At 41.4% G+C, this 60,948-nt stretch overlaps 1 protein-coding gene and 2 long non-coding RNA genes across 3 annotated transcripts in view; all 3 read right to left on the bottom strand.

Annotated features, from left to right (window-relative positions):
* Window positions 1-23,557: 23,557 nt before the first annotated feature.
* Window positions 23,558-25,441, bottom strand: LOC308095996. Its single transcript, XR_013934097.1, has 3 exons — window positions 25,359-25,441; window positions 23,977-24,116; window positions 23,558-23,617 (listed from the first exon to the last, which is right to left on the bottom strand). It is a non-coding gene; the product is annotated as an uncharacterized lncRNA (long non-coding RNA).
* A 963-nt stretch (window positions 25,442-26,404) lies between these two features.
* On the bottom strand, window positions 26,405-28,718 carry LOC308094988. Its single transcript, XR_013934004.1, has 3 exons — window positions 28,655-28,718; window positions 26,603-26,640; window positions 26,405-26,473 (listed from the first exon to the last, which is right to left on the bottom strand). It is a non-coding gene; the product is annotated as an uncharacterized lncRNA (long non-coding RNA).
* A 28,655-nt stretch (window positions 28,719-57,373) lies between these two features.
* LOC308096033 (uncharacterized protein) overlaps window positions 57,374-60,948 on the bottom strand; it is an 11,673-nt gene continuing 8,098 nt past the window's right edge. The window contains exons 15-17 of the mRNA XM_080443294.1: window positions 60,820-60,891; window positions 60,093-60,143; window positions 57,374-59,822 (exon numbers count right to left, since the gene is read on the bottom strand). Coding sequence (XP_080299420.1) covers window positions 59,524-59,822; window positions 60,093-60,143; window positions 60,820-60,891 — 422 coding nt within the window. The 3' untranslated portion in view covers window positions 57,374-59,523. The remainder of the gene's footprint in view (window positions 59,823-60,092; window positions 60,144-60,819; window positions 60,892-60,948) is intronic.

Below are 60,948 nucleotides of genomic sequence, written 5' to 3'. Positions count from 1 at the left end.
GAAACAGGTGCAGTTACTATGCCATGTGTCCTCAAGAAGTACCCCAAATGTTTCTATTGAGACCAATCGCTCCAGTTTCAGAGAGTCCTGAAGTTTGTTCCATTTGTGTGGCGCATAATACATGAAAGCAGTCTTTCCTTGTTCACTGCTCTTCCGTGGACTGGTATATCTAATGTGTGTTTGTGAACGTGTTGAATGTCCAGTAACCTTTTGATTCTAAAAGCGAAGATACAGTAGGTACAGAGGAAGTTTACCACACAAGGCCTTATAAATAAATAACATACAATGCTGCTCTCTACGTACTGCGAGAGAAGGCCAACCCACTTTATCATATAAAATACAGCGATGGGTGAGATAATCATCACCAGTGATAAAACGTAGGGCACTGTGGTAGACTGCATCCAGAGGCTTAAGTGTGGAGATTGAAGCATGCATGTACAGCACATCACCATAGTCAAACACAGACATTATGACAGATTGAATAACAGTTTTTCTGCTGGTAAAAGGAAAAGCAGGACCTGTTTCTGTAGAGATTTTAACTGCAAGTATTTTGCCACCTTGGGAAATCACTATAATAGTAAAGTTGGTCAAAAACAGCAGCGTTTTCAGGAAAACAAAACAAGTTGTGTTCCTCCAGTAAGCGTCAGTATTTACCAGTATGTCCAGAGAAACAGCTGTGGGTGTGTTCTTCCTGTTTCACCTCCTGTTTAATGGCGACTGGAAACAGCAGAGAGACGAAGAAGAAGAGACGTGGTTTTATATTCAACATTCTATGTGTTAAGACAGTGGTTGTCAACCAGTGGTCCGGGGACCACCAGTGGTCCTTGGGGGGGATACCAGGGGGTCCCCAGCAAAACTAGTTAACATAGCGTCACAATCATTTTAACCAATTAGCTTTGGCTATTAAAAAAATAGCAGATATACAAGCTCATAGCGCGGCACCGAGTGCCGCGCTATGAGCTTGTAGATCTGCTATTTTTGAAAAATCTTGAAAATGTGTGCAAATCTTTGAATATATATTTTTAAAGCAAACATTTTTAACTCAAATCTTTGCTTCTGGGGGTCCCTGACACAACATTTTCAGATGGGGGTCCGCGGCCAAATGTATATCAATTTAGGGGTCCTTGGCATGAAAAAGGTTGAAAACCACTGTGTTAGTTTAAGACAATTCCAGCGATAATAGTTCAGCAATAATAAATGGTGATTTACAAGTGAATATTCAAGCCTAAATTGAATCCATTTTCCCGGATGGAGATGAGGCTTGAAGCCAAAGTGGTAGAGCCATTAAAAAGCTACAGGGCCGTACGTGAAAAGCAAAAGGGTAAGTTGTACTACAACAACACATACACTCAAAGGCACAGACTTTACATTTCTATTTCCCAATCAAAGGCAGGCTTACTTGCCCAATAAAAAAAATATTTAGCATTGTGTTGTTTGCCAAACGAATAGACGTCACAGTGCTCAGTGTCCACTAGAGGGCAGCATTGGCTTGTCTATCCCAAAGCCTGCGTGGTCTCCTTGTTGTCAAAATATATATTTTAAACCTCTTAATGGACAAACAGCAAGATGTTTTAAAGGGATAGTTCACCCCCAAAATGACTTTTATATCTATCAATTACTCACCCCATGGCATGGAGACTAGAATTCATGGATATTGTTTTGTTTTTGTCGCATTCCTAAGCCAATAATTTGATGACGAGCAGGGGTAGGAGACACAAAGAGTCTCCTTTAACCACTTCAGCCCTATATACATTCCGGCCATTTGAAAATAGCAGATCTACAAGCTCACAATGCGTCGCGATGCGACACATTGTAAGTTTGTAGATCTGCTATTTTCAAAAGATTTTTATACATTTTATACATTTTATACATTTACGAACTTGTGAAATGGGACATTCTGCGTAAGGAGTACTTTAACTTTTGGTACTTTAGTACATTTTGATGCTAATACTTCTGTACTTTTACTCAAGTAAATTTTGAATACCGGACTTCTTACCGGTCTTCTTTCTTTCAAATCAAAAGGCTTTTCCGTTGATTTGAAATGTGTTTGATACTTCAGCGTTTGATACTACATGTAATGCTTACATTTCTTACAATATTTTTATTCTAACTAACTTGTATTAACATCCTCATTATGTCTGATGACAGATAGCCATTTAATAACCACTTAAAACCTATATGCTTAGTTGATGGGAGTACCCCAGGGGTCTATACAAAGCCCCCTCCTGTTCTCTGGAGTACTGTTGACCATAGATATAGAAACCTAGATACCTCATTGGCCTCTGCAGTTCATTGTAACGACTGGTCTCTCAATAGAAGGCTCTTCCGGGGGGCTGTTTGACTACTGACCAATCACATCGCGTTAACTACTGGCTAATCACAGCGCGTCTAACTGACTAGTTGCTGCGCGGCTGCCTCTTAAGAAAAGACCCACCCCACCTGCCTCTGATTGGCCTACCGAACGCCCCCTTCTGTGACGCACACGGAAGTTTCCAGCTTGCCCCCAGAAGCATAGAGGAAGCGGAAGTGCGTCGGAGATGCCGACGCTTCAGAGCCAGAGGAGGCGTCTACCTTTATATGTCTATGCTGTTGACCTCACACACCTGTTATGTTAGAGTCGTGAGCGTTCAGGGCTGTGAGAGGCTCTGGGACCGGCTCAGTCTTCACGATGGACAAATCGATGGGAGTCGTCTCAGTCAGACTCTTTTTTGTCGCTTCTACATTTGGAAAAAAACAATAATATTATTAACTTCAACATTGGTCACTAACTGGGACATACAGTATCTGTATCTGTATTTTGTGTGTGATGTTTGGTCCTATTGTATACCTTCATCTCTGCTCTTGTCTGCCTCTGGTGGCCTGGATGACTTCTCTGTGTGAGGAGGGTCTCGTGAACTCTGCTGGTCTGTTCAACAGAAGGCAGTTCTGTCAGGAACAACTCGTGAATGGATAAGATATTTTTGATTGAATATAAAATGAGCAATATATTTATTATGGTTTGGCGATGCATTGGATCTGTTTTTAGGGTGCTCTGATAAAGCGCATCTACCAACCATAGGGACTCCGAATCCCCCCGTACATAAACAGCAGATCCAAATCCCATGAGCTTGTAGATCTGCTATTTTTTAATAGCTAAAGTATAAAATGACACAGATGCGTTCCCGGTCTTACTGGATTAAAAGATGCCGACTCAATCCACACATAGTACCTGCTGAGTTGCTTCGGGGCAGCGGTTGGTCAACAGGCAGTTGGTGTCCACTGTCTGGGTCCAAGAACGTCCGTCTGTCTGGACGTTCCAGTGGATTCTGTGTTTCCTCTAGTTTGATGCTTCTTCTCTCCCTCTGTTCTTCTGGGTCCTGTGCAGTGATGGAAGAAGTACTCACTTTTTTTTTTAAACTTAAAGTAAAAGTATTAATACCCTATTGTAGAAATACAAGTTACAAGTTACAAGTGCAAGTTTGATATTCAAAATTTAGAAGAAGGTCCCATTTCACAAGTTTTCAAATGTATAAAAATCCTTTGAAAATAGCAGATCTACAAGCTCGGCTATTTTCAATTCGCCAAAGTATAGGTCTGAAGTGGTTTGGCAGTAATGATCAAAATCTACAAAGTAACTTAAGTTTTCAAATAATTATGGTGGAGTAAAAGTACTAATAATACGCCTTTGAGAAGTAGTGGAGTAGAAAGTAAAGGTAATAAAAATGAGAAATACTCCAGTAGTAAGTAAAAAAAAATTGTTCTTAAGTACTTGAGTACTTGAGTACCAGTTCCACCACTGGTCAGGATCCTGAGGAGTCTGCTGCCATTCCCTGGAACCCAGAAGACCCAGAAGACCCCCTTGCTGTGTCCCAGGGTCCTTAGAGCTCTCTTCTAGCCGAACATCACAGCTCTGTGGACCTTCTGGCCGGGTGACAGGAGGTAAGGTGTGCACCGGTGAGGATTGTGAGCCAGCGGCCAAAGGATCTGGGATATGATGTGTTTCATTACCTTATGGACAGTGGTGGAAAAAGTACTCAAATATTTTACTTAAGTAAAAGTACCAATACTGCAATGTAGAAAGAAATACTCGTTACATCTGATACATGCTATATCATGGAATAATACAAAGGATAACATCATTCATAATGCATGATAATAATCTAAATCTGCAAAGTAACTAGTAACTAAAGTCTTCAAATAACATTTGCCTCTGAAATGTAGTGGAGTAGGAAAAGGAAAAGTATTGAAAAATTGGAAATACTCAATTAAAAATATGTCAAAAAATTGTACTGAAGTACAGTACTTGAGTTTCCATGGGGTGACCAATTGATAGGAAAAAAAAGATTTTGGGTGAACTATCCCTTTAAGGCACTGTGCGGACCTTCTACTTCTCTACAACGTTATCTGTTCTGATCTACAGTAGCACCCGTCCAAAATAGCCGACTTGTGGGTGTGAGCGCACCACTGGACCACGGTTGGTGCGTTTTACCATCAGGGTGATGTGAAGGTTCATATAAACCGGTCGACTGCTGCTTGACAGAGTGTCTCTGCTGTCTCAGGATGGCTTGTATTTTAGCCAGGGCTAAAGGAGAAAGACATGATCATGTGATTAGTATAGTTATGCTACAACTAAGACAAAAACTAAAAGGAAACAAATAATAGTTTTGTTGACTGAAACATTTTTTTTTGGTTTGGCTTGTCATTAGAGCCCTGCACGGGCCGAGAATGTGGGCCCAAGCCCGGCCCTGGCCCATGGTATTCAGCCCGGCCCGGCCCCTGGCCCGATAGGTGGCGCAATTTTACAGTCCGAGCCCGGCCCTGGCCCGTGGTATTCAGCCCGAGCCCGGCCCTGGGCCCGTGTGTCAAATACAGAATCAGCCCAAGCCCGGCCCGTTTTGGCGGGCCGGGCCGGGCCGGGCTTCAATTATCAATTATCTGCGCAAAATGTTCTGTGAGCCCGAGCCCGGCCCTGGGCCCGTTTGTCAAATACAGAATCAGTCCGAGCCCGGGCCTGGCCCGTGGCATTCAGCCCGAGCCCGGCCCTGGGCCCGTGTGTCAAATACAGAATCAGCCCAAGCCCGGCCCGTTTTGGCGGGCCGGGCCGGGCCGTGGGCGGGCTCTGGCGGGCCTGCAGGACTCTACTTGTCATTCGGCTTGTCGAAATTGATAGAAAAATGTCAGATCAATCAGATCAACATCAATATCTGATGATCACCATGCAGGATTTACCTTCTGGTACTTCTGCTTTAGTCAGCTCTTTATACTCTCTTTCACTATTCATTGTCACCGTCTATGCAAAGAAAAGAGAAGATCACATTAAAAGCAAAACAAAAATAAGAAAAACTGTGTGCGTGCGTGCGTGCGTTCGTCTGTCCGTCCATGTACAGCTAATCACTGGTGGAGACAATAATCACGATGCATGTATGAGTGACTATTCTAGCAATATTTTTCAATACCACCACCATTAATACAGTATATTCCTCATGTAAACAAAACAGACATTTAGATATTTTTTGTTTAGTTTATTTAAACTAAATCATCTTTTCATATCAGGATATCTAGGACATCATTTTAATGGGGGTCCGTGGAGTGGACTAATGATTGTAGGGTTATGGGGTTTTGTGTGTGACTGTAGAAGGGACCTGATCTACCTGTATTGTGTCAGTTGAATAAAGCCATTGCGTGGAATAGCAAGTGTAGTCCATTCTAGTCTCATTAACACTACTACAAAGTATTAAGCCAGCAAACATAACAAGGATAATCCATTTGAGGGACATGGAAAAAGTTCGGAAAACATCTGGTGTGAGTCACCTGTGGCATGTGGACCGTGTCTTGCTTAGCCAAGTCGGTGACAATCTCCAGGAGCTCCGAGTCCGTTAGAGGAGCGGTCAACTCTGGGCACTTGAACCTCTAAATGCATCATTCAGAACATACAGTTAACATGTAGAAAACCAGCCCGTTTCCTAAAGCTTTGCACAGCATGTAGACGTTTTAATCACTCACCATGTAGTTTGATCGGTGTTGGGTGGTGAACCTGTGGTTCCTGGTTCCCGCCTTAATCTTGCACAGTTGACAGTAGACTGCGAGCTTTTTTCCATACTCAACGCGAACCACAAAGTTCAAGCCTGCAAAGGTCCACAAGCAAGCAGTTGTTCTGATTAGATAACGGCAAGACAAGTAACAACATAATTAACAGGTTGTGATGTGACACGTTGTTCGCTTGTAGATCTATTTTTTTTATTTAAAAAAACATTAAAAGGGAAACACTATTTACAACATTTTAACATTTGTGAAAAATCTAGCCAATAATGACATGCACAAAAGATGGATGCCAGTGTTAAAGTGGTTAAAATAGTAATACAGACCCACTGCAGGTCCATATGTTTTGGATTCGGATCTCCTGGTGGATTCTGACGTTTCTACAGGGCTGCACCCACAGGAAGATGGAGGAGACACGGCTGTGGCCAGAGAGAGAAGCATCTTCTGGGTCGTATCATCACTACTTGACCTCACACAGGTCTGTACGTGGCCAATGTTGGAGCGATCTTCATTGGTTTGACAGGTAGTTGAGGTTGTATGGGTTTTGGTGGCAGTCACAGTTGATTTTGTAACTCGTTGGTTGTTTGCCATTTTCTGAGTGTTTTCAGAAGTTTTGGAGGCGACTTTGTTTTTAGGGGTAGCAGCAGTATCACAGGTGCGTGCAACAGTCGGACTCAGGGTCTGGTGTGACTTGACTCCAGTAGATTTGGAGATGGAGGTGGTGGCTCCTTTACCTGAAGCCGTCGTAGATTTAGAAGCAGCTCCAGTTACAGTTATGTAAGGGAGCGTCCAGAATTTCCCAGAGAGCTTCATGAGCTGGAGCTGCACCGGGTTTAGAGTTGCTGTTGCAGTTCTCGAAGCGGATTCGGACGTTTTGGAGGCGACTTCGTTTTTGGGGGTAGCTGCAGTACCACGGGCCCCTGCGACGGTGGTGGTGGTGGAGGCAGGTTCATCTGAAGCTTTAGACGCAACTCCTACAGATGTAGTATGTGTGGAGATGGTTGCGGTGGATTTTGATGATTCGGATATGTCTGGAGTTGTATTTGAGAAGGTTGCGGTAGGCTTGGACATGACTGTAGCGGAATGGCAGACCGTTGTACTTGCTTTAGAGGTGGTCAGGGATGTAGTACATTTGGAGGTAGTTGCGGTGGATTGTGACATGGCGCCAGTAGATTTGGACAGTTCGGTTAATTCAGCCACAGACTTGGATATTATATTCATTTTCTGTCCTTCTTTCGTTTTAAGACAAACATCCGTAGTTTTGCTTGTGCCGTCTTCGACGGCAGCCTCAAAATCTTGCCAGAGAGTTTCCCAGATAGCTTCAGAGAAGGCTGGATTTGTACTTGGTTTAGAGGTGGTTGTGGATGAAGAGGGTTTGGAGATGTCTGGAGTTGTATTTGAGGAGGTTGCGGTAGGCTTGGACATGACTGTAGCGGAATGGCAGACTGTTGTACTTGCTTTAGAGGTTGTTGTGGATGTAGATTTGGAGATGGTTGCGGTGGATTCAGACACGGCTGGTGTTGTAGTAGAGACGTGTGCAGTGGGTTTTGAGTTGGCTGTAGTGCTTGAGATGGAAGGAGTTGCACTGGAATTAGTCTGGGTCAGGTGTGACTTGGCTCCAGTAGATGTGGAGAAGGCAAATGTTGCACTCGAGATGGTTGTTTTGGAGCTGAGTTCAAGTTTTAAGTTGGTTGCAAGCACAACCAACCAACTCGGTAACCAACCAACTTGGTAACCCCCAAAAACTTCGGTTTTGGGGGTAGCTGCAGTATCACAAGCCTGTGCGACAGTCGGGCTGGAGGTGGTGGTGGCAGGGATTGGCTTGTGGACGGCTTGTGGACGACCCCACCACGGTCCCACCACGGTCACCTTTAAAATAGCACACAATATTATGTTAAGTGACTATTTATTTGACATGTTTCAAATGGCTAAGCACAAGTTAGAACATGATAACTATTCCCCTCCATTTCCAAAACTGTCACAGCACTTTCAGAATACTACATTACATTTCTTATTAATCTCCATATACGTACAGTATGTACATAAAAGAGCCACAAACAGACAGATACAGAGATCTCTATATAAGACAGATACAGATATCTCTATATATGAGCATAAAAGGGACGCAGACAGAGAGATTTATAAATATTTCAGAATCAGAATCAACTTAATTGTAACATCTCAGGTTTACAGGTGTACAGTTTTTTTGTTATTTCCATAAAAAAGAAAGGGAAGAAGAAGAATGGAGCAAGGTGGGAGAGAGATCAATCAATGGCAAACAAACAAATTATCTACATATTTGTAGTATGTATGGATACCCCCCCCCCCCCCCCCCTGCGTCCCTGTGTGTGTGCATGATATGCTATGGAGAGATCCTGTGATATGCAGAGATCCCGTGCAAATGTTTAATCCAAGAAGATAAAAGATGAAGGCAAGACATTACCTTCAATCTTCCCCATCCCTCATCTCTCTCCACCTGTTGGGCCAGGTCTCTCAGCTCTCTAGGACGCTGATTAGGTTCCACACTGCTTGGCCAATCATGGACCACATGAGGACGCACATTTTTCTGCAAAAAAAACACAAACAAACATGTATTGTAAGTCACTGTTCTGTTTGAATTCATCAGAACCATGACGAGTGTGTCTCTCCTGTTATTCTTTCAAACACACTTGCAAGCACAAACCAACTCCGACAGAGTCTCTCTGGCTATATGAGCACATTTTCTGCAAAGTTAAATATGTGGTAACATGGTAATTCTTGTTGTTATTGGACAGGTCTATGTTGGGTCAAGTCCAGCCAAATTGTTTTCTAATCGCTGCCACAAGTAGAATACAATGAACAATGGTGTCGCTTGCTGCTTATAAGTAGAATACAATGAAAAAAGGCCCCTCTGTCTCTATACGAGATCATGCATAACTGAATTACATGTGTAAAAGAGAGTACATAGTACATGAGCGTAAGTACACATTGACCTCACAAGGATTATACTTTTAATATTTTTTTTTATAAAACATGATCATATGAATAGAATATGATTAACAAACCTACAGTACATGATAAGCCTCAACCTTCCACAGGCTGTTTAGGGGGTTCACTGCTCAATTGCTTTGTGTTCTTATTGCAATTTTTACTGTTTTTTTTGTCCCATTTCTCTAATCAGTTAACTGCACCTCATCTATACTTACATAAATGACCGTAGTGTTGTTGTTAACTTATACAATGCAATGCTATTGTTGACTCTTCCACTGAGCCCATTAAGACCTGAGGCCGATTCTACAAATGTCTTCTAAATCCCAACAGTTTTCTGAAAAAACGTATGTTTCTATATCAGTGGTGCTCTAACCTTTTCATGTCAAGGACCCCCAAAATTATATATATTTGGCCACCGACCCCCATCTCAAAATGTTTTGTTCCAGGGACCCCCAGAAGCAAAGAATAGAGTTAAAAATGTTCACTTCAAACAATATATATGCAAAAATGTGCACACATTTTCACGATTTTTCAAAAATAGCAGATCTACACGCTCGTAGCGGGGTACTCGGTGCCGCGCTATGAGCTTGTATATCTGCTATTTTTGAATAGCCAACGTGTAAAATAATGATTTTTTAGCTCAAATGAAAAAGTGACACAGATGTGTTCCAGGTCTTAATGGGTTAAATAAGGTTTCCTTTGCCACCGCATGCTCACATACTCACTATGTAGCTGTAGCGGTGTTTGGCAGATATGATGTGACACATGTATTGGGAACGGAAGAGGTCTTTGGAACAGCAGTGACAACGGAAATAGTTGCGGCTGCTGTGCTTCTTCGGCCACTGGAACTCTGTCATCATGCTCAGACCTGGACCACAGTGTCACAGAGAACAGTCACATAGTGAACACATAGGCCTGTCACAATTATTACATAATCGTCTAATCGCAATTATTTTATAGAATCGCAATTATTTTAGCATAATCGTCATAATCAATTCCATGTTAAAAAATCACACCCAGTGTGAAGTGGGCGGTGTGGTCATCACAGTGGTCATCACAGTGATGGAAGATCACTTTAAAAAAAAAAAGATTTTTTGAAGTGCATAGTCCTATTTATAGGTTATTAATGTCATCATGTGTCTCGCTAGGCAATCACAGTGCTGAATAGAGTCAGCCAATCACAGTACAGCTAGGGGTGTACTAATGAGCCAATCACAGTACAGAGAATGAGGTGTCCCAACCCCACTTATTTTTAAAAAAATGTCAAAAATAGTGGAAATAGCAGATCTGTAAGCTCAAAACACGTCGGGATGCGACGCGTTTTGAGCTTATAGATCGGCTATTTCCATATCTGCCCTTTGCAACTTTTGTTTACGAAAGCTAAAAGCCAAACAGAAATGTCATTTTTATTCATAATGTTCCATTCATTCATTTTCAACGACAGAAACACAATTAAATCGTTAATCGCAATTAGTTGAGTGATAATTAATCGTCAACTTAAATTTGTAATCGTGACAGGCCTATCAGCACACTGAAACTCTGTCATCATGCTCAGACACATAGTGAACGCAACGGAAAAGTAGAAGATGACAGTGAATGCTCATCACACGTTATCGAACCAAAACCATAAAGGGGTCTTATAACGTTGTGGCATCTCTGTGTGTAGCTATGTTAGCAATGTTAGCAAGTTGGTAACAAAGTTAGTAGGAACATTTAAGAAAATACAAAAATCTGAGTATATGCTGACCAATGACTGGCTCTGTTCTCTCAGTGTTGTTGAGGTAGTGCCACAGGGCTTTGTTTGTAACTGTGGGGTCCATGATGTCCTCTGGAGTGACCTGGGGGTGACAGGGGGGACACCCCCAGGTCAGGAACCAGCTGGTTGGTTCCTGAACTTGAGGCTGCTGGAGATCAGCACTGAATGGCTCGTCCTGTACGTCAGAGATGAGTGTACATGCCCGGGGTTGACAGTCAGATGTGGACGGAGGGGTTCGAAGGCCCTGGGGAGGCGCAGGGCTGACCTGGACGTTGTGGGTCACCTGAGAAGCAGCCGGGGCGTCTGCAGGTTGATGAGGAGCTCTTGGTTGGAGTCCATGCAAAGTTTCTTGTTCAGCAACGAGCTCCGTCTCTTTCCTTAAGTCTGTCAATGCACACAGAACATAATGGACAAGTTCAAACACCTGAACTGACTGGTTACAACCGTTAGTGGAAAATAGACTGTCTTAGCAGATGTTCTGAACAGTGGAGAGGTTGTAACTTGCTTTGAAACAACAGTAAATGTCTGGTTAATATGACACACCCCAGTGAGCCATAGTCGTCTATTAGACCTCTGTCTAAAACTGGGTTATAATTGGTCTAAAAGTGAAAGTTTTTTCAACGTCTATTCTTAGCCTAGACGTTGATTAGCTGTTTTTTAAGCGTCTATATTTAGACTGTCTATAATATAGACGTCATTTCAACGGCTAGGCTATGATATAGACAGTCTATATATAGACGCTTAAAAAACAGCTAATCGACCTAGGCTAAGAATAGACGTTGAAAAAACATTCACTTTTAGACCAATTATAACCCGGTTTTAGCCTAGCCCTTAGACGTATTTTAGACGTCTAATAGCCCGAAAAATGCTCAGTGGGACAGTACTGTACATGGCGCCTTCACAAACTACACAAAGTCATACCATTAACCACATGAACTCTAGCATCCCTATTCTGGGGGCAAACATTGGGCCATTTTTGGCAAAGAGATTTACTGGCATCCAGACTGAATCACATTTCAAAACACTTAGGGATGCGATTCAAATCTGGAAATCTTAGAAAAAAATCTGTTTCCATGTGTTGTTGTTTTTTTGCCGTTCAGAGAGGGACAGCGAGTGCATTTTCCGGCAGCGGAAGCTGCCGCGGAGCTGCCGGCGGCGCCAGCGTTGGGGCAAACGCAGTCAGTGGGGCAAACGCAGTCCCCACCAATATTATTTACGATTCTGTGCCTATCGGTACATAACTCGGACGGCGCTTAGTCGACTAGCAGACCATCGGCCGGTCGTCGCGGGCACTCGCGCCTGGAGGCGCTCGGGCGCGACTCCTTGGCCTCAAGGTCTGCTGAGTCGGCGCGCCTCCGTCATGGTCCAAAACTATACTTTATCGGCGAAAAAAAGAAGAAAGAAGTCCCCGCCCGTGCCCGCTCCGCCGGCAGCTGCCGCTGCTCCGCCGGCAGCTGCCGCTCCACCGCCGGCAGCCCGCCGGCAGTCACTGCCGGCAGCTGCCGCTCCTCCACCGGCAGTTCCGCGGCAGCTTCCGCTGCCGTAAAATGCACTCGCTCCTTCTGCAGACTTGATAAAAGCCAATCTGATTCCAATCAGGATAGGCCAAAAAAACTGTCTTTGGTCTGCCAGTGTGAATATAGCCTAAACCAGTTAGTTCTCAAAGTGTATTCCAGGGACTCTCTGGGTTCCTTTAGGGGAGTCTAAATGGACCCTTGCAAGTCTGTAACTCTGACAGTGTACAAATGGAACCAAATGGACCCTAACGGGTCCATTTGGTTCCATTTGTACACTGTCAGAGTTAAGGGGAGGCCTTGAAATGTAAAAGTTTGAGAACCATTGGCCTAAAAGAATATAACAGGAGCCTACAGTACCTGTCCCAGGCAGCACAGAGGGGTCCAGCAGCTCCATCATGTACTCGATGTCACTGTCCAGCTGGGGGGTGTCAGGAGGAAGGAGGAAGTCATGGGTCCCGTTCCTCTTCCCTGTGGTGACAGGAAACACACAACAACCAGGAGACGCAAGGTGAGGAGGATGATACGTTCATTAACCCATTAAGACCGGGAAAGAATCCGGGTCATTTTTTAGATTTCTTTGGCTATTAAAAAATAGCAGATATACAAGCTCGTAGAGCGGCACCGAGTGCCGCGCTACTTTTTTTCATGTCAAGGAGCCCCAAAATTATATGTATTTGGCCGCGGACCCCCATCTCAAAACATGTTGTTCCAGGGACCCCCCAGGAGCAAAGATTTGAGTTAAAAATGTTGGCTTAAAAAAAATACATATTCAAAGATTTGCACAAATTTTCATGATTTAAAACAAATTGCAGATATACAAGCTTATAGCGCTATGAGCTTGTTGACTGCAGGCCCTCCATTTCATCCTGTTGAGATACTTCTGTACACCAGATCAGTGGTGTAAAGTAACTACGTAAATTTACTTAAGTACTGTACTTAAGTACTATTTTGAGGTACTTTTACTTTACCGGAGTATATCAGTACTTTTACTTCTACTTCACTACATCTCAGAGGCAAATATTGTACTTTTACTCCACTACAATTATTTGAACACTTTAGTTACTAGCTACTTTGTAGATATAAATTGTTATATTATAAAACATACATTAACCACTTTAGCCCTATTTTATGCCTAGGCTATTTGAAAATAGCAGATCGACAAGCTCACAACGCGTCGCATCGCGACGCGTTGTGAGCTTGTAGATCGGCTATTTTCAAACATTTTAGTACTTATACTTTTGGTACTTTAAGTACAATTTGATACCAATACTTTTGTACTTTTACTCAAGTACATTTTGAATTTCTACTTCTACATTGCAGTATTGATACTTTCACTTAAGTAAAACATTTGAGTACTTTTTCCATCACTTCACCAGATGCTTAAATGGGGGGAAAAAAAAGAAACACCACCCCCAGAGTAGACCAAATGATGAAAGAATAAAATAATAACTTCTTCTGGGTCTTCTTACAGGCTGAACTTTCCTCCCCATCATCGCCGAGTCGCTGTCTTTTACCCGCCACCTCCGGCCTGGCAAGTTTGCACCTCTGCCTTTTCTCGGGTGTCCTGCTCTCCGTTTCGGCTTCACCGTCTTTCCTGACCCTTGGCGTGGCGTCCTCCTTTCCGGTCGCGCCCCTTCTTGTCCCGGCCTCTTCCCCCGCGTCACCCTTTCGGGCTTCTTTCCCTTTTTCAGTCTTTTGTTCTTCTGCACTTTGTTTCAGAGTCTCTGTGTCTACTCTACGTTCCACAGAGGTGTTCTGAGTGGGACACTTCTTCTTCTCATCAGGTTTATGGACACGGGAATCTTTCTCTGACGCGGCGGCTTCCTTTTCCACCGGAATGGGCCTGCACTCCGTTTCGGTGTCTCTCCCGACCACTGAGGTGGCATCATGGCAGGTCTCACCCCTCTCCGTTACGGCCTCTTCTCCTCCTGCGTCTTCCTCTCTTTTCAGGGCCGTCTTCTGACTTCTTCTGTCCCGTAACCACGCAAACTTCCACCTAAAAGTCCCCCCCGCCCGGCCCGTCGCTTGGACTTTTTCAGTCTCTTGTTCTTCTGTACTTTGTGTCAGAGTCTCTGTGTCTGCTCTACGTTCCACAGAGGTGTTCTGAGTGGGACTCTTTTTCTCCTCAGGTTTATGGACACGGGAATCTTTATCAGGCGCTGCTTCCTTTTCCACTGGAATGGGCTTGTCCTTCACATCTGGACACTGTAGGGTGTGGTCCTTCACATCTGGAGGCCGTGGAGTGGGATTCTTCACATCTGGAGGCCGTGGAGTGGGATCCTTCACATCTGGAGGCCGTGGAGGGGGATCCTTCACATCTGGAGGCCGTGGAGTGGGATCCTTCACATCTGGAGGCCGTGGAGGGGGATCCTTCACATCTGGAGGCCGTGGAGTGGGATCCTTCACATCTGGAGGCCGTGGAGTGGGATCCTTCACATCTGGACACTGTAGGGTGTGATCCTTCACATCTGGAGGCCGTGGAGGGGGATTCTTCACATCTGGAGGCCGTGGAGGGGGATCCTTCACATCTGGAGGCCGTGGAGTGGGATCCTTCACATCTGGAGGCCGTGGAGTGGGATTCTTCACATCTGGAGGCCGTGGAGGGGGATCCTTCTCATCTGGACGTTCTTTGCCAGCATCTCTCTCAGGCTTCTTGGTCGTTTCAGGACTCGTGTCGCTCCCAAAGACATTATCAATCTGCTTCAGAGTTTCTGTAGGGACTGAGAAACAACGTGAGGCGATATAGGCAACTGACAAAAAGGCAAAAAGAGGTTAAAAGGGTTAAAAAGCAACAAAAGTTGGTGAATATTAGCACTAGTGCTCTGTACATAAAACACAAGAGCATTTCAATCAATATGTACATGTGGACCAACACATTTGACTTGACTTACCCAATTTCTCTCCCACTGGTAGAACAGGAATAAGCTGTCCTTTACCCTCAAACTTCTTTTTCCTTTGCAGGGCGATGACAGCTGGAACAGACATGTGGAACTAAATGATATAATTATCGTACACCATGAGAGACCCTCTAGGCCAGTGGTTCTCAAACCTTTTTTGTGCCAAGGACCCCCAAATTGATATACATTTGGCCGCGGACCCCGCCCCCCCCCCCCATCTGAAAACATGTTGTGCCAGGACCTTCAGAAGCAAAGATTTCTGTAAAAAAGGTTTCACTGATGTTCAAGATATTTGAAAAATTGCAGATCTACAGCTCTCTATGAGCTTGTATAACCGCTATTTTTAAATAGACAACGTATGCATGGATAAAGTGGTTACAATTATTGTGATGCTGTATTAACACATTTTGCTGGGGACCCCCCGGAACCCCTTCGAGGACTGTTAAGGAATTCTGTGATTTCATTTAGAAAACTCTAAATGATGTATGCTTATGTCCTTGTAACCACAGTACCACAGTTAGTGTAGTAGTGATGAGCGGGCCGACCCGTAACCCACGGGTCAACCCGCGGCGCGGGTTGACCCGTGGCAATTACCCAGAGGCAATTATGCGGGCTGCGGGTGAGCGGGTCAGCCGCTCTCACACGCAAAAAAAAATAAAAAAATCACATGCTCTTGTTTTGTCTTTATTCCTAATAAGAATACGAATAATAACAATAAAACAGTTTGAATACACTTGGGGTGTATACTTGAAGATTATTTTCGAACAGAATTATAGGTACGACCCACAGGGCTCAACAGCCATAGATTTATATATGGGTTCGCGGGGCGGGTTGAGGCAGGTTTGAGCACCACTGATTATAGACACATTAGGATTAGGACTTAGAAGACATTTTGTAGAATCGGAACCTCAGGCCTTAATGGGTTAAACACAGTTGGTTTATGACCACGTAAGAATAACATTTAGGTCAAGGCTTGTGGAGTGTCCAGTATATAACTTGCACCAGAAAGAGGGCCTGGCAGATGGACAAGAGATCTTACTCATTGTTTGTATCACAGCACCTTTATGATTATCTTTCTCTCACAAATATCTAGGGCAGTGGTTTTCAACCATTTTCATGTCAAGGACTATTATTTATTCAGCATTTGAGCCACGGACCACCCAAAACTTAGAATATTTTGTTATTGTTGGATATGATTTTGTCCACAATTACATGCTGTATTGATGTTGGTACCATAGGAGGGATAACAGGCCAACGTTGATCAAAATGACATTTTTTTAATTAAGCAGATGTTTAAACAATAATTCAACTCTTGAGAGAGTAAAATGAAACCAAATGGACCCGTAAGGGTCCATTTGGTTTCATTTTACACTCTCAAGAGTTAAAGATCTATAAGGGTCCATTTGGTTACCAACTCTCCATCATTTAGCTGGGGACCACCTAGAACCTCCTCAAGGACCACTGGTGGTCCCCGGACCACTGGTTGAAGACCCCTGATCTAGGGGAACATTTTTATTTGTTCACTAATGTACCATTAGTTTGATTCAAACTACCAATATTAGTAGCCCCGAAAGAGGGGGTGGGATTTCACATAAAAGCGTATAACGTCTGAAATTGAATAGATCAATATTTTAGAAATTTGCATTATGTCACCCAGGAAGAACGACTAGCCAAAAGGGGACATGGTGGTACTAGAAGGTCTGCAACTCTTTATAGACAAGGTGCCACCTAGTTGGAGGTCTGTGATCTATTGAGCATATTTTTTTGGTTAAAGTAAGTGTAAGTGATATTTTTGCGTTAAAACAAAAAGGTTTTTGTTAAAAGCTTAAAGCACTATATTCTGATAGTACTCATTGCTATAGAGTGCTTGTTCAGTAACAGAAGTCTCCATGTCTTTCCAGCTCTTTAATAAACAGAAAATAAATGTTCAGGTAGGTGACAAAACTTCAGCCAATCGGGAGAGAGTAGGCTACCAACTAATCAGCTTCATTTTTATAGTGTTCCAGTTCCAATTCTGTCTGCTAATTTCTTTGTGTCATCACTTCCCATTTCACTTGTATTTGTATTTCAACCTGTATCCTGTCTGAGTTCTCTATCCTGATTAGATAAAATTTGTATCCTGACCTGAAAATGTTTTTTCTGTTTAATAAAGAGCAGGCGAGACATGGAGACTCCTGTTACTGAACAAACACTCTATATCGATGAGTACTATCAGAATATAGAGCTATTTAACACTTATTTTAACCATGAAAGAAAATCACATATCCTACCTTTAAGCCATGTTTTGAATACAAAAAGCACGGGTCAATCTGACAACTTTCTCTCCCTATGCCCATAAACCACACTCACCGTTTCTATATGTATATGGAAAGATGGGGATGCTCAGTGTCACTTTCTGTAAGATAGAAAATAGAGAGATTAAGTGTATGTTGAAATAGAACAGATTGATGCATTTACTTAGTGATATTTACAAGAGCGTACCTGATGTGTACAGTGTACTTAATGGATAGAGTAGGTGTAGAGTGTACTTAATGGATAGAGTAGGTGTAGAGTGTACTTAATGGATAGAGTAGGTGTAGAGTGTACTTAATGGATAGAGTAGGTGTAGAGTGTACTTAATGGATAGAGTAGGTGTAGAGTGTACTTAATGGATAGAGTAGGTGTAGAGTGTACTTAATGGATAGAGTAGGTGTAGAGTGTACTTAATGGATAGAGTAGGTGTAGAGTACTTAATGGATAGAGTAGGTGTAGAGTGTACAGCATAGAGTGTACTTGAGGTGTAGAGTGTACTTGAGGTGTAGAGTGTACCTGTATACAACCAGTGGAGTGGATTTCCGCTGCCTGCCTTGCCAAGTCCAGCAACTTGTCAGGGTTTTTATTTACTTTACAATCCAGGGAGCCTGGGTGGGCTTTTGCCTGTGCACACGCGCGCGCGCGCGCGCGCACGCACGCACGCACGCACACGCACACACACACACACACACACACACACACACACACACACACACACACACACACACACACACACACACACACACACACACACACACACACACACACACACACACACACACACACACACACACACGTTCCAATTAAAACCGATTTTAATTTCACTGCAAAGTAGTCCCTGTGACAGCCAGGATGTTGTTGTGCAAATGAATGGAATCTACTGGGGGCGTACTGTGATGATCTTTTGCTATCTGCCTTTCAGAGTGAGAGCACAATCTGATGATTTAACTCAGTGGTTTTCAACCCTTTTCATATCAAGGCCCATTATTTATTCGACATTTGAGCCACGGACCACCGTTTGATGAGATTTAGCCTCTCAGACCCAAAACGTGTTATCGTTGGATATGATTTTGTCCACAATTCCATGCTGTATTGATGTTGGTACCAATAGGAGAGATAACAGGCAAACGTTGATCAAAATAACAATTCTTTAATCAAGTAATGCAGATGTAATGCACAATTATTTAACTCTTGAGAGTGTAAAATGAAACCAAATGGACGCTCTCAAAAGTAAAAGATCTATAAGGGTTCATTTGGTTACCAACTCTCCATCATTTAGCTAGGGACCACCTGGAACCCCCTCAAGGACCACTGGTGGTCCCCGGACCACTGGTTGAAAACCACTGATTTAACTCATTCACTGCCGAGGACGCGACTTATGACGACTGATGATCCAAGCACCACCGATTCCTGGGCCTCTCTCTTCCGGTATCTCCAGACAGCAGCTCGATGGAAACTCCCAGGTAGATGCGGGCACACAGGAAGTCATGGTCGCAGATGAGCCTGTTGAGCTGTTTGCACACCATAAATGGTATGGGCCCCCTCAGAGATTGCAAGATAAGACTCCAACAATCCTGCAGATAAAAGTTGACTATGCATATATGCGAGACATTATGAAATTGGAAACAAGACGAGACACTTAAGGTAAACAGATGCAACACCTCGGCCATTCTGTCGACCACAGTGTGCCCCCCCCCCCCCTGTAATAAAGAAAGTCACTTCTGTGGGGCACGTGGCAGAAGGTCCTGGGTTCGATTCCCGCCGGGGACGCTGTGGGCGCTGGGGGTGTGTTCTCTCCTCCGCGTCATCAGTGCCCATACTCTAGGTAGGGGGTTGGCGAAAGGGCCTTTCTGTGGAGTTTGCATGTTCTCCCTGTGTCCCCTAGGGTAGGTACCCTCAGAAAAAACATGCAGTAATCCTGGTCCTGGTCTCCTGGAACTGCTTGGAATAATGTGTTCCTTCCACGCGCTACGTCCTACCGGGGAAACTCCCCCCTGTCAGGTGATAAGAAGTAGCCTGCTCACTCCTCATGCATTGACGGAAGCATGAGCTCAGTTTGGGGCTCTCCCCAGGCTGGCAGAGGGAGAGTAGTGTCAAGGATTACAGCTTAGGCAATTGGCACTGGGTGAAAAAATGTGTTACAAAATCGTGGGATTAAAAAAAAAAAAGGGGGGAAAAAAAGAAAGTAACTTCGAGGTATCTATATGACAGGAGGAGCAATCAGCGGTCGCAGTGGAAGAGTCAACAATAGCATGCATTGTATGTATGTAGGTTTACAACACGTGCCGAGCGATTACGCGTCGCAGTATCTTCCTTGCTTTAAAGTGATTTGTAAAACCTTGCACATACATACACAGGACGAAAAGGAACTCTCCACCATAGGAAAAACTAAATCCCGAACGGTAATACATGGAGGTGCATTGGTTATGTTATAATAATAACACATCCAATGTAAGCGCATGGTGAATATTGTAAACAAAGCACAGTGACACTGAAACAAGCAGTCCTCTGTGTATATGTTATCGAGTGGTTTAGCACGGGACTCAGCCAATCAGAATCAAGGATTTGGGACTATCCGTTTTAGAATAGATTTTTTTTCCACACCTCACCACCTGACCTCCACACATGTGTTTTATCCACCACATTATCCGCTTCATTTCAGCGTATTTGTTCATATTTGTTAGTACAGCTGATCACAGGGGCCAAGTCACAGCTAGAAGGTACTGGGTTCGATTCCCACTGGGGACACTGTGGGCGCTGTGGGCGTGTTTAAAAATAGTGGGTAAAAAAAACAAAACAACAACATTGTGTAATTGGGGCACTGTTAATTGGCATAACTCCAAATTGGGAGGAAACTAGGGTAAAAAAACGATTGCCTACTCTAAATCAATCAAGCAATCAAAAAAAACATTGAGGAAATACCTCTTGGACCAATTGTTACAAAAGGAGAAATGTGGCCCTTTGAGGATGTTATGTTGTATGTTCTTCTCACCAGAAAGTTTGTGACGTGTTCAAAACTGTATACGTGGGAGGAGAATTCACGTTCTTCCAGGTTCATCTCACAGAGTAAACATAAGGATCTCCACGGTCCCAAGCCGGATTTGTGTTGAACTAGAAACTGCACACCTGGCAGGGAAAGAAGACATGTACCGAGAAAATTGGACAAAAAATTATCAAGACCAGTGTTCCTTAAAAGTGTGGTCCAGGGACCCCCAGGCGTCCTAGAGGGTGGCGGAGATCTGCACACTTTTCTAGTTATAGTTATGATTATATTTACGCTTATAGTGCTTGTTGTCTACAGCCCTTTAGAGCAGTGGTTCCCAACCAGTGGTCCCGGGACCACCAGTGGTCCTTGAGGGGGTTCCAGGGGGTCCCCGGTCAAATTAATAGTTAGGAACCAAATTGACCCTTATGTGTCTGTAACTCTGAGAGTGTACAAATGAACAGTAATGATGATGATAAAGTGTATATTGGGACCCCCAAGTGATCAAAATGGTTGAGTCCCTGGCGTATCTTTTCAAATGGGGGTCCGTGTGGGCTAATATGTGTCAATTTGGGGGTCCTTGACACGAAAAAGGTTGAAAACTACTGCTTTAGAGTGTTTGCAGTGGTACTCACCCAGCTGAGGATATTTGAGGCTGCCCTGCAGCTCATCAAATGTGATGATCTTTGGAACTATATGCGTGCACACAAAAACAGAACATGTCATTTTAAAACAACGCAAACATTATTTAGATCAGGGATGTCAAACTCGTGATCCGCGGGCATTTTGCGCCCCGCGGAGAGGTCACCGTTTGGATCCCAGAGATGGAGAGGAGCAGCGGGGTCGGAACGTGATCGGAAAAGATCCATTAGATCCACATTTACATTACATTACAATCATTTAGCAGACGCCAGGGACGCAGCCATGGGTGGGCCTGGGTGGGCCGTGGCCCACCCACATAGAGAGCTGGCCAATCGATTTAGCAAAAAAACATGTTTGGGAATTAATTTTTTTAAATTTTCTTATAATTAATTTTTGGATACAAAAAATCGGTAAAATCAGGCAGAAATAAGAATTAAATAACATAACCCTAACCCAACCCTAAAACCGAAATAAAGTAACAAAAAAACGCCCAAAAACGCCCAATATCCGCAATATGCGCGCGCACGGGTCGGGGACACATGCACGTGCGCTGCGCGCGCACGAGCTGGGCCTGAGCCTATACTTGCGTTCTGGCTGCCACACTGGCAGATGCTTTTATCCAAAGCGACTTACAATAAGTGCATTCAACATAGGTAGGGAACGAAACTACTAATCACCAGAAGTCTTAAGTGCATTCTCTTCTAAAACAAGCAACTAAGAATTAGTAGAATACCTAGTGCTGAGGTAAAAGTGCAATATATCAGCTACCTACTTTCTTAAACCGATGAGACAAAATAGGAAAATCAAATGAGCAAGAGCTAAAGCAAATAAGTGTATCGAAACCGGCCCGTTCTCTTCCTTGTAATTCCATTTGGAAGAGTGGCTTTTCTTTTGCTTTTTGCCCACAACTATAAGGAACGGATTATCGTGGCGGCTCTTTTAAAGCGATCGGGGGGGATCGATCATACTGGAGATAAATATTCTATGATTTTTAGGTTAGTGAAAACACTTGAAAATCACTGGCAGTGGGTATAGCAAATTATGTTTTATTTATGGCTTAAAATCACTAACCTTCATACCAGTCAAAGCAGAAGTTGTCCAGAATCCTGCAGACTGTCAAAGAGTCATTAGAAACCATTAAGACAGTTTAAGACAGTGGGGTGGAGGTTGTTCCTCAGACACACGCTCTCTGACACGCCCCAAAATGTTTGAGGACATGGCCAGTATACTCACCATGCTGATAGTCATCACTGAACATGCTAAAAACCCTGCTCGGGAGATCAATTATCTGTAAAAAGGTCAAAATGAAGAACATTTTACAGATTTACTGCAGTACATCACAGTCCTTAACCCTTTAAGACCGGGAAAAGCATCTGGCATTTTAGATTTTAACCACTTTAAAGAGGTGGTGCCATGGTTTTGCACTTTTTCTGTTTTTCATGTGTCAATGAGGTTGATAGAACTTCATTAAGCCCCCTGGTGGTGTTTTTATGGTGTTTTATGTCTTCTCTGACTATTTTGAGTTTCTACCAGGAGGCTGAAACCTTGAGGGTCAAACGTGCCAATAGAAAAACAGCCCTTTAGTGACATAGTAAAAATATACCCTCCCCCTCATTATCATAACACAACAGGTGTGGGCATGAGGAGGAGGAAGGACTAGGACAGGTGGGTGGTGCTAAGGTGGTGGAGGAGGTGCTAAGGTGAGAACCAGGTATACTTAATGAACTGGAGGCGTGTCCACATAAAAACATAATTTCAACAATTTCTGTACACTTTTTTGAAAAAAATCTTCCTCCTAGTATAACCATAATACTATTTTCAGAAAAATCGAGAAGATTTTTGCAAATCTTTTGGGGGGGGGGGGGGAGGGGGGGGGGGGCTGAATATATATATATTTAAAGATTTCAACAAATTGTCAAGATCTTTAAAAAATAGCAGATCTACAAGCTCGTAGCGCAGCACTTGGTGCCACGCTACGAGCTTGTAGAACAAAATCTTAAAATGACACAGATGCGTTCCCGGTCTTAATGGGTTAAAGCCAAGCCCCCAGAACCCAGTGGTTTCATTGAAGCCAAATGGACATGCTGGCCATTCATGGTACTGCAGGCCTGGGGCCTCAACATGAACGAGCGAAAACGGTTTCGACCAATGGGCTCGACTCACGAGCGTGCGCACGGGGCTGCGCGCTTCTGTGACGCAAAACGCGTCACATCTGTGACGAATTGGGCCCATAATAGGCCGCGCCCACCAAATTTCCAACCCGGAAGAAGGGGTGATTTAGGCCCATGCGCTGGGTGAGCAACTCAATGCAAGTGGATGGGAGGAGATTTCGGGTGCCCTCTCTATTATTTTTAACTCTATGGTTAAAGCACATTGAAAGTCATTGATCCTCATGTAAGGCCGCGGCTATATTTGCCATTTTTACCTTGAGCCTCATGTGTTCAGGTCCTTGAGCATTCTCCTCCTCCCAGGCCAATGATTTGAGGTCCTTCGTAACCGCAGCCCTCCAGGCAAATGGTAAACGAGCAGGATTCTGGTGCATCTAGAGAAGAGAACAAACAGAAAGCCCCATGGTGACGTGTTATTTATTATCCCACTATAATGACAACGACTGAAAAAGCAATTCCATGCTCCGTTAGTGGTGCAGTATGTGACCATTAAATAGAAGGAACCCTGGCCAGAAGAATTATACGGAATTTGTATACTGCCAAGATTAAAGGGATATTCCACCGCGCCTCAAGCCGAAGTCAGGCTGAGCTCAGGAGCGGACACTATAACTGAATAAAGAAGGCACTGGAGCAACTCGCAAAATGGCAAAATGTTAGACTAAAAAGTGATGATACTGTACAAGTGGTTCAAATCAGAATTTTACCCAAAACTGAACAGAATCAACGGGCTTACCAGAGTCTGTTTGATGTGTCCTGGATGAGTCAGGTGGCGTCTGAGCTGGGAGACAGGGAACAACCACTGGCAAACCAGGCACATGCAAAGAGGCATGACCGTAGCTCGGCTGCAGACATACGTCACAATATGAAGAAGACCTTGCCAAAAAAAATGCTATATTCATTACCATTTAAGGACAATAGACATTTGTATAGTAGAGTCCGAAACTGCACTTCTCTGGCTCAGATGTTTTGGCGATTGATTTGATTTCTATCGACCTTTAAAAAAAAGATTTAGCCCCCAGCTCCCTCGCAAAAATCCTGGCATTTTTTTCCACAGGGCCAGGTGAGTGAAAATGAAACTATTGAACCAGAGCACCTCCAATCAAATATGAAGACACTAATTCATATAATTCATTCAAAGGATTCCAATTCAACTTTATGTTTTGACATCATTTTGACCCATAAATCCATACAAGGCGACCCCTACTCCAGCATGGCCTGGGACATTATGGATTGAGTACACAATGAACAAAGGCAACACAATGAACTGGCTCTCCATCCTCCAGAATGAGAAGTAGCTGCTGGTGCACTCCAGAGATGTTAACAACGTGGCTCGAATACAGGCAGCTCACAACTCCTGGCCAACCGAAAATAAGCTAAGAAGCACAGTGAATGTGGCCCAAAACAGATGCAAAAGATGAGCAGTGTGCACGTGTGCTGAAACTGGTTGGAGTTTGACTCCTACCCATTTGACCCAGCCTCACCCACCCTCCACATGGCCCCCATCCATCCGACACATGGATGGGGCCCATATTGGATTCTTTGGTCACAAAGACGTGACCCGAATCACAACAATCACATCATTCATCGTTGTCATCACAAATCACAATGATGTCAGAACATCAAAATTGATGTCAGAATTGGAATCCTTGTGGTTGAATTATATGAAAAAATGTGTCTTCATATATGATTCTGGTTCAAAAGTTACATTTTCACGCTGGCGCCAGCTAGGGGCCATTTTGGATTAGATGAAAATGGCGGGATTTCGCGAGGGACCTGGGGGCTAAATCTTTCTTAAAAAGTCAAATCAATCATCAAAACATCTTAGCCACTTCAGTCCTATAAACATTTCTTCCTGTCCTATATACAAATCTTTTGAAAATATTTTCAAAAGATTGTAATACATTTACAAACTTGTGAAATGGGACATTCTGCATAATGAGTACTTTCTACTTTTGGTACATTGGTACATTTTGATGCCAATGCTTTTGTACTTTTACTCAAGTAAATTTTGAATTTATAACAGAGTATTTCTATATTGCAGTATTGATACTTTTCCTTAAGTAAAAAATGAGTCGGCCTACTTTTTCCACCACTGTAGAATGCAGCCCAACTCACCGATGACTGGCTCAGCCCGCAGTGTTCTCCTGATGTACTGGAATTCGGTGGTGATATTTATGTTGTAGATATTGTTGCACACTATGATATAAGCAAGCATCAATTAAGCGTTACAATTTACAGTCAACGACAAAAGAATGACATAATGATTGTCTGCTAGTTTAAGCAGCACTCCTCCACCACGACAGGATCTCATTTAGGTTTTTTTATACGTTTTTTTTATCCCACGATTTTGCAACCCTTTTTCACCCAGTGCCAATTGTCTAAGTAATCCTGGGCGCTACACTCCTCCTGCCAGCCTAGGGAGCCCAGAGCCGAGCTCATGCCTCCTTCAATGCATAGAGCCAACTAGCCTTCTTATCACCTGACAGGGGGGAATTTCCCCGGTAGGACGTAGCGCGTGGAAGGAACACATTATTCCAACCAGTTCCTTTCCCCTCCATCAGGCGCCCCGGCAATCAAGCGGGAGGCGGTATACAGAAGCGACCAGGATTACGGCATGTTTTTGTGAAGGTACCTACCCTAGGAGGCACGGGAGAACATGGGGTATGGGCGGTGATGACGCGGAGGAGAGGACACGCCCCCCAGTGCCCACAGTGTCTATCATGATAATGCCTCTTTGCATATGCCTGGTTTGCCAGTGGTTGTTCCCTGTCTCCAGACGCTCTAGAGAATCGAACCCAGGACCTTCTAGCTGTGAGGTGACAGCGCTACCGACTGCGCCACGGTGCATGGATCTCATTTTGAATAATAATAAATCATACCTGGTTCATGCTGCTCCAGTTCATCTGCTGTGATTGTAGAACAGAGGGTTGAGAATAAACAAGATGCATCAATGTCACATACATTTAACATTTAATATTTAACAACAGACCATGAGATATAACAGGGTATATTATACTGTAGTACCGTCTGTAACGAAGATTGCCTGCATGTTCTGTGGACAGAAAGACAGACAGATGTTTTATTGGGACACATTTAATCAAGTTCTGGTCAAGTTAATTCATTAATATTCTAACTTGTGAACATATGTAAATATGGCTCACCTGCTTGTGTTCACTACCTTGCAGGTGAAAAAAATATTCATGAGGCTCTGTGACCTCAAATTTGCAGACCTGATCGAGAGTCAAAATAGGTTTATACCAGCAGTTCACTGGATTATCTTACATTGTTCTACATGGCCTTATAGGAAGAGGCAATTAAGTACAATGTAGTAATGATGTCAGGATTATTTTCATATTCACCTGGCAGCGCAGTAGGCAAAACGTTACTGGACGCTTTGCTGTGCAAAGAAAATACAAAAAACAAAAGCAATATGAGTATGCAGATATTAACCCATTAAGACCGGGAACGCATCTATGTCATTTTAAGATTTATTTGGCTATTAAAAAATATGAGCTTGTAGATCTGCTATTTTTTTTAAATCGTGGAAAATTTGTGCAAATCTTTGAATCTATATTTTTTAAAGCGAAAATGTTTAACTCAAATCTTTGCTTCTGGGGGATTCTACAAAATGTGTTCTAAATCCTAACAGTTAAAAAAAACCTCATGTTGCTATAATCAGTGGTTCTCAAACTTGTTCATGTCAAGGGGGGTTCTACCATGGGGTGGACAGGAGAAGTAGGGTTGGTATAATCCTAAAGGAAGAGCATACCAACAGAGAGTTAAGGAGAATGTCAGACAGAGTGACTCGCGCACACGCACACACACACACACACACACACACACACACACACACACACACACACACACACACACACACACACACACACACACACACACACACACACACACACACACACACACACACACACACACACACACACACACACACACACACACACACACACACTCCAGTTTGGAGACAGTAGTTGGAGGCTCTGTATTGGTGGGATGATGTGCTGTCATTTCACCACCAGGGGGCTCAGCAGTAGCTAAACAAAACAAGTCAGATTGAGGTAAAAAAAACAAAACAGCAACACCACACAAATATATTATTAATCTGTATTATAGAAAGCTTCCAAGAGAAGTCAGACACAAACATTAGCTGTCAGTTCAAGTTGTACCAAAACACAGGTCTACTAGCCGTCTTCATCTCTACCGTTGATACATAGAATTTTATTTTGTATTTTTTATCATGTGTACTGTATAATAATAATAATAATCTTTATTTGTATAGCGCTTTTTAAAAACAAGTTTACAAAGTGCTTCACAACACAACCCACAACAGACAGTGTGGGGAAAACAAAACAAAAAACAGAAAAACAAGACACAGACAGTTCATTTAACAAATACAACAGCAAAGAAAGCAGAAAACAACAATAGAGGCCATACAATGGAGTCCTCAGATGGGTATAGTGCTCTAGTTAAACGCCATTCTAAAAAAAGTGGGTTTTTAGACAAGTTTTAAATGGCCAGTGAGGTAGCTTGTCTAACTTCCAGAGGAAGATTATTCCATGAAAGTGGAGCTCTAACAGCAAATGCTCTACCCCCTTCTGTGACCATGTTAGATGTTTGAACATCAAGCAACAGCTGGTCTGATGATCTAAGGTTGCGGGAAGGGATGTAAGGTGGCAAAAGGTCTGAGATATAGGCAGGTGCAAGGCTGTTTCGTGATTTAAAAACAAACAATAATATTTTAAAATCAATTCTTAAAAACACAGGTAGCCAGTGTAGTGAGGCCAGAACAGGGGTGATATGGTCACATTTTCTGGTTCTAGTAAGCACCCTAGCTGCAGTATTTTGGACCAGTTGAAGGCGGTTGATGTTTTTTTGAGGGAGACCGGAAAAAAGGGAGTTACAGTAGTCCAGGTGATTTGTGACGATGTCTGGAGTGTCATTAAATAATGTCTTGTCTTGTCAGTAAAGCTACAGTTCATTATCTTATTTGAGTTTTTTTTGTGCTGTCCAGGTGCCTGGTACCAAAAGATAAGGTCAGGTCATGTACCAGTCAGATCTCTCTCTCTCTCTCTTTTCTCTCTCTCTCTGTGTGTGTGTGTGTGTGTGTGTGTGTGTGTGTCTCTCTCTCTAGCACTCCCTCTCTCTCTTATATCTGGGGGCATCAGGCACGCGACCCTGGTTGGGGTCACTTAAGGTTCAAAGAGAAAACGAGTCGAGTGTCCCCTCATGTTCACACACACACACACACACACACACACACACACACACACACACACACACACACACACACACACACACACACACACACACACACACACACACACACACACACACACACACACACACACACACACACACACACACACACACACACACACACACACACACACACACACCTTCTTCCAGCTTGGAGACTGCAGTTGGAGGCTCTGTATTGGTGGGATGATGTGCTGTTATGTCACCACCATGGGGCTCAGCAGCAGCTTTAAAATGATAACAGAAAAAACTAATCACGATTGAGATAAAGAAACCCCTCCACAAATAATAGCTATATATACTTGATTTTTTATTCCACCTACTTGCCATTTGTAAAAGAGATTCATAATTAATCCACCTACCAGTGTTGATTTCGCAGACTAAAACTGTGACGAAAAATGTTCGTCAACTACCTTTTCTCACTGACGAAAACTAAATAAAAACTAAGCTATGATGACTAAGACTAAGACTAAATATATTGACAATTTCGTCAACAAATAAAAGCTAGACCAAAATGTTAGGGAGGGACTGGGCGAGATGAGATCCAGTAGAACTAAAAGACAAGTCATTTTATGTTTGGTTGCGCTCGGGTGTTGCGCTCTGAAAATAGCAGATCTACAAGCTCACAACGCGTCGCGGTGTGAGCTTGTAGATCTGCTATTTTCAGCATGCAACCAAGTGTAAAATCAGCCATAACGACGCCATCAAGGCACCACCAACATACATTTTAGTCGACTAAATCAACTGTAGTTTTAAAAACTAAAACCTTTCAGATTACTAAAATATGACTAAAACTAAATGGAATTTTATTCAAAAGACTATGACTAAAACTAAATCACAATTTGCTGTCAAAATCAACACTGGTATGTACTGTGTGACAGTTATCCTTTTAACAGCTTATGGGTAACTGACAAATGGGTATAGTCTAGTCTGTCACTGGTGACTTCCTTGGATTGTTTCCAGACGTGCTAAATATACACAAAGTCATTGGTTTGTGTGTGACCTCTTGACCTGAGTTTAAAGTCATCGATACAAGTCCACATAAAGGAGAAACATACAGGGACACATAAAGGAGAAACATACAGGGACACACATAGGAGAAACATACAGGGACACATAAAGGAGAAACATACAGGGACACATATAGGAGAAACATACAGGGACACATATAGGTGCAGTAAGGTTACATTCACAAAATCATGGTGCAATATTGTTGTTGTTTTTTTTTTTTCAAATAGGAGAGGGCCTTACCTTTCTGAAGCTTTTGTACCATTTTCTGTAGGTAGAAAACAAGAGACAGGATTAGTAATGGTTAGTTTCCACACCGTCACACGGCGAAGTATAAATCAGGCTCATGCCGTTTCACAACTGTAATGATTTCTTTTCTCTAGGTCATTCAAAGTCTGTTCAGATGATGTGGATGAGAGAAGTTCATTGTGTTCAGATGATGTGGATGAGAGACGTTCATTGTGTTCAGATGGTGTGGATGAGAGAAGTTCATTGTGTTCAGATGATGTGGATGAGAGAAGTTCATTGTGTTCAGATGGTGTGGATGAGAGAAGTTCATTGTGTTCAGATGATGTGGATGAGAGAAGTTCATTGTGTTCAGATGGTGTGGATGAGAGAAGTTCATTGTGTTCAGATGATGTGGATGAGAGACGTTCATTGTGTTCAGATGGTGTGGATGAGAGAAGTTCATTGTGTTCAGATGATGTGGATGAGAGAAGTTCATTGTGTTCAGATGGTGTGGATGAGAGAAGTTCATTGTGTTCAGATGATGTGGATGAGAGAAGTTCATTGTGTTCAGATGGTGTGGATGAGAGAAGTTCATTGTGTTCAGATGGTGTGGATGAGAGAAGTTCATTGTGTTCAGATGGTGTGGATGAGAGAAGTTCATTGTGTTCAGATGATGTGGATGAGAGAAGTTCATTGTGTTCAGATGATGTGGATGAGAGAAGTTCATTGTGTTCAGATGATGTGGATGAGAGAAGTTCATTGTGTTCAGATGGTGTGGATGAGAGAAGTTCATTGTGTTCAGATGATGTGGATGAGAGAAGTTCATTTGAAAACACAAAGTGAGGTTTCAGTTATAGCAGCATAGAAAAAGGAGTCTCAAACAAGCGTCCAAGTTCAAAGCGTTCTGACTTTATTAAGAGACAAACAGTCATATATATATTGTCGTATAAAAGTAAAGTTTCAAAATATTATATATATATTTGTATATTTTATTAAAGTTTATGAGCGGTTGGCACATGCAAGGTTCATATTGCCAGAGTAAAGGTCACAGGACTCACACCTTATTAGAATAGAGAAGACAGGGTATAGTGTGTTTGCGATCATGAGTTGTTTTGCAGAAGAACGTAAAGAAAGGTCGAACATGATTGATAAGCAGAAAGCACGGCGGAGAGACGAACACAGAGCATTGGCTTCTCAGATCATCGGACTTCCCACACCAACACTTTCTGAACAAATGACACTGAGCATCCCCTGTAATCGCTACTTCCAACCCATGCCATCTGGACGAAGATAAAGAACCTTGAAGTGGGAAAAGGTTCGTTTTAGCAGGAGTTTTGTCCTCTCAGCCATTGTGGCATTAAACAAAGTGCCTTGCCGATAGGATGGTTTTTGTGTGTATAGTGGGGGGCCATTGTGGCGCCTTACCCCTAATGTTTTTGCCATTTTTTACTTTTTTTTTTTTTAACATTATAAAATAGTTCAAATAGCTGATTTACAAGCTCACACAGTGTCAATCAGGGGTCATCGCCATGCTGGCTTGTGGTGGACTTTTTTTTCTTTTTTCATTTTTTGCCATGGACATACAAATTGAGCGGACAATAATATTAACAGAAACACATAAAGAGCTAACCCTGAATGACCATAACAGGTCTGTAACTCTGAGAGTGTACAAATGGAACCAAATGGGTCCATTTGGTACCCCCATAACTCTCAGAGTTATGGGGGTCCTTTAAAATAAAAGGCTTGAGAACCACTAGTACTAGTGTGCCATAGTGACAAAGTAAATCAGTGTCGTACATATTCTGAAAACCTGGAGACTGACGTTCAATAATTGGGTCTTATGATCAAAATGAGAACATTATAATGTTATGTAAAAAAAATAAAATCTAACACATGTCCGTGTACGGACATATTGATGACCCCTGGTGTCAATGTAGATCGGCTAGTTGAACTATTTTAAAATGTTTTTCAAAATAGTAAAAAAAAAGGCAAAACAAAAAATTATAATTAGGGATAAGGGGTAAGGCGGCGAGCAAGATATTGTTTTGGTGTTGTTTTGTGCTACATGGTTATGTTTTTCTGTTGAACAGACTGTGAAGACAAATATCCCTGTGGGGACAATAACAACCTATTATTATTATTAATCTACATACCGGCTGTGTCCTTGTCTTTCTTGGTTTATTGACATTTTTGTTGGAGTAAACGGTCTCTGTGTTAGACGTATCATGCACCCAGCCAGGGTCATTCCTATGTTCATTTGCGCTGTTGACACTTAGTGAGACGGTGACGGTGTGGAAGGTTGTTTAAATCCATGCGCTACTGTGTTGTTCCACAGTTGAAGGCTCTGTCTCGCGGGCACAAACGTGCACGTACTGTAGGTCACGTGCATGTGCATGTGCGGGGCTCGAGACGTGCGTGCAGCAAAAAAAAAAGCTTAGCTCCACTCTGTGTTAAATTTGACAGCACATTTTTATTTAGTTTTAGTCTACTAAATCTACAGTTGATTTAGTCGACAAAAACAACATTTTGGCGGCCCGTGATGGGCGTCGTAATGCCCGATTTATACTTAGCTGTGTGCCAAAAATAGCCGATCTACAAGCGTCGCAGACTTGCAGACGCGTTGTCGTGAGCTTGTAGATCGGCTATTTTCGGAGTGAGATACCCGCGTGCAAAGACCAAGCATGAAATGACTGTCTTATAGTTCTACTGGATCTCTTCTCCACTAGTCTCCACTGTCATGCCGGTATATGAACATATCGGGATTGTTTATGGTTATGTCTGAGTCATAGTGACATGTCATGCCGGTATATGGGCATATCGGGATTGTTTATGGTTATGTCTGAGTCATAGTGACATGTCATGCCGGTATATGGGCATATCGGGTTTGTTTATGGTTATGTCTGAGTGTTGTGAATATTATACAATGTATGTATGTGTGCAATACATGCGTTGCGAACATGCCATCATCTCACACAACGCATGCGTTGTGACCTTTGACCACCTTAACGCGTCTTTGATTGCTCTGCACCGCCGGCAGTGGTGGAAAAAGTAATCAAATGTTTTACTTAAGTAAAAGTGTCAATACTGCAGATACTCTGTTACACGTAAAAGTCCGGAATCAAAAATGTACTCGAGTAAATGTACAAAAGTATTGGTATCAAAATGTACTTAAAGTACCAAAAGTAGAAAGTACTCATTGAGCTCACAATGTGTCGCATCGCGACGCATTGTGAGCTTGTAGATCTGCTATTTTCAAATAGACGAAATGTATATAGGGCTGAAGTTGTTAATGTATGTTTTGTAATGATAATCAAAATCTACTAAGTTAATTAGTGAGTGAAGTGTTCAAATAAATGTAGTGGAGTAAAAGTACTATGCAGAGGGTGCCAAACCATCTCTGACGGAGGCCTCATAAAGTTCATTTCCTGTCCCTTTGACACTCTCACGTTTCTTGGTGAGACGTTGGTGTAGAACCGTTGACATGTTTACAGAAAAGGGCACGTTATCTACAAGATTCATCTACCAGCCGTCAGCACTCGTTGCTCAACTTGGGTCTCTGAGACCACAGCACATCCTGAAGCCGTACATCTGTCTGTCAGCCAGGCAATGGGGGAAAGTAACTAAGTACATTTACTTAAGTGCAGTACTTAAGTAAATGTACTTAGTTACTTTCCGCCACTGCCTCCTGGGAGGAATCAATTGGCATAACGACTAAATTGGGGAGAAAAATAGGTAGAAAGCACGATAAACGAAAAAAAGATTAGTGTGAGTTTTGGACAAAATCTGTAGTAGTAGCAAAAAGTGTGTTTTGAAGAAAATGCAAAATGCCGTAAAATCTGCCATTTAGGATGCCCTCAGTGGTTCCTCTTAGGGTTGGGTATTGCCTACAACCTCATAATACAATAAGTATCACGATATAGAGGTCACAATATGATATTGTATGCATTGCGATACATTTTTAGATTTAGAAAAATAACCATGTCCTACATAATTTTCTACAACAACTCTTCTTTATAGAAGAGCTGGCCCGAACACCTACGTCGCACTGCCGTTCCGACCAATATTTTTTAAAGCTAATATTTTTAACTCAAATCTTTGCTTCTGGGGGGTCCCTGGAACAACATATTTTGAGATGGGGGTCCACGGCCAAATACATATCCTTTTGGGGCCCCAGACATGAAAAAGTTTGAGAACCACTGATTATAGCAACATGAGTTTTTTCAAAAAACTGTTAGGATTTAGAAGACATTTGTAGAATCCCCCAGAAGCAAAGACTTGAGTTAAAAATGTTCGCTTTAAAAATATATATATTTATTCAAAGATTTGCACAAATTCTCACGATCTACAAGCTCAGCCAAAGTATGGAATATGGTTAAAGTGGTTAAAATCTAAAATGACAGATGCTTTCCCGGTCTTAATGGGTTAAAACAAATAGCAGTACCTTAAAATGTATTCTAAAATGGATAGGGAGCCAGTGAAGGGCAGCTAAAACAGGGGTTATAATGTTGTGGTCATATTTCTTTGTGCCGGTAAAGGAGATGAGCAACTGTCATTTTGCACCAGCTGCAAGCACCTAATCAGTGGTATAAGTAACATTTACTAAAGTACAATTTTGAGGTACTGTATGGGTTAGCGCCCCAGCCTGTGTCTTCCGTGAGGAAGAAGCCCAACAAACCCACGCTGAGGCCTTTAGGAGGGCCATTCAAGCAAACCGCAAGTGGAGCTAATACCATTAGACGGCCCAATCTAGTGGTATCGGCCCAAGGAACCATCACGCCAGAAGGAAATGTTTGGATCGGGATGGTGCAGAGGATCTGGTACAGCGCTCAGGTCCTGGACCTGGTGAGACGAAGGAGGAGCCCGGCCAGGAGGCCACCCACAGAGCCTAGTCCCTCCACGTGCCAGAGCCTCCCCCGAGTTCCGGCAGAGTAGTTCTGGAGAAGCGGACTGATTGGCCCTGTCTTTCCCTATAGGACTGACCGTGGGTAGCTACCTGGGACGTAAGTTGGGGCTTGATCAACCCTGGCTGGGTCACCTGGGTGTAGTGCTGCACGATTCTTGCTCAAATGTGAATCACGATTTTCCTCCATAAGAATTGAGATCACGATTCTCACACAATTCTCTTGTAAATATAAAAATATTAAGCAAAAAATAATAATAATAATTGAAAAAAAAATCGTCATAATTTAAAATCGAGATTGCATAGGTGTCTGAATCGAGATCACGATATTTTTTTGATTAATCGTGCAGCACGGCGAGGGTGTATGTTGCGAGACCCGAAACACCCTATGACCCCAGTCTACAACACTGATGATACGTCCCAGGTGCATCCATGTGATGTATTCTTTATATTTCTTTAACCACTTCAGCCCTATATATATTTCGGCCATTTGAAAATAGCCGATCTACAAGCTCACAATGCGTCGTGATGCCAGATTTCTTTATACATTTTGAACTTGTGAAATGGGACATTGTGCACATGAGTACTTTACTTTTGGTACTTTATGTTGGATACTTTTGTACTTTTACTCATGTCAATTTTGAACTCTGGACTTTTACTTGCAACAGAGTATTTCTACATTGCAATATTGATACTTTTACTTAAGTAAAACATTGGAGTACTTTTTCCAGCACTGCACCTAATAGAAGACTGATCAATGCCGGTACATAGAGGGAATTGCAGTATAGTCCAATCTGGAGGAAACAAAGGCATGATTAATTGCCATCTCCAGTTGTGTGGGTGGAAGATAGATAAGGTTTAACCTTGGCGAGGAGACGTAACCGGAGAAAACTGGTTTTGACAACAGAACCGATCTGTGCTGTGGAAAATAACCCCAAGGTTTCTTATTCTTTTACAGAAGAGCAAAATAATGAAGGCTGCCGAGGGTGCTGGGGGTCAATAATGTTTTGGCCAAATATGATTGCTTCCGTTTTATTTCATCATTGGGGTTGAAAAAGATCCCGTTCATCCAGGTCTTTATGTCATCCAAACTGTCTAAACTAAAGAGTGGCTTAAATGGATCACTGGAGTTGGTTTGAACCCATTTAAGACTTGAGGCCGATTCAAAAAAGATTCTTCTAAATCCTAACAAGTTTTCTGAAAAACTTATGTTGCTATGGTGCTCAAACTTTTTTCATGTCAAGCACCCCCAAAATTATATGTATTTGGCCACGGACCCCCACCTCAAAATATTTTTGTTCCAGGGACCTCCGGAAGCAAAGATTTTAGTTAAAAATGTTTGCTTTAAAAAATATATACTAAATTAAAAGATTTGCAGAAATGTTCTCGTTTTGTAAAAAGTAGCAGATCTACAAGCTTGTATTTTTGAATAGCCAACCAATGTGCTATACACACACACACACACACACACACACACACACACACACACACACACACACACACACACACACACACACACACACACACACACACACACACACACACACACACACACACACACACACACACACACACACACACACACACACACACACACAATCTAAAATAACACAAATACTTTCCCGGTTTTAATGGGTTAAGGGGGAGGTAAACTCGAACGTCAATTTGGCATTGTATTAGTCAGTGGTTCTCAAAGTGGGGTCAGGGGACCCCCAGGGGTCCTTGGCGGGGTTCCAAGCGGAACCCCAGCAAAATTGTTGATAGTAAGGGATGGACCTTTACAGATCTGTAACTCTGGGAGTGTATTTGTACACCCTCAGAGTTACGGGTCATTTAGTCAGCTTTTAGCAATTTCAACACCCGACCGCGGGTGACAGCATTACTGGCGATGGGCCTGCAATGGGAAAACAAGGAAAGGTGGGCACCAAAACATTCTGGGCACCTTGGAAGAGTGGGCACAAGGGAAATGTGGGCACCCGGAAGACTGGGCACCGGGAAAACTGGGCACTAGGGAGAGTGTACACTAGGGCACTTTACGGGGAGAAGACTGGGCACCGGGAAACCCGGGAAACAACGCCTCGCAATGCGAGGCGTTGTGAGCTTGTAGATCAGCTATTTTTTTAAAATGTTTGCCTCTTTCTTATCTTACTTGACAATTTGGCCAATTTTTGACCAGTTTTCATAGTAGGTACAGGCTATAGTTTGTTGATTACTTTTGATGCAGTAATGGTATTCTTTCTTTTGTTACTTTAAGGTATTAAATAGGCTTAAATCGTCACTGACTGTTGTCAATTGTCTGGGGGTCCCGACCCACAGGTTGAGAACCACTGGATTAATTGATTGAATACTCTATTAACAGTTTGCAAATAAATAGTACAGTGGTACGATTATACAATATGATGCTAAAAGGATAACACAAAAAGCCCTATGGGGGAGTTTCCATTGTGGTCCTGTGTATTCAATTCATCAAGACATTTAAAGAGACATACAATAATATACAAGACATCATCAACATTAGTAGCAATAAACATGTACATGTACAGTAAACAATGGGAGGGGTCATTTATATGGTGTTAAGCTTAGAAGACTTTTCTAGGACCAGTTACTCATTGCAGACAGGTGCTCTTTTATAGCAGTTTTGAAGGAAGGTAAGGACTCAGAGTCACACTTGGTGGAAAGTAACTAAGTAAATGTACTCAAGTACACAATTTGATGGTACTTTTACTTTACTGAAGTATTTCAAATTTTCAGTACTTTTACTTCTACTCCACTACATCTCAGAGGCAAATGTTACATTAACCACTTCAGCCAATATCAATTTCGGCCATTTGAAAATGGCAGATCTACAAGCTCACAAGCTTGTAGATCTGCTATTTTCAAAAGATTTTTTATACATTTTTTGAAAACTTGTGAAAGGGGACATTCTGCATAATGAGTAGTACTTTCTAATTTTGGTACTTTAAGTACATTTTGATACCAATACTTTTTGTACTTTTACTCAAGTGAATTTAGAATTCCGGACTATTACTTGTATAGTAGAGTATTTCTACATTGCAGTGTTGATACTTTTACTTTTTAAGTAAACAATGTGAGTACTTTTTCCACCACTGTTATTATTATTATTATTATTATTTCATACCTTTTGATATCGATGTCTATTAGATCTCAGATGGACCTTGAAGGAGGCGATAGAGGGACAGTCCACAAGACAGATCTGACAGAAAGAAAAAAAACATAAACAACGTTCTACATCAGCTATAATACTAGTCCTAATGGAAAACAGCACCGTACAGTCACATTTAAAACATTTTAACACGAGAAAAAAACTAAACAAAAAAAACTGACAAGTGTATTAGTTCAGGGGTCTTCAACGTTTTTAGGCCAAGGACCCCCTAGCTGAAAGAGAGATGAAGCAGGGACCCCCTCGATATTGTATACAATTGTGTTTCAGATAAACATTTGCTGCTCTTTTTTCCATCTACACTTATAACTCTTTGCCAAAAATAGCAGATCTACAAGCTCACAACGCCTCGCGCTGCGAGGCGTTGTGAGCTTGTAGATCTGCTATTTTTGGCTTAAGTTCTCCTCAGAATAGGGATGCTAGGGTTCAAGTGGTTAATGTAAAAAAAAAAAAATCATATCACACAAAGATTTGGCGGACCCCCTGTAGTAACTCTGAGGACCCCCTAGGGGTCCCGGACCCCCTGTTGAAGACCCCTGTATTAGTTAATGTTTCCCTACCTGACAGACTGAGAACAGTCCTGGAGGAGACATCATGCTGAAAGTAATACTTTATACTTTCTAATCTAAACGGATCCGACCAAAGCTGATCAGAGAAAACTCTTCATTCCTGCATCATGATGACTCATGGAGAGATAACGGTCCGTGTGTGTCTGATAATAAACTTATATATATATAATATAAACCTATAGGCCTAATGCCAGTGATAAAAGTCACTTATTGGTTTGTTTTGCGCCGCAAACGGACCACCAATGATGCCATGTCTGTCTGTTGTGGTTCATGGGTTTTAAACAATGACTGAACGCATGGGAGGGGAGGGATCAGTCATATAGAGGCGGAGCCGGTGGCCTCCTAACCCCTCCCTAAACCCCTCCCCAAACCCCTCCCCTAAACCCTCCCCAAAACAAAATACACATGGGCCAGTGGTTCTCAACCTGTGGGTCGGGACCCCCAGGTCCCCACACGGCCACATGGGGGGGGCGGGGGGGGGTGCCCAGATGACAGTGAGGTGACATTTTAAGGACTTTTAAGACCTTTTTAAAACTTAAAAAAAAGAAAGAAAGAGCATTACTGCGTCAAAAGTAATCAACAAACTATATAAAAACTGGTCAAACATTGATTGGCCAAATTGTGACTGAGGCAAAATTGTGAAAATAGCAGATCTACAAGCTCACAACGCCTGGCAATGCCTAATCAAATGTGATTATTTTGGGGGGTCCCCAGTTCAAATGTGATTATTTTGGGGGGTCCCCAGTTCAAATATTATTTTGGGGGGTCCCCAGTTCAAATATTATATTGGCGGGGTCCCCTGTTCAAATATTATTTTGGGGGGTTGTGGCCTGAAAAGGTTGAAAACCACTGACATACTGTAGGCTACTGTGGAGATGATAGGTTTCATGACAAGAAGTTAATATCCTGATGTTAGAAGTGGAATCAACAACCCAGATTAAATGCTCTCTAAATTATCATCTGTGTGGATCATTTGTAGGCTATATCAGGGGTTCCCAAAGTTGGGGTCTGACGGTGGGGTCGCGAAATTATTTTATTTTAATTTAAATTCAACAGAATGGATGAAATACAACCTAAAATGATTACAAATAGTACATTTTACCATTTTAATACATTTTAAATGCGCACCGAACGTGCAAGTTTATGTGCATAAATTACCTCCAGGTTTGGGTGGGGTCGCGAGTCAATGGCCCCCTTATTTTGGGGTCGCGGGCTGAAAAGTTTGGGAACCCATGGGCTATATACTTCGACAGGCTATTGCACGCTTTACAAAGAAGTGATGCTTGTGAAAAATTATTTAGGCTGGGATTATTTGGCATTATTATGCCAAATTATTTATTTACAAATAAATAAATACTATTTTTTTTTTTTTAAACATTTTTAAATAAAATAAAATCTTTGTTTTGTAAAGATACAAATTTGTAAATAATAATGTATACATTTCTCATGAAATGTAAAAGTAAATCTGCAATAGGCTCTATGCACAGCAGCCAAAGAAATTGGGCCTCTTCCTTCCTTCCTTCCTTCCTTCACAGGTGTTAGGCCTACCAATGATACTAATGAACGCTCTGTTCCATTCTGGGTCAGGGTGGGTGACTGGGTGCAGACATTGTGCATGTTGGCTCACTGGAAACACTCTGCTACACCAGTGGGTCTCAAAGTGTGGTCCAGGGACCCTATGGTTCATTGAGGGGGTTCCAAATGGACCCTTACATGTGTGTAGATCTGAGAGTGTACAAATGTACAATACATTTGTACACTCTCAGAGTAATAGGGGTCCTTGAGATGTAAAGGTTTGAGAACCACTAAATGGAACAGAGCCTTCATTAGTATCATTGGTAACACCTGTGAGGGAAGTAAGGAAGAGGACCAATTTCTTTCCACAATATGGTTTCTGTGCATTGAGTCTATTCTGCATCATGTTACCAACAACAGCATTCGTTGTTTGCCCTACGAAAAGCCTACAGGTGGCTGTAATTCGAAACTGGCCCCTGTAAAAGTCAAAACCTAGTTCACACTCATTTAAGATTTCCACATAAATGTGCCAATGTCTTTGGCAATGACCTCCACTAGGTGGCAGTGTTGTTCCAGTTAGATAATAAAAGTAACTCTTTGAGTCTAGACTAGAGGCCATGAGGTCAGTGAAATGTTTGTTCAGCACAAGATCAGCCTCGACTTTTCCTAATAAGATACAGTGCATCGCTTGTAAGTTCATTTTGTCTCATTGTGCTCTTCATTTGGTTAAAAATACATGGATGTCAAGTCATGATGTTTGTATTAATAATGTTAAAATGCTAAGAAATGTGATATCCTAGTTTGCTGCCTTACCTGTATTATTGGGTAATGCTAATTCAAGGCAAGCATAGATACATTACATGTTTAATATTGACATACTTGATTCAGTACATGCTGACTGTACTTTGAGGTATGGAGAACAGTGTTTTACTGTACATTTTCTGTTTCTGATGTTAAAACAGAGCAAAAGAAGGAGCAAGGTCATCCTTTCTTCATGTCACACCCACCTTGCCAAGAATCCATTCACCAACCATGTCACTCAACAGCAGGTCTGCTCGGCTGCCAACCCTCCTGGATCCTGCAGGAGTCTCCTGAATGTCGACCACATCCCCTTCTGGACTCCTGGATCATTTCTCCTGGATTTGGTATCAAATTCACCAGAACACAGAAAATTACATCAATGCTAAAACAAATCGTGGGGGACGACCCCCAAACCCCCTTTTTGGGGGGTGTGGTCAGTGTATGCAATCATACAGCGAGATTAACTTTTAAGTGATGAGGTGAGGCTACAGTTCATTGACTATCAAATGATGGTAACATTCTACCTCTAAGAGAAACTCTAGGGGATTTGAACTTCAGTGAGTTTTAATATTATCCTCTAAAACACATTTTAGAGCCTTGGACTGTGCTAAATGTTGACTAATTACTTGACTAGTGTCATAGTAAATTACTGTCATACATATTTTTTGAAGAAAACCTGGAGACTGACATTCAGTAATTGGGTCTTATGATCAAAATAAGAACATTATAATGTGTGAAAACTAGGAGTCTCTATTTGCCACGGACGAGGTCAAGTCTTACGGTCATATTGACCCTGACCCCTGGAACTAATGGTAGAGGGAGCACAACTCAAGGTTGAAGAGGCTCGCATACAAGCTAAGATATCAGTGAGCGTGTGACAGTAACATAAGAAAGAAGCAGCAGCAGCACAAGCAGAGGCTAAAGTTCACCAGGAGGCTGTAGGATCAAATAGTGAAAGCAGCAAGAGGGGAAATGGACGATACAGGCAGCACACAGGAGCATTACCATCAGTCCCAGTCTCACCGGTCATGAGAACCCACCAGACCTTGAACCATACACGCCATCCCTAGGAGGACTGCCCCCCCCATTAGGTCTTATACACAGCCTGAAGTCGGACCATTTGTAGGTTTGCCTCCCGTTAGCCTATCCATAAATGCATAAAAGCCTGCTGACACTCGACGTGGACTCAACATTAAGCCTATAGCAGCATACAGGGGAACACCTCTAACATTAAGGGCTCTTACAACAGCAGCAGTGGCAAAACTGGCAGTGGTGTTCAAGCAGCACAGCAGACTGAATGGTCAACGCTCAGTGGTCCATCAACAGTTCAAAGGTTAGCCCATGGAAAATACATTTTCAGGTGGGTTGAAAATGTCAGCCAATCAAGAGAGTACCCATTTATCAGCTTCAATTGTACAGTGTTCCAGTTTGTCTGCTTATGCATGTGTCATCACTTCCAATTTATCCTGTATGATCTTCTCTCCTAATTAGATAAAATTGGTATCCCGACCCAACCTGAAAATGCGTTCTGTTTAGAGACGGGGAGACCCCCGTTAATGAAAAAAACACTATAGCAATGAGTAGGCCTACAATCACAAAATAGGTATTCAACACTTTTAACAAAGGAAAATTACCTTTACATTTCTTATTCTATAAATCGTGTGCACATTTTCCCCCTAATTTACACTACTACTTGTTACTTGTGATCTTATTAATGCCATCTGAGAAGCAGCATAGAGCCATTGCTAGTTGGGTTGGTAAATGTGTAAACACTTTGTTTTTCCACACATACAGTAAATGCTGCAAACCAACCAAGTACTTTTCGCAGGAATAAAACACGTCAACCTACTTTAATGATTCAACCAATATATTGTTTTTCAAACACAGTAACTCACTGTTCAACATATACAAATACACTCATGAGTGGGGCCCATTTATGGAAATGATTTTTTAAAATCTTGCACTGAATGCTGTAATCAAGATTAAAACCAAAAAGGCTTGAAATATTTCACTTTGTTTAATGAATCTAGAATATTGAAAGTCTCACACATTGAATTACATTACTACAACCTTTCCATGATATATATATATATATATTTGTTTACATGCACGTGTATATAAACTTTAATTAACAAACAGGGGTTAGGTTACAAAAAAACTAATAGTAACCCTATCTCAAAATATATAAAATATTCTTCAAAAGGACCCAATCTCAATATAAAACAAAAATATAAACAAATGTAGGCTGAAAAGACACAAATGCCGTTTATGACATGGCTCGAACACAAATAAGGTCATAAACATAAGAAACTAAATGTTGCACACCAATAGCAAAAAAACAAAACACTTGTGCAGCCGCTTAGCGCTGCTTAGAGGCGAGCAGAAGACGGGGCATCATGTGTGTCAGCTGTGGGGCAGATCACAAAAAATACAGTTTGTCTGCCAGCTGGATGGACGGCTCGGCATGCAGATGCTGGCCAGACAGGAACGCCAGCTTGTGGGCTTGCCTGCAGTCCCTGGCCTATGGGGGGTACAGAGGAAAACATATTTATCTTTTTAAAGCGGGAAACCGGTTTGCAAAAACAGCGTTCACATGTCTTATCGTTGCTGTCGGGCAGAAAGCTCTGATCTCCATGTTCTAACTGTATTCTGTCACTGTAGCAATGTACCTAAAACAAACTGTTTTACTGATGTGTTTACCGACAAGATATATAAAAATCAATCACTTTGCTAATTGCAACACTACTTTTGTAGTATATCGATATCGTGTTGAATGTCTGTGTGCTTGTTTCTATGTGGGAAGAACAAAATGACGCCCTAAAGATAGATTGGGTGAGCATAAAACTACCGTACCATCCGAACAAACAACCCAAATTACCCCATGGCTGTTCACTATAATGGAGAAGGACATGGGGAGCCCCTCCTCTCTTAAAGCTGTGGTCTTAGAAGTCATTCCTAATGACATTAGAGGTGGTGATAGATTTAAAAAAAAAAACTGCTTCAAAAGGGAGACTTTCTGGATTGTCACTCTACAAGCTCCGGGCCTAAATGATGAAGTTGACTTTTTGCCGTTCTTGTAGGCGATTTTCTGATATTGTGATTGGGCATTTTTTGTCTCCCCGGGTTAACTGTTTTTATTGGTGTTGGTTTAGTCACGTATGGTGTGTATTATGTATTTATTGTTCTGCATACGATGACGTCTGCTGTGGATGTTAAGGCATCCTCTGATGTGTGATGTATTCATTGGTCGGTGATAAATAGAATTTCATCTCTTATGTTTATCATTTGTATGTTTGGAGTGTTATTAAAGAATTGCCTTGTCATTAAAGATACAGTTCATAATCTTATTTGAGTTTTTCCATAGCAGTAACCTTGCATGTGTCAGCATGACCTTAAACTGAAACTGTGTTAAAGATGATATCATATTATTGTAACCCTGGTGCCTGGTACAGAAAGATATGGTCAGAGCACAGGGCTCTTTTCTCTATAATGATGTACCAAGCTCTCTCTCCCTCCCTTGAGGGGAGTGACTTACTGACTGTATGTAAACTGTTGCTTTACTCTGTATGTCTCAGAATGCATTCTCTGACTCTGTATTCCGTATTCTCTTCTCATATTTGGTTCTGCGTCACGGTAACTAACTGAGTATTTCAGACTCAAGATTTTCCTAGCTATCAGTCGGAATCACTTGAATGCCACCCACAGTCTCTACTTAAGTGTGACTAATCACCCTGATTGTCAGACCCTGTTGAAGACCGAAACGTGTCGGTCAGCTGTTGTCTTGCTCATCTGTAAATAAATCTATATTTGTTTTCACCTGAAGATGGAGTGCCTCAGTATTTCTTCCCTACAGTCTGTCTCACCACAAGCATAACTTTGGGTTATTTTGCTCCATATTCTAACTTTTTTTCCCCCCGTAAATTAACACCTACTTATACTACAGCGTCACACAAAAAGTAGCAGATCCACAAGCTCGAAATGCAGTGCAAAGCGACACGTTTTGAGCTTTTAGATCTGCTACTTTTGCCGTTTTTGAATTTGAATCCTGAAAAGTAACAGTTTTGGTCATAATGAGGTTTCCACCCGATAGAGACGATATCATATACAGTAAATACAAGGTTCATATTTGATGATAACTGTACTATGTTTTAGGGGTGCAACGATTGCGATTTTAATGCTACTTTCACCATTCTACGTTACTTGTAAACAGTTCTGTTACATTGTTCGGTTGTGTTTTGGTTACTCCTTACATTTTGGTGGGTGCTACTGCTACTACCTTTTTTTAATTGGGAGCACCTACCAGCACTACCAAGTAAAAACATTATAGCTAACTAAACTGCAGTGGTTGGAGGTACGCTCCCTGCTCTGCTCTGTCACCACATATTATAAAACCCTGATAACAAGGGATCCAGACAGTTTCACTGATGCACAAAACTTTGTTGAACTGGTACGTTGCCGATAGACAAAACATGACATGCAAAGGTCCATTAGGTGATGGATTAAACTCAAATACTTGAGTAAATGTACTAAGTTACTTTACACCACTGAACTTAATGACCTTTGCAAGTGGTCTGGTGCGAGGTTGGCTGTGTTGAACACGCAGACGTAGTGTGTAGGCAGCCCACAGCCCTGGCGGATTGTATGAGCCATCAGGTAGAAGTCCACCCTGGGTAAAAAAAACAACAACAAAAAAATACATTACTTTTAAGGTTGGCTGTGAGCAACGAGCTACAATTTGTTTTTTCTACCTAAATTAAATGATGCATCAGTAGCAACAACCTTCCATTTACAAGCTCCACATTCCTGCTGACATTTATAGACAATTTGATAGACTAATGAGCATAACCTGTGTGGGTGTCATTAGCTTCTTCCTCCCTCTTGATACAGGAATCAAAGGTCTTGTCGCAATGCTTTCTGCTTCAAGAGGAGAAAGCCTGGGAACAAGTTCAAATAGTCTCCCAGCCAAGACCAGACAATTGGAGATCTTTAAATGCAAGATAGTTGCTAGAACAGCAGCTAACAAACCTACAACTCTATCCTTGCCCCAATAGGAAGGGCCACCCTAAAGAGTTAGGATTGTTTCTACAATGCTGATGTTTTTAACTACTTTAATCCACTTAGCCTTTTTTCCCCCTCTATACTAAATCTCTTTGCCGGAAATAGCCAAGCTATTAGTTAATATAGCATCGAAATCAGTTTAACCAGTTTAACCATGTGTGCAGCCATTTGAAAATAGCCATCTACTAGTTCCCCCAGTGTGATGTTTTGTGAGCTTGTAGATCTGACGTTGCGATGGGAACGATGTACAAAAAAGAATTTCACCCACTTTTTACCTTGTAAACCTGTGATGTGACAATAAAACTGATTCTGATTCTGATTCTGATTCTGGCGGTCAAATACATCATTTTGGGGGTCCTTGAGATGAAAACATTTGAGAACCACTGATATAGAAACATAAGTTTTTCAAAAAACTGTTAGCATTTGTAGAATCCCCAGAAACAAAGATTTGAGTTACAAATGTTTGCTTTAAAAATATATATAAATATATATTCAATGATTTGCAAAAATGTTTATTTTTCAAAAATACCAGATCTACAAGCTCATAGCGGGCACTCGGTTTTTTTGATTGATTGATGTAGTTTATTTAGAAAGACATGAGAATAGTACATGACAGTACATATTCACAATACAAGGTCTACTAAACTGGAAACTCTCATTAAGCACTAAGCTTGTTTAAGATGAGAACCCCATGCACACAAATCATGATGTCATATAAGAGGGAGACAGATATACATACTACTATACAGAATGTCATACAATCAGTTTTCAGGTTACTGGTATGACGAGAGAAAAAAAGAAAAAGAAAGAAAAAAAAATATATATATATACAAAAGAGGAAAATGAAGGAGGGGGGGGGTAGGGGGGGGTAGGTTAAGACTTAGACAGGGGCCATTTTCGAATTGCAGCCTCCTGAAGGTGTATCTTTAGGGCAGTTTTGAAAGTGAGTAGGGTTTTACACTCCTTTACTCCTTTTGGTAGGGTAGGGATGGCCAACCGATAACCGTTCACCGTTAACCGACCGTTAAGCGGCCACCGATTAATACTAACGACTAACGATTAATCTGGAAAAAAAAGAAAAAAAAAAGTTTTTTTTTATTTATTTATTTTTTGGGCCAAAAATGTTTTTTAATTGTTTTTTGGCCTCTACACCTGTAACCACACATAACTTCCACTTTATTCTTCTTCTTCCTCGTCTTTGTATTGGTATTGTTTGTGTTGGAGCGCCTCAGTGCGGCTGCAGAGTTCATGTGCAACCTCTTCCAGAGAGAGAGAGAGACACTAGAAACTCTGCTGGAGACACAAAACAAACTGTGTAGACTTGGCCCTTTGAAATAAAATGTATTTTGGCCCTTAAAAAAAAAAAATAATAATAATTTTCTTAACGGTTATCGATTAATTAATCGGTAAGGCCTAACGGTAACCGGTTAATAAAATGTCTCCATTTGGCCAACCCTATGGTAGGGCATTCCACATTTTTGATGAATAGCATGAGAACGAGTTCACACCCTTAGTTGAGCCAAATCTAGGTTGAACATGATTTGTGGAGCTGCCTCTGGTGTTATGATCATGGACTGCATTAACATTTTGGAAGTATTCTGACAAATACAGGGGGATCCCAATGTTGTGGTGTATCTTGAAGACCAGGCCCATAAAATGAGCAGGGGTTAGATGGGTTCTGTGATTGAGGCCAAGAAGTAGCCTTACAAGTTTGTTTTGGGATGTTTGGAGCCTTGTTTTTAAGGCCTTGGAGGTGTTGTGATACCATGAAGTGCATGCATAATCATAATGACCTTGAATGAGGGCCACGCTATGAGCTTGTATATATGCAAAGTTTTTTATAGCCAAAGACATCTTAAAATGACACATTAATGCGTTCCCTTCCCGGTCTTAATGGGTTAATATAATGGTAAGTAACTCACATGGTAACAGGATAGGTGGGCACCAAGGCAGAGTGGGCACCTATGTTGCACCTAAATTGGGTATTTTTTCCAAAATGTTAAAAAAATAAAATATTTCGAAAATGTTTAAGTAAATTATATAATACATGATTAGAACATGCTTACACATTCAACAATTAAGGTCTAATATTTCTACAATGGCTACAAAACATGTATATCCAGTCATTTTGAGGCAAGTACTTGAAGGATACAATTAAGTCTGATAATGATGTACCGTGCACGTTCACATCATGTATACTTTATATTATAGATATTTTTCAAATATTTAATATTTGATCATTTTGGACAAAATAGCCAATTTTTCATCGAGGTGCCCAGATGTCCCTAGTGCCCACCTATCCTGTATCCCTCAGTTGACTTCCAACTAAGGGGGTCCAGGGACCACTCCCCAGCAACATGAGAAACAGTTTAAACACTTTTAGAAACACTGAATTAAGGCACTGGTTCTAAAAGGGTCCTTGAGGGGGTCCAGGCAGGGACCACTCCCCAGCAATATGAGGAGCAGTTGAAACATTCAGCCCCCTTTCATGTTTAGAGGGCCATTCCAAAAATTGCAGATCTACAAGCTCACAAGGCAATGAGAAGCATATTATTTGATTATCCCATTTTACAGGGGTCCCTGGTTCCAAATATTTTCAAATGATGGTCCGTTACTTGAGTCACTGCATTACATAGGAGGCCTGGCTTTGGATAACAAGACGGTCATCATCTGTCATGTCAGTCTTGGATAATCTTCAAAATAGTGTTTGCACTGTCTCCCTTTTTGGCCCGTACATCTACATAAAGGTTCAGATTTCAAATATAAAGTGCTGACCTCATGGCCATGGATGTTATAATTATATACGGGCCCTCAGAAGTACTCGTATCCTCTGTATTGTTCAATAGAAAGCATTTTAATCCGATCGATGGCCAATTTCTAAACAGTTATAATGTATCAGAGTGCAATACACCTCCCAACCGATAGGGTCACGTAGTTGAAAGCGAAGCAGAAAATACGGAGAAATGGCCAACAAATCGAATTAAAATGCTTTTTATTGAACAATACGGAAAATATGGGTACATCTGAGGGCCCGAACATAATTATAACATCCGTGGCCATGGGGTAGGAACTTTATATTTGAAATATGAACGTTTATGTAGATGTAAGGGCCAAAAAAGGAGAAAGTGCAAACACTAATGTCGAAGATCATCCAAGACTGTCATAATATATGAACAGGGCTAGTAGGAGGCCTATTCTCTCGTCATTTTGACACAGGTTTCACCTTTCAGTGGCTTATTAAAAGTAAAGCTAACAATATATAGTTACTTGCTCTACAATTGCAACATCGTTATTTTAATGACATTTACTTACTCAAGTTTATTTACATGGGTTGGTTCCAACGATTCCAAACCGCACGGATGTTTAAGGTTTGGTTCGGAGCATAATATTTTAGGTCCGGAGCGAAACTACCTGTTTAAATCGCTTATTTAGTCAGCCGATGGCCGTGTTTTCCATTCAACCCGGAAAACCCCCCTACGTCCGCTGCCAGTACTGCTCCCGGTTTGGCTACAATGGGAAACATGGCCGCAGGCTGACTAAATAAGCGATTTAAACGGGTAGTTTCGCTCCGGACCTAAAATATTATGCTCCGAACCAAACCTTAAACATCCGTGCAGTTTGGAATCTACCATTAGTTTTGGGATACGATGTATACAAAAGGCTAAACAGCGGAGCCTTGGCGGACGTTCAACCGATTCCGGATGAGAACGACATAGAACCTCATCTCGGAGCTGTATAGCGGAGTGAGAGGTTCTTTATGGAGCTACTCCAGCTTACTAATTGCAACTTATTTGCAACACGTGCCGACTGCCGAGGCTAAGTTACCAGCAACCAAATATAACTTTATAATAAAGTTTACGTTGTCATTTTACAAGTTTAAACGGAACGATAGACTTTAGCAAATGGTTTATAGTATAAACCATTTGCTAAAGTGTATAGTATTAAATGAACAAAGCTCAGAGGACAGAGAACCTTTTTCTGTCTTTCACTGACTGATACATGATGGACTGTTGTCTGGAGTGTTGCCACGAGTGTTGCCAGATATTGAGAGAAATAAGTAGTGGTGTAAAGTAACATTGAAGTACATTTTACTCAAGTGCTGTACTTTTAGTAAAATTTGAGGTATTTGTTTTTACTTTGCTGGAGTATTTCAAATTTTCAGAACTTTTACAAATAAGAGGCAAATATTGTACTTTTACTCCACTACAATTATTTGAAAACTTTAGTTTCTAGTTACTTTGTAGATTTGTATTATTATTACAAAAATAGTAACCACTTCAGCCCTATATCGGCCATTTGAAAATAGCAGATCTACAAGCTCACAATGCGTCTCCATGCGATGCATTGTGAGCTTGTACATCTGCTATTTTTAAATGATTTATATACATTTTATACATTTGAAAACTTGTGAAATGGGACATTCTGCTTCTGCATAATGACTAGGCCTACTTTCTACTTTTGGTACTTTAAGCACATTGTGACTGACACCAATACTTTTGTAGGCCTACTTTAAAAAAATGTTTTAACTTTTTACAGAGTAGGCTATTTCTACATTGCAGTATTTGTAATTTTACTTAAGTAAAACATTTGAGTGCTTTTCCCCCACCACTGACCACAACCACCAATATTTACAAGCGACTTTACAGGAAAAACAAGCCCTAAGTCGCTTATAAAAAGCAGACATGGCAACACTGCTCGCGCTGCGGTCGGTGTGTTCACGAATCACATGTTGAGTAACCAGCTCGCTTCGTGATCCCGCATACTGTATCCGGTTATTTGAAGGCAAACATGCGAGAAACGTTTCCGTATCTGGTATAGGAGCAACAGCTATGTTTTTATTGTATTTTATTTGACCACTGAAATACAGAACAGAAGGAGCTGTAAAAGAAAAAAATTACACAAACTTTCCCAAAAAATAAGAAAAACAAACCTTTAGACCAGGGGTCTTCACCGTTTTTCAGGCTAAGGACCCCGGCTTAGCTGAAAGAGAGATGAAGCAGGGACCCCTTAGCTGAGAGAGAGAGATGAAGCAGGGACCCCCTTATTGGGAGAGAGATGAAGCAGGGACCCCCTTAGCTGAGAGAGAGATGAAGCAGGGACCCCTTAGCTGAGAGAGAGATGAAGCAGGGACCCCTTAGCTGAGAGAGAGATGAAGCAGGGACCCCCTTAGCTGAGAGAGAGACAAAGCAGGGACCCCTTAGCTGAGAGAGAGATGAAGCAGGGACCCCCTTAGCTGAGAGAGAGATGAAGCAGGGACCCCTTAGCTGAGAGAGAGATGAAGCAGGGACCCCTTAGCTGTGGGAAAGATGAAGCAGGGATCCCCTTAGCTGAGAGAGAGATGAAGCAGGGATCCCCTTAGTTGAGAGAAAGATGAAGCAGGGATCCCCTTAGCTGAGAGAGAGATGAAGCAGGGATCCCCTTAGCTGAGAGAGAGACAAAGCAGGGACCCCTTAGCTGAGAGAAAGATGAAGCAGGGACCCCTTAGCTGAGAGAGAGATGAAGCAGGGACCTGAGAGAGAGATGAAGCAGGGACCCCCACTACATATTATATAAAATTGTGTTGCCCTGTATGAAAACATAACGATAATAAACACACATGGGTCACAGCCATGCAGTTCTCAGCCGACTCTGTCTGTCTGAGTTCAGGCATCCTACCAGTGTACATGTCTGTGTAAGCGAGAGACTAAAGTTATTGCCTCGGGAACACATGCATGTTTTGTTTGTGTTGTTTGTAAGTGTACGTCTGTTGTTAAACAAAGGGAAAGGGGGGGGGAAATATTCAGGGGTATAACTGTGGCTTGATGCTTGAACAAAGCGCTTGTTGTTTTGTATGATCTTTGTTGAATGTAATTGCTTGTACATATAGCATCAGACTGCAAGCCATGATCTGTTCCAATTCTATGTGTGTGTGTGTGTGTGTGTGTGTGTGTGTGTGTGTGTGTGTGTGTGTGTGTGTGTGTGTGTGTGTGTGTGTGTGTGTGTGTGTGTGTGTGTGTGTGTGTGTGTGTGTGTGTGTGTGTGTGTGTGTGTGTAAAGGGAGCCAATAGACCTCTGAGGTCACAAAAGGGGCTCAGATGTCTTGGAGTCGTGGTCTTGTTTAGACGTTTTGTGGGGGCCCAGAGACATGGCAGACCAGCTGGTATAGTACCAGAACATATTAGCTCATTGATCACCCGCCTTTTCATATTACAAGATCCACAGGATTCAAGTCAAACAATCAACCAATTCATTTGTTTTCCCAATTACATGAATTAAGACTTGCTTTGCATTAACATACATACAGTAGGAGCAAGACCCCCGCTGACAAACATCAGTCTGATCATTCACAGAGCACACATATACCCACTATGTACACACACACACACGCGGGCGTGCACCGCGCCGCGCATGCACAAGCGCACACACACACTTTGGACTGAGTGTGGGAGTTAGTCAGGTCACCCAGGGGAAGACAGGGTGAGTTTATAAAGACCAGCAGGTTCACACACACACACACACACACACACACACACACACACACACACACACACACACGCTCTGGACTCCAGAAGAAGCACTAGCAGTGTGTTGTGTCTCTTCCACTATGTGTGTAGTTGTGTACAAACTGTGTGTACTGCTGGCTCTGGTGCTGAGCTGCTCAGCAGAGCTCACACCTCAACAATGTGAAGACCTGAACAACGGTCTACCAGCCTCTGATCTGGACAAGGTTAGTGACCAACGCTCTACCAGTGGTGGAAAAAGTACTCAAATTCTTTACTTAAGTAAAAGTACCAATACTGAAATATGGAAATACTCTGTTACAAGTAAAAGTCCAGAATAAAAAATGCACTGGAGTAAAAGTACAAAAGTATTGGCATCAAAATGTACTTACTGTACCAAAAGTAAAAGTACTAAAATGTTTGAAAATAGCAGATCTACAAGCTCACAACGCGGCGCGATGCGACGCGTTGTGAGCTTGTAGATCGGCTATTTTCAAATAGCCTAGGTATAAAATAGGGCTAAAGTTGTTAATGTATGTTTCATAATATAATAATTTACATCTGAAAAGTAACTAGTAACTAAAGTTTTCAAATAATTGTAGTGGAGTAAAAGTACAATATTTGCCTCTGAGATGTAGTGGAGTATAAAGTAAAAGTATTGGAAATTGGAAATACTCAAGTAAAGAACAAATACCTCAAAATTGTAAGTACAGTAAAAGTACTTAGTTACTTTCCACCGCTGCACTCTACCAGCCTCTGATCTGGACACGGTTAGTGTCATTTCTGCTCTCTTCTAATATCTAACATCCACTGCCTAATGTCTACTGTATAATGTCCATTGTCTACTAGAATACTTTATTGACACCAAAAGCATTACATTGCCTTTAAAAAAAAAACGTCAACATGGATATGACACAAAAAAAGCCAAAGCTTATTTCCATTGTGGTCCATAAATTCCATAATAGACATTCAACATCGAACGTACTCTACAAACAAACGCCTGTGAAAACAAGATCACAACATCTAAAAACAAACAAGACAGGACGCATTAGACGAGCCAAGGGTCAGTCCGGCCATTGACCTTTATCTAAGGCCAAGCCATTGACCTTTATCTAAGGCCAATCAATTTGTGTGTACAGTAGGTGAAGCCATGATTTAAGGGATTTAAGGATTTTAGATCTGTTGTCAGGGCATTCCACTGCACAGTGGGCTGAGTAATAAAAAGCATTCTTAACCTGTCAGTGTCTTAAATCTGGGGGGAACGAGGTAAAAAAAAAAAAGTGCGCATGGTGGAGTACCCATGCGTATCCTTCACTGCTGGTCAAACAATTTAGCAAATATCTGGGAACTATTCCATTAAGGATCTTTAACACTAAACACAATGCAAGATGGAAACTCCCTCCTCCACCCTGAGCCATCCTAGACATCAAAAATGAACAGTTCCAGGTTAAATATGTCCTGGGGTACAAGTTAAAGTAGTAACCTTACAGTACAAGCTTGGGCGCATTGTGAGCTTGTAGATCTGCAAATTTTTTAATAGCCTAGGTATAAAATAGGGCTAAAGTGGTTCATGTTTCATAATATCATAATTTATATCTGCAAAGTAACTATAGTAACCAAAGTTTTCAAATAATTGTAATGGAGTAAAAATAAAAATATTTGCCTCTGAGATGTAGTGGAGTAGAAGTAAAAGTATAGACGATTGGAAATACTCCAGTAAAGTAAAAGTACCTCAAAATGTACTTAAGTACAGTACTTCAGTAAACGTACTTAGTTACTTTACACCACTGTCCATGTGCAACCCAAATAAGTAACCTCATCCTTGCTTGTGACTACATTGTCATGTCTACTGTCAAATACTGCCATTTCGCAAGAGTTCATATTCACTGTATGTGAGGTGTGTTGTCTCTGTACCATGTGTGCTAGTATGTACTGTGTAAATGATGTTAGTCCACTGTATGTGAGGTGTGTTGTCTCTGTACCATGTGTGCTAGTATGTACTGTGTAAATGATGTTAGTCCACTGTATGTGAGGTGTGTTGTCTCTGTACCATGTGTGTTAGTATGTACTGTGTTACTAAATAAGTCCACTGTATGTGTGAGGTGTGTTGATTTTGAAGTGATATATAAATCATGTCATTAATAACTGTGATGTGTCAGATCTACGGTGACTGGGTGCTGGTTGAAGCCATGGCAGATTTTGAGGCAGGACTTGAATTGGTCCTCAACCTCACCAGTTCTTATGTTGAGCTGTTCCTGGATGAAGACAACTCCACCATCCACTACCATGAGAGGAACACATTCCTGTGAGTATAGCCTACTTTTAAAACCCCATACAAATTTGACTTACTATACTTTTAGACTTTACAGATTCCAGAAAGGCTATTCTAAATATCTCCGTGAAAAATAGATCTGCTATTTTCGATGAATGTGCGGCCCAGAAGAAGGATGCTATTAGGGTTCAAATGGTTAACCCACAGTATCCTCCTTCTCAATTGACCATTATACTGCATATTTATAGGACAGGATTATGTCTCAGTTTCCAGCGCATTAATTGGCTAACAGGCTGTGTGTGTGTGTGTGTGTGTGTGTGTGTGTGTGTGTGTGTGTGTGTGTGTGTGTGTGTGTGTGTGTGTGTGTGTGTGTGTGTGTGTGTGTGTGTGTGTGTGTGTGTGTGTGTGTGTGTGTGTGTGTAGGGATGGCTCATGTGTGAGGTACTACATGAACACCACTGCGGACACAGACAGTGTGTCTGTCGCCCTGCATGATGTCAGCTACTGTGAGTTACTAAAACAATATCATCATATTCGTATTTTCAATGGACTGTGTGTTGTCAGTGCAAGCAGGATACAGTGTGTATAATGACTAACATACTGTAGTGTATACTTGAATTACTTTACTTATGAGCGCCATATGTCCCCACAAGTATAGTAGAATCTGAGAGATAGACGTTGTAAGGACAATGTTTCTGGTCATTACAAGACAAATGGTTGTTCTATTGTTAAGAAAGTATTAGAGTTAGGCTTACAATCAGTAAAATATTCAGGGTGGGGTTAGGGTCATGATTAGGCATTTAGAGGTTACATGTACAGGTTGGGAGGGGGGGGAGGGTTAGAGTTAAGCTTGATTTATACTTGCGCGGTGGCCGAAAATATCTGATCTATAAGCTCACCACGCGTACTGTAGATGGGTAAGGGTTAAACAAGAATATAATGTGGCATTCATAAAATCACCATCCTGAAATGTCATATATAGTAATACTATATTATATAAAAGAGTGTGTGTGTTGCAGTGAGGGAGACAGGAGGTGTGCAGACAGAGCGTACCAGTGACCCAGACAAAGTGTTCTTCTACCAGACCTTCTGTCCTGACTGTCTGACCATGATCTACCAGGGAGCGACCACTGGAACCCTGGGAAGATACCTGCTCTACTACAGTAAGATACACACACACACACACACACACACACACACACACACACACACACACACACACACACACACACACACACACACACACACACACACACACACACACACACACACACACACACACAGATACAGGAGGCATCGTTTCCTCCATATGTGGCGACTGCCAATTAATTATCACAGACACTGAACAGAATTTAGCCAATGCCTTATCAGCTCTTGGCTTTGGGCATTCCTGCAATCTGCTTCAGTTTACAGTAAATGGCTCTGGATTAAGTGCGTCTGCTAAATGCCTAAATTGTAAATTGTAAATATGCAGGCCTCTCACAACAAATATATGGACATTATCGAGGCTTCCCACTTCCAAAATGGTCACTTCTCTACTGTCCTCATCAACAACATCCACACACACACACCCACACACACCCACACACACACACACACACACACACACACACACACACACACACACACACACACACACACACACACACACACACACACACACACACACACACACACACACACACACACACACACACACACACACACACACACACACTCAAAAGGGGCTAGTTTTAATTGCATTCATAAACAAGCCATGTGTGTGTGTGTGTGTGTGTGTGTGTGTGTGTGTGTGTGTGTGTGTGTGTGTGTGTGTGTGTGTGTGTGTGTGTGTGTGTGTGTGTGTGTGTGTGTGTGTGTGTGTGTGTTTTAGGAAGAGAAGGTAAACACCAGAATGTTAAGGAGTTGACAGCTGCTCAGGAGTCAAACAAGAAACAAGCTGAATGTCTGAAATTTGAAGTGACTCGTCACTTCATCTACAATGGGAAGACTGGTATGTGTTATTACTGTCATAAAACATGTTTCTGATGCTGTCACTCACAGTGAAGGTCAACAGTTAAATAACAAAACAAATATTCATATAATAAACATATGATATGAATTTGCTCTCTCTCTCCTCTTCTCCTCCGTAGAGTTTTGTCCAAAGAAAGAGGAGAAAAAAGAGGAGCCCAAAGAGGAGGTGAAAGCTGTGGAGTAGTGAGGACATAGAAATGATCAGCTGCAGGAGGCGCAATGTACCGTACACTGGAGGTTGTGGGTTTGAGTCCCATTCTGTTATCACATGCACCCCCCCCCCACACACACACACAGTTATGTAATACACCTGAAATAAAAAATGTAATATTTCATAATCCATTCCCTTTTGTTCCATTCAGATGTTGAAGGATCATATTGTTACTTTATATAGTTGGACATCGCACATTATCATCTTTATAAAGTATCTTTTAAGTCATTTAAAAAAGAGTTAGGCTAGGCAGATTCGTCTGGAACCAGGCTAGAGTTAGGCTTCTATGAAATGGTTTAGTATTGTTTGTGGTACAGTAGTAGTAATAGAAGTAGCAGTAGTATTGTTATATACTGAGCAGCTCTTTCATAAAAGGAAAGACATTTTCACTATCACTGGATATGATGTCTCAACACAAGACATACAGATCACATTAATATCTCTCTATAAAGAACACTATCACTGGATATGATGTCTCAACACAAGACAAAAGGATCACATTAATATCTCATAAAGAACACTATCACTGGATATGATGTCTCAACACAAGACATAAATATCACATTACGATCTCTCCATAAAGACATGACTATAAAGGAAAAAGCAGAGTCACACACTCATAACCACGATGCAATGACATTTTATTAAGAAATCCAGCGTTTTGACAAAACTATTTCAAGAGGTATTTTTCAAACAAGCAATCAAAACATTTATTTTCTGTTTAATTTACATTTTTAATTAAAATAAAATCCTTTGAACAAATCAATAAATGCAGCCAATTGCACTTCTGCGCTAATTTAATATTATTTCTTTAATGATTAAACTTTAAAGTGGCATTAAATAGGCAATGAAGCTTTTTTTGTTGTTGCTTTTTAAAGGTGTGGGGGATCGGGGGGAGCATCAAGGACGTCAGGATGTTTAAGGGGGTACGAAGCCTAAAATGTTTGGGAACAGCTTGATTATATAAAAAAACATCACCTAAAAAGTAAAGAAAATTCAGAAATAAACAGAGTCTGGAATATAGTCTTATCAATAGAGCACACCTAGTGAAACATGAGGACATTATCTTCATAAGACCAGAAACCAAAATACATTCCTAGTTCCAGAAAAAACTGAGGTGGAGTAGAGATAGAGGTGGAATAGAACAGTGGTTCTCAAAGTGTGGGTCAGGACCCTCGGGGTGGTCTACAAATGATTTTGGGGGGGTCCCCAGAAGATTAGATTAATGTGCACAACAGTAAACAAATCAACATACAGTAAAAGTGTAAACAGGGTTATCTGCAAATTTTGTAGACCTTTTTAATACCTCTCAATTGAAAATAAATAAGACCATTGGAGCATCAAAAGTAATCGATAAACTATACTATCAAAAATGTTCAAAGGCAAAGATTAGAATAGCCGATCTACAAGCTCACAACGCCTTGGGGGCTGGTAGATCGGCTACTTTCACAATATTTATCAGTGGAACTGAGTAAAAAAAAAAGGAATTGAATATGAATTGAAATATGTTTTTCTTTTCTTTGGGGGGGGGGGACTGTAAAGTTTGAGAACCACTGGAATAGATATAGAGGTAGAATATCAGGGCACATTAAACATATATATTTTTTTATTGTATGGTCACTGTCGGGTGGATAACTTGTATATAAAAATAATTACATTTCAGGAAATGGAAATAAGAACCGGTGTTCTGATGATTATTAGTCACAAACTCGTTAATATTTTTCATTGGTTAAATATTTTATAAAACCGGACTTTTTGTAGCATTGCAACACGTTCTGAGTTTGTAGATTTTCTATTTTCACTTTTTTCGCAAAAGTATAAAATAGGAAAGTAGGAACACTATGAAATAAGGGGATACAAAGTTTCTGCCCGACAGCGGCAACATGTAATTCATAAGGAAATAAAACATTGTATAAAACACATAAAGATTATAATAAACAGGAGAATAAAGATAGAGGGGAAAATATCTACTAGGCTTAATGGCATTTTAGAATGTCAATTCAAGAGAGTCCTTCTAGTCACTTTGAGTGAATTACTATTAATTATTGATTTTGTTTCTTTGGAAGTCGAATGAGACGTATTGATGAATACAGATATACTGTATGGACTTAAATGTTGAATTTAGATTTCAAATTGTTTTCAGAATTGCTTTGTTCTAATTTAGCTTTTTTGCATCACTGGGTGTACTGTATAAGAAAACAAATGATGAAATCAAAATAATTGCAAGGATATGTAAATATTGTAAAACCATGAATGAATTGCAATAAAAGTACATAAAAGGCACGTTGAGTCTTACACTGGTAGAATGGAACATGACTCTCAATGTCTTGTGGATGCAGTACTGATGCTGATACTGTATCTTCTACTGCGTTCAGAAAGTGACCGCACTAAATAAACTGAAGTACTCAAAATTACAAAGTACATTTAATTTTTTCTTGTATTAAAATGTTGACATTCTTCCAAAAAAAATTGTATTTTAAGGAACAAATCTTATTTGCATAACACACCCGCAAAAGCCAACCAACTAAAAAATGCTGTGCCTCACATAATGCATCACATCGTGATACGTTGTGAGCTTGTGGATCTGCTATTTTCACTATATTTGAAATAGCGCTTAAGTGGTTAATTCATAATGTACTTTTTACCTTCCTAGAAATGTAGTTGAGTGAAAGTTATAAGCATCCAAAAATACATCTACTCAGGTAGAGTACAGATACTCAAAACATTGACTTAAGTACATGACAGTACTCAAGTAAATGTACTTCCACCACTGTCTATAGGTGAGGCTTGATACTATCCAGCTGATGAAGGATGTCAATCATTATTGAACATGCCTCGTCTACCTTTTCATAGACCATGTCGATAACTTTCCGTGCTTTAATTGTCAGGAGATTTTCTCCTTGGACAGCCTTCATTTCGTCATAAGTGATAACCTTCTTATCCAGAAGTTTATCCAGTAGAGAAAGCAGGTCGTCCTCTGAGACTCTTTGAATGAACACTAATCTCACCAACAGCAGCTCCTCTGCTGCTTTGACTTCCTGGGTCTTTGGAGTTTGCTGAGTTGTGGAAGCACCTTGAAAGGGAATTAATTGTATTATTAGTGGCCAGAATTAATTGGTGAAATTGAGATTAGTCAACTTTGTACTGAAGATTTGTGTGTCATTGTTACGGCTGTTTTACCCCTGCATCCAAGCCCATTCAGTGAATTTAGATTTCCCCAGATGTATCAGAATAGGTAGAGATCTCTGATCGTCTGGCTATGCAAGACTAGCTAAATATATCATTATTATAATAAATTGTTATAAATATTAATATATTATAAAAAGTCCACCTGTAAACTTACCTGCGCCTGCAACGTTGCCAGCACCAGGAACGACCGCCAGACGTAGTAACGCTACAAAGGAGAAAAGATCAGAGATAATAATTTCTCTCTGACGTCTGATCGTCTGGCTACGCAATATTAGCTAAATATATATTATTAGTATTATTATTATTATTATTATTATTGTAAAGGTGCCATATAAAGGGATTGTCCATGGACTGTGAAGAGAATAGTGTGTTGTTAAAATTTGAGAATGTTGTAAATTCTTGCACCTGTTTTATTGCAAACTATCCAAAAACAACTGATTAAGTGCCCCCATTTCAATTTACTAACAACAAACTCTAAGAACAAACTAATGTACCATTTCACCTCTGGTTTTGATTCCAAGGCTGGCTTAAGATTAGTCTCGCGAAGCCAGACGATCAGAGATCTCCACCTATACTGATAGGTCTGATGACATCTAAATTCACTGAATGGGCAAAAACTGTCAATTCCGAAAACAAAAAACAGCATCACAGATCCAATGCAACGACTTCAGGACTGTCCTTCATATGGGATGGTACTGTATCAGGATTGGTTTACAAAGCAGCCTACATTTGTTACTGCTGTCTTACCCCTGCATCCATTCCAAGCCCATTCATTGAATTTAGATTTACCCAGATGTATCAGAATAGGTAGAGATCCCTGATCGTCTGGCTATGCAAGACTAGCTAAATATATTATTATTATTATTATAAAAAGTCTGTACCTGTAAACTTACCTGCGCGTGCAATGTTGCCAGTATCAGCAACGACCATTCGACTTGACGCTTGATGTAACTCTACAAAGGAGAAAAGATCAGAGATAATAATTTCTCTCTGACGTCTGATCGTCTGGC

This window comes from Gymnoscopelus braueri (assembly GCF_963280865.1).
Source record: "Gymnoscopelus braueri genome assembly, chromosome: 11".
Lineage (NCBI taxonomy): Eukaryota > Metazoa > Chordata > Actinopteri > Myctophiformes > Myctophidae > Gymnoscopelus > Gymnoscopelus braueri.
Note: the sequence above shows the minus strand (reverse complement) of the source record. Positions and strands in the feature narration are given on the sequence as shown.